Source organism: Helianthus annuus, chromosome 10, assembly GCF_002127325.2.
Source record: "Helianthus annuus cultivar XRQ/B chromosome 10, HanXRQr2.0-SUNRISE, whole genome shotgun sequence".
In the NCBI taxonomy this organism is placed as follows: Eukaryota; Viridiplantae; Streptophyta; class Magnoliopsida; order Asterales; family Asteraceae; genus Helianthus; species Helianthus annuus.
Window position 1 is genome coordinate 150,782,155 of NC_035442.2, and position 72,089 is coordinate 150,854,243.

General features: G+C 42.2%; 2 protein-coding genes across 2 annotated transcripts; both read right to left on the reverse strand.

The window, feature by feature from the left end:
- Positions 1-31,034: 31,034 nt before the first annotated feature.
- Positions 31,035-33,949, reverse strand: LOC118482723. The gene is made up of 3 exons (XM_035978357.1): positions 33,755-33,949; positions 31,468-31,548; positions 31,035-31,091 (listed from the first exon to the last, which is right to left on the reverse strand). Exons 1-3 carry the CDS (start codon positions 33,947-33,949, stop codon positions 31,035-31,037), a joined length of 333 nt encoding a protein of 110 aa, XP_035834250.1.
- Positions 33,950-45,968: 12,019 nt separating this feature from the next.
- LOC110885603 (9-cis-epoxycarotenoid dioxygenase NCED1, chloroplastic) lies at positions 45,969-47,899 on the reverse strand. Its single transcript, XM_022133305.2, has one exon. The coding sequence runs from the start codon at positions 47,820-47,822 to the stop codon at positions 46,044-46,046; it is 1,779 nt and encodes a 592-aa protein (XP_021988997.1). The 5' UTR covers positions 47,823-47,899; the 3' UTR covers positions 45,969-46,043.
- Positions 47,900-72,089: the final 24,190 nt, after the last annotated feature.

The following is a 72,089-nucleotide window of genomic DNA, read 5'->3' on the forward strand; positions in this document are numbered from 1 at the left end:
TGGCAGGCCCTGGATACACGATATGAAAGCAGTCCCATCTACCTACCATCAATGTGTGAAGCTCCCTAGCCCTCGGGGAATAGTCAAGATCGATAGTGATCAGCAGGAGGCTAAGGATTGCTATACTTCATCAATGAAACCAGCCTCGAAATCAAGGGAGCAATAGAAATCAAAGTATCCTCCAAGGGATATCTTGGAGGCCAGAGAGCAGGATGTGGTAGAAATCCTCATGGATCCTGATGATCCTGAATCCAAAATCTGTATCGGGTCAGGGATCCTTGGCAAAATGAAAGAAGACCTTGTATCCTTCCTCAAAAGAAGGAAGACTACCTTTGCATGGAAACATGAGGATATGACAGGTATATCTAAGGATATTATCACTCATAAACTTGGCATTGACAGGTCATTCAAACCAATCCATCAAAAAAGGAGGAAGTTTGCACCAGAAAGAAATGCCATTATCCAGGAAGAGGTGGAGAAATTGCTCCGAGCAGGTATGACTAGATAGGTTAAGTATCCAAGATGGCTGGCCAATGTGGTTGTTGTTCAAAAGAAAAATGGAAAGTGGAGGGTATGTGTCGATTTCACTAATTTAAATAAGGCATGTCCCAAGGATCCTTTCCCATTACCCCACATTGACTCCATGGTGGATGCAACGGCGGGTCATGAACTGTTGACTTTTATGGATGCTTCATCTGGATTCCAACAAATTCAGATGGAACCATCTGACCAAGAGGATACAGCTTTTATGACCCCAACCGGTATATATTGTTATATTGCTATGCCGTTCGGATTAAGGAATGCAGGTGCAACATATCAAAGGCTGGTAAATATGATGTTCAAGGATCAGATTGGACAAACTATGGAGGTTTACATAGATGATATGGTGGTAAAGTCCATAAAAGCTGAGGATCACCTAAGAGACTTGGAGGAAGCATTTGATATCCTTGACAGATATAACATGAAACTTAATCCTACAAAATGTCACTTTGGTGTTAAAGCAGGTAAATTCTTAGGATATATGGTGACCAAGAGAGGCATTGAAGCCAGCCTGGAACAAATCAAAGCCTTGGTGAATATCAAATCTCCAGCCAATGCTAAGGATGTGCAAAGGCTAACAGGCAGGATAGCAGCCTTAAACAGATTTATATCCAAATCCTCGGAGAAGTGTAAAGAATTCTATGATATCCTAAGGAAGAGCAAGAAATTTGAGTGGACTGAGAAGCATGAGAGTGCTTTACGAGCTCTCAAAGAATACCTATCCTCAGCTCCAGCCTTGATGAAACCAGAAAAAGGAGATGTGTTATCGTTATATCTTGTGGTATCCTCAAAAGCAGTAAGTGCAGTCCTTGTTAAGGATCATGAAGGTACACAACATCCTGTCTATTATGTAAGTAAGAGTTTACTTGATGCTGAATCCAGGTATTCACACCTTGAAAAGCTTATTCTTGCATTAATCATGGCATCTACTAAGTTGAGACATTATTTTGAAACTCATGTTATTGTCGTTAAAACTAATTTTCCAATTAAGAATGTCCTCAGGAAACCAGAGATGTCAGGAAGGATGGACAAGTGGGCAGTGAAGCTTAGTGCCTATGATATAAGATATGAGCCTAGGACAGCAATCAAATCCCAAGCATTGGCCGACTTTGTGGCTGATTTTAGTAGTGATTTACAAAAGGAAGCCGAGTTAGAAGTCCAGCAGCTGGAGGAGACCAAGGATCCTTGGATACTCTATACTGATGGATCCTCAAATGTCAAAGGCACGGGGCTTGGTATACTACTAAAATCGCCACAGGGGGACATAATACACCACTCCATAGCCTGTGAGTTCCAAACCATTAACAATGAGGCTGAATATGAAGCCTTGATTGCTGGTTTGCAAATTGCTAAGCATATGGGGATCAGGTACCTTGAGGTACATGTAGATTCATTGTTAATTACAAATCATTTTAATGGATCCTATACTGTTAAAGGTGAAAAGCTAACCAAATATTTAGAGATAGTCAAAGAACTGGCACTCTCTTTTGTTTCCTTTAGTTTGACACAGGTACCAAGGGAAGAAAATACAGAAGCTGATGCATTGGCTAATTTAGGATCATCTTTGAAGATCCCGGAGGATATAAGCATTCCTATTATCCATATCTTGGCTCCTGCCATCGAGGATCATGTGGCCATGGAAATAGGAGAGGATTCTGCAATTATCCCTAGTGAGGATACTCAATCTTTTCCAGGATCAGGATCATGGATCTCACCAATCATGAGATACTTACAACACGGAGAGATGCCTATGGGAGAAAACCCTTGGGCTTTCAAAATTAAGGTATCTTAATTCACAATCTTAAATAATATGTTGTATAAGCGATCTCTTGCAGGACCATATTTAAGATGCATTGAGGATCCTGAAGTCCAAGAAGTTTTAAAAGACTTCCATGAAGGAGATTGTGGAAACCACACTGGGGGCAGGCCATTGTTCTCAAGGATCTTAAGGACAGGATACTATTGGCCAACTATGAAAAGAGATGTTGTGGAATATGCTAAGAAGTGTGATCCTTGTCAGAGACACAGCAATATCCTTCATCAGCCGGCTGAATTTCTACATCCTATATCCTCCTCTTGGCCATTTATGAGATGGGGGATGGATATAGTTGGTAAGCTCCCTAAGGCACCTGGTGGGAAAGTGTTCATGTTTGCTATGACTGATTACTTCTCCAAGTGGATAGAGGCTGAAGCTTTTGCCCAAGTCAGAGAAAAGGAAGTCATATCCTTCATTAAAAGAAATATTATAACTAGATTTGGCATTCCTTCTGAAATTATATGTGATAATGGTTCCCAATTTATTGGGGGCAGAACCACTAACTTTTGTGACAGCTGGGGGATTAAGATGATAACATCAACACCAGTCCACCCACAAGCTAATGGTCAAGCAGAGTCATCCAACAAGATCATCATCAACAATTTGAAGAAGAAACTTGGATCCAAGAAAGAGAAATGGGCAGAAGAATTACCTTATGTGCTTTGGGCTGATAGGACAACCCCCAAGAATGCTACTGGTCAAACACCATTCTCTTTGGTATTTAGGGCAGAATCAGTGATCCCAACAGAAATGGTGGTTCCAACTGCTAGAACAAGTACCCGTGATCCTGAGGAAAATGATGAGAACCTGGCTCAAGACTTGGATACTATTGAGGAAATCAGGGATTTGGCTAGGATAAGGATGGCTAGTTATCAACAAAGAATGGCTGGTGCTTACAACAAAAATGTCAGGATAAGGAAGTTTCAAGTTGGAGATATGGTATTGAGGAAAGCATTCCAGAATACCACCAATCCTGCTGATGGAAAGTTGGCACCAAAATGGGAAGGCCCTTATTTGATTGAAGCTGAAGCAGGAAAGGGGGCATATAGATTGCTGACCATGGAAGGTGATTTGTTACCAAGAGCTTGGAATGCTGTCCATTTGAAGAAATATTTCATGTGAGCAGGATCCTCCGAAAGCATATGATCCTTACATTAGGGGTATCCTTGAAGGATCCTTAAAGCTTCAATGATCCTTACTCTGGTAATGTCCTAATCTTGAACTATTTCCTTTATTTATTTTCTCGTACAAGGATAAGGATCATGTGTCCTTTATCCTTTTCTCACAAGACTTTGAGTTTTGAAAGTTCAAGTATCCTTAGCATAATGTTGATTATCTACAGAAGCAATCAAGATCCTTGGGTTTAACCCCAGTTATTCGGGCTTGACCCCAGTTTCGCCTGTAGCGCAAGATGATCCTGGTATAGTTCAAGGCATTGGGACCAGTACTCGCTTTAGGGGCTGATAATTCCATTGTACTGGCTATACCTAGGATCCTACGTATAATGGTAGATGTTTTGGTCAAAAATCACACAAGGATAATGCAACCAAACTCTAAGTAAATGGGGAATGATGCTTGGTTTATTGAAAAAGTAAAGGATCACTTCAATATGAAATATGCAAAGACACAATGATTTATACGAGGAAAAAGCCCTTGATCAATGTATGATCTCCGGCATAAAAAACCTCGGGTGATGGCAACTACCGATCACCAAACTTCAATATATCAAAATATGGTTACAACTTTGGATGATAATGAGCTGAGTACAAGGATCACTATAGTTTCGAGTGTCTAAGCGTGTGAGAATTGTGTTGTGTGTTCTTCCGAATGAGGAAGAGTGTTATATATACAAGTGTAGGTGACCTATTTTAGGTAAAAGACTAATAATCAGCTCATTACCCCTTTAGAAATAAAAGTAAATCTAGCCTAAATTATCGCCCTTAAATCATGCCAAGTTTCCATATCCTTCACAACGTCCATCTCCGATTAAGCACATGCTATAATTGTAAAGACGTGTCCTTTAATTGTGATGCTTAAGAGCGGATCCTGCTAGATGTCCTGCAAAACACCATTAAATTCAACGAAAGCAACTGTTAGCATGAGGATCCTATGATGGTCCGTGGTCCTGATCCTGGAACTCCACTGAGGATCACTATCTGCCAAAGAAACAAGGATCACTGGTTAGGATCACACGTGAGGATCATGTATTGTAAAAATCCAGCCCTAACAATTGCCCCCAAAATATAAGGAGTGATTTTATAAATAAATGAGTTATATTTTGTTCTGATCTTATCTTCAACGGACAACTCGGATAACTAGCCGTTATAACCGGACTAGCCGTTGCGATCACTACGTCACTGAAGTGACATCCCTGCAAATCATGATTATAAATAGGAGATAGGGTAAGGATCGATTTGCATTTAAATTCAGGATATACTCCCTTTATAATCTCCACCGAAGATTGATCAGGTATTCTCTTCCTTTCTTTCTACCTTTTGCTGCTCTGTTTTTCTGCTCTTGCTCTGTTTTTGTTCTGCCACGAATATGTTGCTCCGAAATTCTCCCCATAAGGATCACAAGAAGAGCAGTCCCCTGAAAAGCCAAGGGATCATTAAGGACTCTCCTACGGAGAGATGCTGCTTTACCGATGCTCATGTAGATAGGATTCGTCATTGTTTTCCGGCGGATGCTGTTTTCAAATCCTTCACATCCACTGCTTTGAGTGACTTTGTTTCAGACGCCTGGGTGGCCTTTCCTGCAACTCCGTTTACCATAGGATATTCGTATTCTTTTCCGGCCTTCACCCAATCTTTCTTTTCTTTGACCGGCATATCTTATATCCAAGCTATGCCGATGATCTGGAGGGTCTTGTATACCTTCGAGAGGGTCATCGAGCAGGAGGGGATTGATTTAGGGATGGCAGAGCTGGCCGAGCTTTATGATCTTACCACGTTTGGTTCTCATCGATACTTGCTGAAACGGAAGGCCGGGGAGGATCACCCTGTTTTAAAAGTTACCAAAAATGATACAAACTGGAAGCGTCGTTTCTTCTTTGTGAGGAGGGATACCCTCCCTAATGGGAAGGATCTGCCCAAGGAGTGGGCCACCCATGGTAGGGTAGAGGATCCTGGAAGGATCACCATCAGACTTGTCTCTTATGATGAGGATCACTAATGTCTTTCTTTGTTTTTTGTTTATTGTGCAGCTATCTCCATTGCTCATCTCAAGTTAACCCCTGCTGCCAGAGAGAGGGTTCTAGCTTTCAAGAAGCTTGATCCTGAAATCAGAAGTTTTCAAGTCACCGTCCAAGATTCACAAGAAGTATCCTCCGCATCTGCCACTATGTCAAGTAAGTATCCTTATTAAAAAGTAAGTTATATGTAAGACTGTTTAGCTAGTAAGGGAACTTATCTTGTTTTGATTGTGTAGGCGCTGGGAAACCTGCTAAGTCTGCCAAGTCTGCCTCCAAGTTCGGGATTGATGAACTTGCCAATGTCAAGTCTTCAAGAAAGAAGACTTCTGTTGTCAGTCCCTCTGCTTCGGCCCCTAAGGCACCTGTTAGGGGTAAGGGGAAGAAGAGAAAGACTTCTGAGGATCTCCAAGGATTTCCCCTGATCCGCCAACAGTTCCTCGACTATGTCAATGAGGTAAGGATTATTGCCCCTGTTGGTTATCCTTCTCGAATATCCTGCTCGTGTATTCTGCCTGTGTATCCTGCTTCTTTGAGGATCACCTGATCCTGAACTTACCTTTTTTCTCTTTTGCAGAAACTTGCTGAGATTGAGACCTACCTTGGCCATGTCGAGGATCAAGAAAGCCAAATCGCCGACCTCCAACAAATGGGCGTGTTAAAGGATCTCAAGATAGCCGATCTTGAGAAGGAACTCCGGGCTACAAAGGATGAGGCTGCTCAAAGGCTGCTTGACATGGATGGAGAGAAGCAGGAGATCATCCAGGATGCCAAGGTTTCTGCCGCAACTGCCATGTACAAGATACAACTACAAATGGCTGCGGAGGCTCAGGATCCTACCTTTGACAAAAGCTCATGGGACGTGGAGGGTTGGAAGGCAAGATTGGCAGAGCTGGAGGATGAGGACGAAGCTGAGGAGATCCCAATGCTGGAGGGCGGTGATGCTGACAAGGATCAGGGTGGAGAAGCTGGTGGTGATGGAGCAGCAAAGGTGTGAGCTGCTGGATTGGGTGATGATGGATATTTCGAGACTAGGCCGGAGCCCAATTTTTTGAGTTTGGTAGTGGTTTGTTTGTGGTTGTTGATGTTTGAAACAATTATGGTTTGTAATTTGAACAATAGTTTTTAGGGTTAAGGATCATGGATCCTTTGGACAATAGGTAGGATTACAAAAGGTGGAGGGATCCTCTGTTTGGGGGATGAAGCCTTTGTGATCCTGCCGCCTTTAATTCCCTGCACCTGCTAAGACCGCATAGACAATGGACACCCTTTGCCAACCCATGTGGACGGGCCACGTTTTGCTGGTAGAAATGTGGGTTGGCAATTTTGACAACTTTTTGAAAGGGTTTAAGATCCTTTTGTTAATAATATAACTTTAATCTTTCTGGCTTATCTCGTGTTGTTATCCTTTATTTATCTTCTTATTTTCCAGTTTTCAGAAACATATCTGTTAAAGTAACAAGAGTTGAGCAAACCATGTTTAATAAATTTAGGATATGATCCTAGATCAAATATCCTATCATTGCAAATTTTCAAGGATCATAGGCTTAGTTGTCAAAGTGTAAGGGTTTGTTCAGTATAATCAGAATAGTCAAGGATCATACCTGAGGATCCAAGTTAGGATCCTAACCTTTAATCAAGATAACCATAAGTGAAATTTTAACGGATAATAAGGATTAAGGATCCTTATTTGTTTAACTTCGAGAACCTGAAAAATGGAACATAACTTGGGACTAAGCCAATGTAAAAGATAAATTAGTAGCTGGGGACATGCCCAAAGGATAACTGGGGATGATCCCAAAGGATCACTGGGGACAAGCCCAAAGGATAACTGGGGACAAGCCCAAAGGATAATTGGGGACAAGCCCAAAGGATCGTATGTAAACTGGAGTATGGCCCTTACTGGCGACTATCCAAACTTAGTGACATGAAAATGTCAAAACCTTAGCTAACGTGAAAACGTTAGAAACCTTATGAACGGATGTATGGTACGTCTACCATTATACGTAGGATCCTGGGTATAGCCAGTACGATGAGGTTGTCAGCCCCGGAAGTGGGTACTGGTCCCAAAGACGTGAACTATATCAGGATCATCGTGCGCTGCTGGCGGAAACTGGGGATAATCCCAAGGATAACTGGGGTTGGACCCAAGGATCTGCGTTGCTTTTGAAGATCTTTGACGATATGCTGTAGATACCTGAACTATCATAACTCAAATGGTTCGTGAGAAGAGGATGAAGGATACATGATCCTTATCCTTTGGTAAAAAGTAAGGAAATGTAATCGTTTTAAGATAAGGACATTACCAGAGTAAGGATCATTGACATCACCGGGATCCTTTGAGGATACTTCAATATAAGGATCACATGCTTGAAGGATCACGTTCACATAAAGTATCTCTGTCACACCCCGACCACGTAGAACATACAAAACGTGGCGGAAACGTCGGGGAGTGTTGGGACAGAATCATTGTTTCATAACACATGGAAATTTAAATATTGTTTTATTGATTAAATGAACTCGTTGTTCTATTACAATCACATAAGTACAACTATGATCTTCCAAGTTTTAAAGTTGCTAAGGCACGAGTCCATCCTAAATGTAGCATGCATCAACAATCATCTCAAGACAGCACCTGAAACATGTGTAAAAATAGGTACGTCAGCATAAAAATGCCTGTGAGATACATAGGTTTTGTGAAAACGGAGTTCATGACTTATGTTTGAGAAAATGTTTAGTCATGAACTTTGTAAATTTGCTTTGTCTTGTAAATCATTTGAAAAACGATAGGATCAGATGATATGTATAAATAAGAGAATAATGTAGGGTTAACTGAATAACCATGTAAAATGAGTTTGTATAAGTTAAGTTGTTTGAAAAACAATGTTTTAATAAAACGTTTATGGTATATATAAAATATACCTTGGTTTTAAGAAAGTTGAATAAATAATATATTAAAATATATTTCAGTTCCAATATTGTTAACCCAAGTGTACTAAATAACGCCACGGTATGTAATGCAATGAAAACACTTATATATAAGAAGTACCAGCGGCGTATCTACCATGTTTTCATCACATTACACTCGTTCCGTTATCTAAACACTAACCAAAACTAAATCGTTTGATAGATAGTATATTAAATATACTTTAGTTGTTCAAAATAATAGTTTTCAGTAGTATATTACAAGTATACCTTGGATTTATAAATAACACATTAAACCATGTTTTAGTTTTGTAACTAACATATCAGTATATGCTTTGGATGTGATAAATAACATATTAAACTATGTTTTAGTTATGTAAGTAACATATCACAATATGCTTTGGATGATTACAAAATATATGTTGATTCTGTACAATACCACACATGAGAGTATATCAAACTATACTTTTTGGGAGTATATCAAAATATACTTTAAAGGTGCGATTTAAGAATTCATTCAGACCTGGTGCATCAAACTACACCTTTGAGACTATAAGGATACCACAAAGGAAATCCCTATTTGGATGGAGAAACAAATTGGTTTCAGACATTCCATGACAACAGGAATGGGGTGTCTACTCCTATAGCGCTATATCATACTACCAATCGGTCTGGTGAACAAAATAAGTACTATTCCAACAATTACTTTTGTAGTCTTTGAGAAATCAGTGTTTAAACCATAGATAGTCATTTCGTTTGTCAAAAGATAAATACAAACATGTATAATCAATTATACTTTGAAATCATGAAAATAACAGATAGGTACACATGCTTCACCCCAAAACAGTTGAAAACAGTAAAAGAGGGGAACTATGTACTCACCTGAGATTGCTTTGGATTCCTTGTATAATAACCGGATAATGCTAAAGATCACGGAATATCAACGGCACCTAATAGGTAGCTTATGTTAATATACCGGACCAAATCGGAAGGATCGGACAGTACGCGGGTTCGTAAACCAAACGAGTATGGAGACTCGTGTAATATGGCTTAGCAAAGCCTACATACTAAAATGAAACCTAATCTAAGTGCTTACGGTCCATCACGACCCGTTTAGGTAGCTTATGCTACCCTAACGCGCCGTTCGCGTAGAACGCGTTCGGAACGCCTAACATTGCGACCACACGGTATAACCTCGGAAGGTTATAGCTATGGTCACGAAATGTGTTTGGTCGGGTCCTAATGACCGACCAAATGGGTCGGGTTCGAAAGTATAAGCGATGGTTTAAATCGCTTACCTTACGACCCTATATAAGCACTAAACTAAAAGTGACGAGCTAAGCATGTTAGAACATGCTTAACTAAGTTTAGAAACAGGTTTGGCATCAAAACAAACGGCTTTGATGCCCACGAGTAGTTTGGTTACAATACGCAAGAATGCGCATTTTGGCCGAAACTACGACTCGTCACTGAGCCTAGATAACGTGGTAATCAGTAGGTATGGTCACTATGGACCATAACCATCGTGATCACGCTCACGTTATGAAGTTCCATGAACTTCACATTGACCAAAAGCTGGTCAATGCAGAAAGTCAACAAAACGTTGACTTTCGGACTCGAAAAGCGAATAAAAGAGCGAAAGAAGACTTACGGAGGGTCCCCGAGTGCTAATCAAGACCAAATAGCTCAGGTATGAAACAATGGTTTCAACTTAGAGCTCTAAGATCTGATTTTGTGAATTTTACACTAAAGGGGGGTATTTATAGGAAAAGTGGAACCGTTAGGATCGTTTTATCGAATATCGTGCCTTGATCTCGTGCGTACATGTGTCCAAGTGGATAAGTTCAGTGAACTTGACCCTTGGCTCTTCGTTGGGTGAAAAGGCATCGCCCCTTGATCGAACGAAAGGCCAGATTCTGCATTAAATGCAAAATCTTCTGTCAGACATCCTTACGCGGCCCGCCTACACATTTGGGCAAACCTTACGCGGGCCGCCTGGCCCCTCTGATCTGCACCACTTGCAGAATTTACATATTTGGCCCCTGTTGCGTTTTTAAGCCATTTCCAGCCCTTTCAAGACCTGTAAAGCCATCTTTAAGGCCCTAAAATGATGCCTAAACATTGTGGACATGAAACATGCCCAAAAATATGTCGGATGTCGGTTCGTTTGGCCGTACGATCGCGATGTTCGCTTAATTACGACGGAATGCGCATAAGCGCGAAAGATGATCCAAATGATGCGACGAATGGATTTTTCTCATGCCAAACACTAAGGCATAATATTATAATGCTTACATAAATTTTTGGATGTCCGGATGTATTCAGAACGTAGGTTATGCGCGAAAGTGCAAACTTGTGCACTTTTTGACACTTTTAGCCCCTGAATGATCCAAAAGTTTGTTTTAGCATACCAAACCCCTCAAAGCCTATTTCTAAGCTATGTAAAGGATATTTATGGTATGTTTAACTTATGGACATGTTCCGGAATGTTCGTTACAGTTCAAATTGGCATACTTTCGCAGTTTGTCAAGTTTAGTCCCTGTAAGCGAATTAACTTGTTTTTGCCATACCAAAGCCTTCAAAACTTATTTCTAGGTTATGTAAAGGTTATTTAAGGTATGTTAAGTGTATGATGGTCTCCCGGAGTATTTTGTCGCATTAAACTGAGTACGTTTATGCACCAGTTTGCGTATAATTCTCCAGAAAGCGTTGTAGAGTATGAAATTGAACAAGAATTGATATGTGCAAAGCATACACATATTTATACAAATCCCAAGTATGAAATACAATATTTCCTTGGTCTGGCATTTGTTTGATGGTTGAAGTGACACAGGTGTCACAGTCTCCCCTACTTTAGGAAATTTCGTCCCGAAATTTAATTCTAGAGGAAACTCGTGAGGACAGCTGTGAAGGTTTCGCCTTATAATAGATCCATTGAACCCTTAGGTAAAACCCTGGGCCATGTTAGGATTCTTTAGCGAATTTGTTAACCCTCAGAGTGAATTCCTTGAAATAGTAAAACATGAAATTTTGAACTACTGATTGACGAACGTTTCTTATGAAGACTTATCATAGGAAAACTTGGTGTGTGATTGAGATCAGAATTGGGGGAGTGTGAGAATAAATGACATTGGTCGAGGTCCGAGACTTCTCCCGTATCATTATTCTTGTTACTAGGTCTTAACACATGATGAAACTTCCTGTGGTTCCTGTGCACTGAATTTCATAATTATGTAGGCCTCCATAATTACGTAATTCCTTGCACAGTCCGCACAGTCCATTTCATAATCCGTAGGAAAATTACATGAATAAATATGAAGCGATTTGACTAGACCACCAAAGGATCCTTTTAATTCGATCATCGAACGATCTTTTAACTAGATCAACACATGATCTTCTTAACTAGACCGTCGTACGATCTCTTTAAATAGACCGCTTAAGGGATCATTTTTATATCATCACATGATATTTCTAATCAGATTTTCAAAATCAATCTGTTTAAGCAGACCTTTCAAGAGGTCCAATTATAGAATAATACTTTATAACCCGAGGGACTTAACTACACTGTTGAAATCCATTAAGGGTTTAAGATAGTATCTTTGGATATCCCATTATGAATCTCTCGTATGAAGATATGAAAGATTCTATGAGGATTTGGATGGATCACATACAACCACAAAACATGTAAGAAAATACATAAGCACAAATTAAGTTAACTTGATTCTTTATTTTGTTATCCTTAGGTATGGATATTAAGGCACACTAGGAATCCAACCTATGGATTTCATTTGGCACTTTAACGATTTATGAAGATCTATCTATAAAGATAGAGGGATTCTCAATAAGTGTTTGACTTTGTTTCTTAAAAGAAACGAGAGTTTAAGGTTCTTGGGGAGATCACAAGTGATCATAATATGACAGAACCATACGAGTAGTTTGTCTTTGGGTTGACATCATAAAGTTGCATCAAGCATTCACACAAACGCATAAATTTTGCAGAAATAAAAACAACAAATCTTTATTTATGTAACAACGGAATTGTCTTGAAGTGTCAAAAGATAGCAACTAAGGAAATACAAAACACTAATTGTTCACTGCTGCGTCATTGTTCATGTTTGCCTCATTGATGTTGAACACTCGTCCACGCGCTGGAGGTATGTTAACAAGCCTTGGGCAATTGTTCCTGTAGTGGGTAAGGTCACCACAGTTATAACATGACCCTGGAGGGAACCGTGCTTGAACAGCAGCAGGGTTTGCAGCAGCTTGATTTGCATAATGACAAACATTGATCAAATGTCCCAACCGCCCACAGTGGGTACATTTGTGACACTGCTCTTGCTCTAGATGATGACGGTTGCATTTGTTGCACAACGGTGCAGTACCAACATAGTTTTGTCTTTTACGAGGTTGTGTTGGCTGGTTTGGTGCAACTTGTTTGTCTTGAGCAGTTACAGCGTAGCTTTGAGAGGCTTTGCGCTTTTTCTTCTTGGGCACCTCAGCACTTTCTTCCTTTGTTTCCACATGAGCAGTCTTGTCAGATGGTCTTAAGTCGCCCTTCCGAAACAGCTTGTGCTTCCTGATTTGGGATTCAGTCAGAGTGGCAGCCAATTCAATGGCTTGTCTGACAGTAGTAGGGTTGCTGCCAGTAACGATGTCCTGAACTACGTCAGGAAGCCCATCAATGTATTTCTCAATCGCCTTATCCAGAGGCGTAACCATAGTAGGGCATAACAAGCTCAATTCCTCATAGCGATCAGTATAGGCTCGATGTTCCCCACTGTCTTGCTTTAAATCATCAAATTCCCTTTCTAGAGCCCTAAGCTCATGACGAGGACAGAACTCCTTCATCATAAGAGCCCTAAGCTCGACCCAAGTCTGTGCTAATGCAACCTCTGCACCACGGTCTCTCATAACCCCGTTCCACCACGTAAGAGCCCTCTTCTGAAACACACTCGAAGAAAACTCGACCTTGCGATTTTCAGGACACTGAACGTGACGGAAAGTATTCTCAATGCTCTCGAACCATTGAAGAAGACCAGTTGCTCCCTCAGAACCATTGAACTTGAGCGGTTTAGCTGAGTTAAAAATCTTGAAATTGCATGGAGCATTGTTGTTGTTGATGGCTTGAGTTATTTGAGCATAAAGAATTGGGAAGGCAGCAGCCATTTGTTGCGCGATGATTTCCGCCAGTTCGGCATTCGCCATCTGATTGTCGCGTCGAGGAGGCATTCTAAAAGAGGAAACATGAGAGGAAACGAGTGAGAGAATTAGACGAAAAGAATGAGATGAAACAAATCTGATGAAGGCAAGGATAGTGGCCGTCTGTCTGTTACTACAAAGCAACAAACGGCCTGGTGATTAATCAAAGCAAATAGGTCAAAAATAATGTATCGCGAAGACATGCTCGCCTATAAGTGGACACTCACCCCAAGAGTTCCCAGGTAAGAGTGACTGGTCCGATTATGTGGATTTGTACGAACACTCTAGCCTTAGACAGAAAACTCAGGGTACAGGCACCCACCCTTCCAGTTTGCATGTGTTCACAATATTTAGACCAACTTTGACGAGAGTTTTGAAAATTCAAAGGGGTTCAAAACCTTATAACAGAGGGTTCAAAACCTAGTAATCAATCATCCTAGAACAGATGATTAGTTTTCAAAGTGGTTTTGAAATTTATGTTCTTGTTGGGGTCGTCGCCTAAGGATAGGTGACGGTGTTGTTTTATGACTAAACGCAAGTAAACTCGCGTTAGGGTCCTAGGAAGGTTATAGACTAGGTCAAAGCATTACTAATAACCTAATTCCCTATAACCATGAGCTCTGATACCAACTTTTCTGTCACACCCCGACCACGTAGAACATACAAAACGTGGCGGAAACGTCGGGGAGTGTTGGGACAGAATCATTGTTTCATAACACATGGAAATTTAAATATTGTTTTATTGATTAAATGAACTCGTTGTTCTATTACAATCACATAAGTACAACTATGATCTTCCAAGTTTTAAAGTTGCTAAGGCACGAGTCCATCCTAAATGTAGCATGCATCAACAATCATCTCAAGACAGCACCTGAAACATGTGTAAAAATAGGTACGTCAGCATAAAAATGCCTGTGAGATACATAGGTTTTGTGAAAACGGAGTTCATGACTTATGTTTGAGAAAATGTTTAGTCATGAACTTTGTAAATTTGCTTTGTCTTGTAAATCATTTGAAAAACGATAGGATCAGATGATATGTATAAATAAGAGAATAATGTAGGGTTAACTGAATAACCATGTAAAATGAGTTTGTATAAGTTAAGTTGTTTGAAAAACAATGTTTTAATAAAACGTTTATGGTATATATAAAATATACCTTGGTTTTAAGAAAGTTGAATAAATAATATATTAAAATATATTTCAGTTCCAATATTGTTAACCCAAGTGTACTAAATAACGCCACGGTATGTAATGCAATGAAAACACTTATATATAAGAAGTACCAGCGGCGTATCTACCATGTTTTCATCACATTACACTCGTTCCGTTATCTAAACACTAACCAAAACTAAATCGTTTGATAGATAGTATATTAAATATACTTTAGTTGTTCAAAATAATAGTTTTCAGTAGTATATTACAAGTATACCTTGGATTTATAAATAACACATTAAACCATGTTTTAGTTTTGTAACTAACATATCAGTATATGCTTTGGATGTGATAAATAACATATTAAACTATGTTTTAGTTATGTAAGTAACATATCACAATATGCTTTGGATGATTACAAAATATATGTTGATTCTGTACAATACCACACATGAGAGTATATCAAACTATACTTTTTGGGAGTATATCAAAATATACTTTAAAGGTGCGATTTAAGAATTCATTCAGACCTGGTGCATCAAACTACACCTTTGAGACTATAAGGATACCACAAAGGAAATCCCTATTTGGATGGAGAAACAAATTGGTTTCAGACATTCCATGACAACAGGAATGGGGTGTCTACTCCTATAGCGCTATATCATACTACCAATCGGTCTGGTGAACAAAATAAGTACTATTCCAACAATTACTTTTGTAGTCTTTGAGAAATCAGTGTTTAAACCATAGATAGTCATTTCGTTTATCAAAAGATAAATACAAACATGTATAATCAATTATACTTTGAAATCATGAAAATAACAGATAGGTACACATGCTTCACCCCAAAACAGTTGAAAACAGTAAAAGAGGGGAACTACGTACTCACCTGAGATTGCTTTGGATTCCTTGTATAATAACCGGATAATGCTAAAGATCACGGAATATCAACGGCACCTAATAGGTAGCTTATGTTAATATACCGGACCAAATCGGAAGGATCGGACAGTACGCGGGTTCGTAAACCAAACGAGTATGGAGACTCGTGTAATATGGCTTAGCAAAGCCTACATACTAAAATGAAACCTAATCTAAGTGCTTACGGTCCATCACGACCCGTTTAGGTAGCTTATGCTACCCTAACGCGTCGTTCGCGTAGAACGCGTTCGGAACGCCTAACATTGCGACCACACGGTATAACATCGGAAGGTTATAGCTATGGTCACGAAATGTGTTTGGTCGGGTCCTAATGACCGACCAAATGGGTCGGGTTCGAAAGTATAAGCGATGGTTTAAATCGCTTACCTTACGACCCTATATAAGCACTAAACTAAAAGTGACGAGCTAAGCATGTTAGAACATGCTTAACTAAGTTTAGAAACAGGTTTGGCATCAAAACAAACGGCTTTGATGCCCACGAGTAGTTTGGTTACAAAATACGCAAGAATGCGCATTTTGGCCGAAACTACGACTCGTCACTGAGCCTAGATAACGTGGTAATCAGTAGGTATGGTCACTATGGACCATAACCATCGTGATCACGCTCACGTTATGAAGTTCCATGAACTTCACATTGACCAAAAGCTGGTCAATGCAGAAAGTCAACAAAACGTTGACTTTCGGACTCGAAAAGCGAATAAAAGAGCGAAAGAAGACTTACGGAGGGTCCCCGAGTGCTAATCAAGACCAAATAGCTTAGGTATGAAACAATGGTTTCAACTTAGAGCTCTAAGATCTGATTTTGTGAATTTTACACTAAAGGGGGGGGGTATTTATAGGAAAAGTGGAACCGTTAGGATCGTTTTATCGAATATCGTGCCTTGATCTCGTGCGTACATGTGTCCAAGTGGATAAGTTCAGTGAACTTGACCCTTGGCTCTTCGTTGGGTGAAAAGGCATCGCCCCTTGATCGAACGAAAGGCCAGATTCTGCATTAAATGCAAAATCTTCTGTCAGACATCCTTACGCGGCCCGCCTACACATTTGGGCAAACCTTACGCGGGCCGCCTGGCCCCTCTGATCTGCACCACTTGCAGAATTTACATATTTGGCCCCTGTTGCGTTTTTAAGCCATTTCCAGCCCTTTCAAGACTTGTAAAGCCATCTTTAAGGCCCTAAAATGATGCCTAAACATTGTGGACATGAAACATGCCCAAAAATATGTCGGATGTCGGTTCGTTTGGCCGTACGATCGCGATGTTCGCTTAATTACGACGGAATGCGCATAAGCGCGAAAGATGATCCAAATGACGCGACGAATGGATTTTTCTCATGCCAAACACTAAGGCATAATATTATAATGCTTACATAAATTTTTGGATGTCCGGATGTATTCAGAACGTAGGTTATGCGCGAAAGTGCAAACTTGTGCACTTTTTGACACTTTTAGCCCCTGAATGATCCAAAAGTTTGTTTTAGCATACCAAACCCCTCAAAGCCTATTTCTAAGCTATGTAAAGGATATTTATGGTATGTTTAACTTATGGACATGTTCCGGAATGTTCGTTACAGTTCAAATTGGCATACTTTCGCAGTTTGTCAAGTTTAGTCCCTGTAAGCGAATTAACTTGTTTTTGCCATACCAAAGCCTTCAAAACTTATTTCTAGGTTATGTAAAGGTTATTTAAGGTATGTTAAGTGTATGATGGTCTCCCGGAGTATTTTGTCGCATTAAACTGAGTACGTTTATGCACCAGTTTGCGTATAATTCTCCAGAAAGCGTTGTAGAGTATGAAATTGAACAAGAATTGATATGTGCAAAGCATACACATATTTATACAAATCCCAAGTATGAAATACAATATTTCCTTGGTTTGGCATTTGTTTGATGGTTGAAGTGACACAGGTGTCACAATCTCTTTAAGTGAACAGCATTCCAGGCTCTTGGTAACAAGTTTCCTTCCATGGTTAGCAATCTGTATGCCCCCTTTCCTGCTTCAGCCTCAATCAAGTAAGGGCCTTCCCACTTTGGTGCTAACTTCCCGTCAGCAGGATTAATAGTGTTTTGGAATGTTTTTCTCAACACCATATCTCCGACTTGGAACTTTCTTATCCTAACATTTTTGTTGTAAGCACCAGCCATTCTCTGTTGGTAGCTTGCCATCCTTATCCTAGCCAGATCCCTGATTTCCTCAATAGTATCCAAATCCTGAGCCAGGATTGTAGGGTTCTCTTTAGGATCACGAGCACTTGTTCTAGCAGTTGGGATCACCATCTCTGTTGGGATCACTGCTTCTGCCCCAAATACTAAAGAAAAAGGTGTTTGACCAGTGGCATTCTTGGGAGTTGTTCTATCAGCCCACAGCACATAAGGTAACTCCTCTGCCCATTTTCCCTTCTTGGATCCTAGCTTCTTCTTCAGATTGTTGATAATGATCTTGTTGGATGATTCTGCTTGGCCATTGGCTTGTGGATGAACTGGTGTTGATGTTATCATCTTAATTCCCCAACTGTCACAAAAGTTAGTGGTTCTGCTTCCAATGAATTGGGAACCATTATCACATACAATTTCAGAGGGAATGCCAAATCAAGTTATAATGTTTCTTTTGATAAAGGATATAACTTCTTTTTCTCTGACTTGAGCAAAAGCTTCAGCTTCAATCCATTTAGAGAAGTAGTCAGTCATGGCAAGCATAAATACTTTTCCACCAGGTGCTTTAGGGAGCTTGCCAACTATATCCATCCCCCATCTCATGAATGGCCAAGAGGATGGTATGGGGTGCAGCAATTCAGCTGGTTGATGAAGGATATTGCTGTGTCTTTGACAAGGATCACATTTCCTAGCATATTCTACAGCATCCCTTTTCATGGTTGGCCAGTAGTATCCTGTTCTAAGGATCCTTGAGAACAATGCCCTGCCCCCAGTGTGGTTTCCACAATCTCCTTCATGGAAGTCTCTCAACACTTCTTCAATTTCAGGATCCTCGATACATCTTAAATATGGTCCTGCAGGAGATCGTTTATATAGCACATTATTTAAGATTGTAAATTGAGATACCTTAATCCTGAAAGCTCTAGGATTTTCTCCCATCGGAATCTCCCCGTATTGCAAGTATCTCATGATTGGTGAGATCCATGATCCTGTATAAGATTGAGCTTCTTCACTAGGGATTACTGCAGTATCCTCTTCTATTTCCATGGCCACCTGATTTTCAATAGCAGGAGCCAGGATATGAATGATAGGGATACTTATATCTTCTGGAATTTTTAAGGATGATCCTAAGTTGGCCAATGCATCAGCTTCCGTGTTATCCTCCCTTGGTACTTGTGTTAAGCTGAAAGAAACAAAAGAGAGTGCCAATTTTTTGACTATCTCTAAATATTTGGTTAGTTTTTCACCTTTAACAGCATAGGATCCATTAAAGTGATTGGTGATCAATAATGAGTCTACATATACTTTAAGATATTTCACCCCCATATCCTTAGCAATTTGCAAGCCAGCAATTAAGGCTTCATATTCAGCCTCATTGTTAGTTGCTTGGAACTCACAGGCTATGGAGTGGGGTATTATGTCCCCCTGTGGCGATTTTAGTAGTATCCCGAGCCCTGTGCCCTTGACATTTGAGGATCCATCAGTGTGTAGTATCCAAGGATCCCTTGCCTCCAAGACATTCCTCGGAGGATACTGTAATTGCTATTGCTCCCTTGGCTTCGAGGTTGGCTTCATGGATGATGTATAACAATCCTTAGCCTCCTGCTGATCACTGTCGATCTTGATTATCCCCCATGGGCTAGGGAGTTTCACACATTGATGATAGGTGGATGGGACTGCTTTCATATCATGTATCCAGGGCCTGCCAAGGATAACATTGCAACAAGATAAACTGTCAATAACACAAAATTTTTGATAATTATGTAATCCTTCCACGTAGATTGGGAGTTTGATGTCCCCCAGAGTTTTCTTCGTTTCTCCACTGAATCCTACAAGCATGGAGGATCTTGGTGTGATGTCTGATTCTGGAATACCCATTTTCTTCAGAACATCAAGCTGGATAATGTTCACTGACCTTCCTCCATCGATAAGGATCCTGCGGATAAAATGATTAGAGATAAAGAGAGTAATAACTAAACTATCATGATGAGGATCCTGAATGTTAATGCGATCATCCTCATCAAACGTTATCATCTTCCCTTCTGAGACACTTGATGTTCTAATAGGTCTTTCTCCATTATCCATTTTTGACTCCTTTGCATGCCTTTTGGCCGCCGAGAAGGATGTACCACAGATGTCTGATCCTCCAGAAATAAAGTTGATCACTTGTGCATTTGCCGGAGGTGCTGGAGCCTTTTCAGGGATCCTTTCAGGATCCTGAGTCTTTTGCTTTTTTCTTCCCAACAATTCTTTTAGGTGCCCCTTGCTTAACAGATATCCAATCTCTTTTCTTAAAGCTATGCATTCTTCAGTTAGGTGCCCGAAATCCTCATGGTATGCACACCATTTTGACTTGTCTTTAGTCCAGGATGGTTTATCATTCTTCCTGTGCCACCTAGCTTTTTCTCCTAGATTCTGCATTGCAAGGATTAGCTCATGATTATCAACGGAAAAACAATATTCTGAGATTGGAGGATAATCTTCATCATCCTCTTCTTGGTCAACAGCATGCACATTCTGGTTGTCGTTTCTATGGTAGGATTTGAACTTATTGCTCTTGAAGGAGGATCCATGCTTCTCCTGTTTTGAGGATCCTACTTGTCTCTCCTGGATCCTTTTGTCATCCTCTAGCCGGATGAACCTGAGTGCCCGAGTTCTTACTTCATCTAGATTCCTGCATGGTGTCATAACAAGATCATCATAGAACAATGAATCCTTAAGCAGTCCCATTTTGAAGGCTTCGACAGCCGTAGCCATATCCAAGTTGGGAATGTCCAAGGATTCTTTACTAAATTTAGTTATATAATCCCTTAATGATTCATTATGATTTTGAGTTATCCTGTACAAATCACTAGTTAATCTTTCAAACTTTCTACTATAAGAGAATTGATTATTGAATAAATTAACTAAATTAGCAAATGAAGTAATAGAGTAAGGGGGAAGACTTAGCAGCCATTTAAGAGCTGATCCAGTAAGGGTGGATCCAAATCCTTTACATAGGCATGCTTCCTTTAGCTTTTCCGGGATTGGATTGATCTCCATCCTTTCCCTGTATTGTGCTATGTGCTCCTCAGGATCCGTTGTACCATCATACAGCTTCATAGTAGGGATATGGAACCTTTTGGGTACCTCTGCATCACAAATTGGTGGTGCAAAGCGAGATACCTTATGGCTTCCATCTGCAATCTCTGGGATAGGCTTGACTACCCTTGGAACACTTGAGATCATATCTTTTAGCTTCTGCAACTCCCTGGCCATAGCATGATTGATACTTGTATCCTGCATGAATCCATGGTTAGTGGTAGGATAATTATTTAAAGTGTTACCTCCCATTGGGTTCAAGTTAGTGAATCTATATTGCTGGGATTCTGGAATAACGGAGGGACCAGTGGAAGCAATGGTCTGCATTGGAATGAAGTCCCCTTGATGGACATCTAGACTTCCTGTTTGCAAACTTTTTAGGGATCCTGGCATTTGGAAGGATCTTGGTATCTGGGAGGATCCCGGTATCTGGAAGGATCCTGGTATCTGGGATAACCCTGGAACGAAGGAGGATCCTTGAATCTGGGATGATCCTGGAACAAAGTAGGATCCTTGAAACTGCTGCGCTCCCGGATAGGCTCCTGATTTCATGAAGGATCCCATATGCTAGGGATAGGATCCTGCCGGCTGAAAGTGTGAGCCTGATGTCTGAGTCATTGCTGTTGATCCGAGGTGCAATCCTCTTGATTCTCCCATAATTTGCACGTCTGGAATTTCCTATGGCTGAGAAGTGATCATTGGAGTATCAAAGCTCAAGGATTTAGGCATCAGTGGGGAATGATCTTCTGCAGTTCTCCTTTGTCTTTTGAGATCTCCAATTTCCCTGAGGATCCTTTCATTAGTTTCATCCTGCCGCTGCATACGATCCTTCATCTGCAAAATCAAAGTAAATACATCACTAGTACTGGGAATATAAGAATTCATAGCAGAAGAAGATGGAGGTTTAGAGTTAGTGGAGTTTGTCTCTTCTCAGCATTCTTCTGGGATCCTGCCGGTGGAGGAGGCAGAGTGTTCTGAGACGAGGTGACTGCAGACATCACCGTGGACATGTTCTTCAATGATGAAGCCATGTAATTCTTTGAAATGATTTCGAACAGAAAGTTTTCTTATGAATGAAGCACCAATTGCCCCATGGTGGGCGCCAAACTGTTTTGGTCAAAAATCACACAAGGATAATGCAACCAAACTCTAAGTAAATGGGGAATGATGCTTGGTTTATTGAAAAAGTAAAGGATCACTTCAGTATGAAATATGCAAAGACACAATGATTTATACGAGGAAAAAGCCCTTGATCAATGTATGATCTCCGGCATAAAAAACCTCGGGTGATGGCAACTACCGATCACCAAACTTCAATATATCAAAATATGGTTACAACTTTGGATGATAATGAGCTGAGTACAAGGATCACTATAGTTTCGAGTGTCTAAGAGTGTGAGAATTGTGTTGTGTGTTCTTCCGAATGAGGAAGAGTGTTATATATACAAGTGTAGGTGACCTATTTTAGGTAAAAAGACTAATAATCAGCTCATTACCCCTTTAGAAATAAAAGTAAATCTAGCCTAAATTATCGCCCTTAAATCATGCCAAGTTTCCATATCCTTCACAACGTCCATCTCCGATTAAGCACATGCTATAATTGTAAAGACGTGTCCTTTAATTGTGATGCTTAAGAGCGGATCCTGCTAGATGTCCTGCAAAACACCATTAAATTCAACGAAAGCAACTGTTAGCATGAGGATCCTATGATGGTCCGTGGTCCTGATCCTGGAACTCTGCTGAGGATCACTATCTGCCAAAGAAACAAGGATCACTGGTTAGGATCACACGTGAGGATCATGTATTGTAAAAATCCAGCCCTAACAGTAGACGTACCATACATCCGTTCCTAAGGTTTCTAACGTTTTCACGTTAGCTAAGGTTTTGGCATTATCATGTCACTAAGTTTGGATAGTCGCCAGTTAGGGCCATACTCCAGTTTACACATGATCCTTGGGCTTGTCCCCAGTTATCCTTGGGCTTGTCCCCAGTTATCCTTGGGCTTGTCCCCAGTTGCTAACTCTTATCTTATATTGGCTTAGTCCCAAGTTATGATCTATTTCAGGTCCTTGAAGTTTAACAACTAAGGATCCTTGATCCTAAGGTTTATCTTATAGTTATCCTGATTATGATTAGGATCCTAACTTGGATCCTCAGGTATGATCCTTAACTATTTTTATCTTATTCATTGTTTATTCGAATAACCCTTATACTATGACAACTGAACTAACGATCCTTAAAACATATACTACTTTTTGGGATTTTACAACCATAGGATATTTGATCATGGATCATATCCTAAATGTTTTCAATCGGACTTATTCAAAATTGCTTATTTAATAAGTGTACATCAAGACAATTGAAAATTAAAGGAACTTAAAGGATAACAACACAGGATAAGCGACAAAAGGTTAAGATTTTATTTATTAACAAAAAGACTAACCCTTAAAAGGTTGTCAAAATTACCTACCCCAAGCATCTACCAGCAATACGTGGCCCGTCCGCTGGGGTAGGTAAAGGGTGTCCATGATAATAGGTTTGAAGTTGTGCAGGAATGTAAAGGCGGCAGGATCACAATGGTTTCATCCCCCAAACAGAGGATCCCTCCACCAGTTGCAATCCTGCCTATTGTCCGAAGGATCCTTGATCCTTAAACCTAAAACTATTGTTCACAAGTACAGACCATCATTGTTCAACAAAACAACCACTAAACAAAAAAAAATGGGCTCCGGCTATATCTAGAAGTTTCCTTCATCGCCCAATCCTGCAGCTTAAACCTTCGCTGCATCTTCACCACCAGCTCCACTTGCCTCACCACCCTGATCCTTGCCACTGCCTCCAGCCTCAAGTGTCAAGATCTCCTTAGCATCTTCGTCATCCTCCAGTTCAGCTAGCCTTGCTTTCCAGCCCTCCACATCCCAGGTGCTCTTGTCAAAAGCAGGATCCTGAGCTTCCATGGCCATTTGCAGCTGGATCTTGTACATTGCTATGGCGGTGGAGACCTTGGCATCCTGGGTGATCTCGTGCTTCTCATAATCAAAGTTGATCAGCATCTTGGCAGCTTCATTCTTGGTGTTCTGGAGATCCTTCTGAAGATCAGCTATCTTGAGGTCTTTCAGCATGACAACATGTTGAAGATCAGCAATCTTGCTATCCTGATCCTCAACATGGCCAACATAGGTCTCGATCTCAGCAAATTTCTGCAAGGAAGACAAGGGATAATGTCAGAACCAAATGATCCTCAAACAAGCAGGATACACAAGCAGGGACAGTGATCCTTACCTCATTGAAGTAGTCCAGGAACTGTTGGCGGATCAAGGGGAGGCCTTGCAGATCCTCAGCTTCGGAGGCCTTTCTCTTCTTGCCCCCCTTCCCTCTGAGGGGTGCCTTGGGGATTGAAGCAGTTGGGCTGGCAGGAGTCTTCTTCCTCGAGGATTTGACATTGGTGAGATCGGTGATGCTGAACTTTGAAGCAGACTTGGTGGATTTTCCAGCACCTACACAACCAAAACAAGATAAGTATCTTAAATTTATTTGAATTCATTATGTAATTGAATCTTTAAACAAGGATACTTACTTGACATCGTGACAGAACCAGAGGATACTTCCTGAGAATCTTGGGTGGTAGTCTTGAAAGTTCTTGTTTCAGGATCAAGTCTCTTGAAGGCCAAGAGTCTCTCTTTAGCAGCAGGAGTCAATCTAAGGTGTGAAACGGAGATAACTGCACAACAAGAAAGCAAAACAATATCAGTGATCCTCATATAGAAAGGTTCTCTGGTGATCCTCCTCAGGATCCTCCATCCTACCATGGGTAGACCAATTTTTGGGTAAGTCCTTCCCATCAGGGATGGTATCTCTTCTCACAAAAAATAAGCGCCGCTTCCAGTTGGTGTCGTTTTTGGTAGCCTTGAAGATTGGGTGCTCCTCCCCAGGTTTTCGTTTGAACAGATAACGATGGGAACCAAAGGTGGTAAGATCATACAGTTCCCCCAACTCAGCCATGCCTAAATCTATCCCCTCCTGCTCGATGATCCTCTCAAGGGTATGTAAAACCCTCCAGGTCATCGGCATGGCTTGGATGTAAGATATGCCAGTTAGGGAAAAGAAGGATTGGGTGAAAGCTGGAAAGGGATATGTGTAGCCTATGGCAAACGGGGTCACAGGGAAGGCGACCCATGAATCAGAAGTGTGATCGCTCAGGGCAGTAGGATCATAGGGTTTGAACACGGTGTTTGCGGTAAAACAGTACCGGACCCTGTCAACTTGAGGATCGGTGAAAATGCAGCGTTCTTTAGCGGAATCTGTGATGATCCCTTGACTCTTGAAGGGGCTTTCCTTCCGGTGATCCTTAGCAGGGGAGTTCCGGAGCAACATTTTGAACGGAATAAATGAAAAGAGAAGAAAAACAGAGCAAGCAAAGAGAGAAGATGAAGGGGAGAATACCTGTTTGATCTTCTGAATGCGGTTATAAAGGGAGAAGTTCTTGAATTTAAATGCAAACGATCATATCTATATCCCTATTTATAGTCATGATTTTTGCAGGGGTGTCACTTCTGTGACGTCATAATGCAACGGATAGTTCGGGATTAACGGCTATAAATCCGTTGAGTTTGTTACGGATAAGATCAAGAAAACATAACTCGTTAATTTTACATTTTACTCCTTATATTTTGGGGGCAATTGTTAGGGGAGGATTTTCTAACAATTAGTGATCCTTATTTGCTATCCTAATTAGTGATCCTTACTTCTGTGACAGATAGTGATCCTCAGAAGAGCTTCAGGATCAGGATCATGGATCACCCTAAGGATCCTCATACTAACGATTGGCTGTTTGTGTTTCGTATTGTTTTGCAGGAGTATTGAGCTTGACTTGGTCTTGGCAACGTTACTATGGAATATTCCACGGGTATTTCGCACACATTTGAATGGAAATGGACGTTGTGGAGAACGTGGGAGCATGGCACAAAAGTCGGACAATTAGTTAGCTTAGTTAGCTTTCATTTTTAAAGGGGTGACGAGCTAAAATTAGAACACTTAGCCATTTTTGGTTACACACACACTCTCGTACAAGTGCAGTCTCAAAGCTCTCTACAAACACTTAACAAATCTCACACTGTTACACGATTAGCCATAGTGATCCTTGTACTTAGCTCGTCACTATCCAAAGTTGTAAACTTTAATTGATTTATTTGAGCTTGGTAATCGGTAGTTTCCATCACCCGAGGTTTTTTATGCCGGAGATCATTCATTGATCAAGGGATTTTTCCTCGTATAAATCCTTGTGTCATTTGTGCAATTTACATCAAAGTGATCCTTATTGTTGTTCTTCATTTCAAGCATCATTCCCCGTAACTAAGAATTTGGTTGCATTATCCTCATAAGATTTTTGACCAAAACAAAGGGGTAGCGAGCTAATTAGAAAACACTTGGCTATTTTTGGCTACACACACACTCGTACAACTGCTCTCACCAGCTCTCGGCAAAACACTTAGCAATTTCACATTTTTTACACAATACACTATAGTGATCCTTGTACTTAGCTCGTTATCATCCGAAGTTGTAACACGTTTATTGTTTAATTTGAGTTGGTGATTGGTAGTTTCCATCACCCGAGGTTTTTTATGCCGGAGATCATTCATTGATCAAGGGCTTTTTCCTCGTATAAATCTTTGTGTCACTTGTGCATATCATTTCTGAGTGATCCTAATTGTTGTTCATCAATTCAAGCATCATTCCTCACAACAGAAAGTTTGGTTACATTGTCATTGATTGATTTTTGACCAAAACATTAGTTACTTAGATAATTTCTATTTTTAAAAGGGGATAACAAGCTTGAGTTAGAACAAGTTAGCAAACACACACACTCTCGCAAGCTCTCGGCAATACTTTGGCGATTTCATACACTTTTGCACTCTAGTGATCCTTGTATCAAGCTTGTTATCATCCCGAGTTGTAACAATCATTTGTTTAAATATAGTTAGTGATTGGTAGTTTCCATCACCCGAGGTTTTATATGCCGGAGATCAACTCTTGATCAAGGGATTTTTCCTCTTATAAATCCTTGTGTCACTTGTTCATTTCATTTACAAGTTATTCGTACATTTGTTCATTGATTCAAGCATCACACCTCACAACAAAAGATTTGGTTGCATTATCCTAGCTTGATTTTTGACCAAAACAGTTTCCATCTCATCTAGCCATTTCATGGCATCTATAGCTCATTTCTCCCCCGTGAAGTCGCGAGGTTTTCAGGAGACAAAGTACTTGTAAGAACACCCCTCTTTAGCATGTTGGGTTTCTTTCTTGGCAACACGTTTCGGTTCACTCCTCACACCCAAGGAAAAATGTGAACCCTCTATTTTATGTGTGGAAGATGGAGGGATAGATGAGGGTTTGGAATGTGTTGAACCTGGCCCTTTAAAATTAGCCATAAAATCAGCCATTGTTTTGCCGACTTCGACAGCAATCAGGAATCGAAGGTTATCTCCCTCACACGATATAAACTATCACTCTCTACAACATGCTAGGGTGATTGCACCCATCGTTGGCGTAGTATAGTGATGGTAAAATACTGAGCTCGTCCAAGGACATAAGAGCTTTTAATACCGAAATATCGTCGACGTCTAATCTAACCAAATTTTTTGAGTAAAGAATTTTTTATAAGTAAGTAGGAGTAGTAAAGTAGGAGTAAGCTTTGTCGTTCAAAAAAAAAGATTGGTGACTTGCCATACAAGTAGAATATATATATATATATATATATATATATAGGGTAGGGTTCATGCTAGAACCACCCTTATTGCGAGAACCGCGAGAACCGATGTGAACAGGGGGCAATTTTGTAAATACCAAACAACTTTTAAAATATTGGACTTCAAGCACAAATTAAATTACATTTAATACAAACTTTCACATCCACTCTCTCTAACCTCTGATTAGATCCAGATCTCTCAACATTTTCTCAACATTCAACCTGAATCTCTCAACAATTATCAACAGTTCGTCCCTGAATCTCTCAACAATACTCAACAGTTCATCGATTACATCATCGTCTCGAATACATCATCACTTCACCGTCATCAGTTCGGGATATTGAAGCATCTGGATTGAGAATTTATCTCAGATCTGAGATTTTACCAGCAGATAGTCATATAATCGAGGTTAGTCCCCAAAGTTCGTCCAAAATTAGTCCTATAATATATATTATGAACTTGATCATCGATCGTACATTCTTCATCTATTCGTAATTAGGGCAACGTGATTATAAGCATTCTTCATTTTTAATCCTTTCGTAATTAGGGCAACGTGAGTATAAGAATAGATGATTCAATGAGTGTGTCATATTGAATTTGAGCAAATAAAGTTAATAATATCATTCATGTGCATAGTGAATTTGAGTAGATTTGTTTAGGATACGTGTAGATGATTTTGTGTAATTAGAATATGCTGGTGTTGTTGTTTTAAGTAATGCACACGTGCATAGTGAACTTGGGCAGTTTTGTGTAAGATACGTGATTTTGTGTAATTAAGATATGATGGTGTTATTGTGATTTTGTGTAATTAGAATATGATGATGTTACTGTTTCATGTGATGCACATGTGCATAGCAAACATGAGCAGTTTTGTTTAATATACGTGTTTATGATTTTGTGTAATTAGATTCTGTTGATGTTGTTGTTTAAAGTGATGCATATATGCATATTGAATTTGATCACATAACATTGAACTTTACATATGGATTAATTTTAAATATCATTATAAGAATATGTGATGCACATGTGCATTTTGATTCACAAGTGCATAATGACAATGACATGTGATGCACATGTGCATACAGATGCACAAAGTGCATATAGATGCACAAATGCATATCGTTTACGGTGATGAAAAAGGGTGTTTAATGTACATACTAATTGAAATTACATTTTGCTTATATTATGTTTCAATTATTACTGTAGATAAAAAATGGAAAAAAAGCGAAGAAAGTAACATTTGTGTTGAGATAGAATGACGAAGGGGCAACAAAACTGCCTGATGATAAGGAAGGTGAATACAAAAGTGTTTAACGAAAAATCAAAAAAGGTTGGTTATTAGTCGATGATGCAGTTGGTAGTATATGCACATGTGCATCCAATTGTTACTTTCATGTTGAGCAATGTTGTTTGATGTCATGTGCAGTTATTGCAGGAGGAAGAAATATAAGGAATAGGACAAGTAAAAAGCACGATGTGATGGATGACAAGGGCGACGAGACGGTGGAATACTTCCACCATTAATGAAAGAAAGTTACATTGAACGTGTTATATTGAAAATTATGGTTGTTTTTGTATGGTGGTTGATATGTTAGTTATTTTTATTGATAATTTATATTTGTTTATTGGACGATGACAACTATACGATCGTTAATTCAGTAATTCAGTAATTTGATGTAATATGGTATAGTATATGTTGGAAATGCACATGTGCATAAGGTGAATTAGTATGCATAGTGGTGATATATGATGTGTTTCCGGATGATTATAATCAGTTTACAATGTTTTCAAATGTTATATAGTGGTTAGTATAGTATATGTTAGAAATACACAAGTGTTTATTGTTGTGACATAAATGATTATGTTGCCAATGCACATGTGCATATTTATATATTATTATGCATAATGGTAATGTATGATGGTGTTTGGTATAGGATATGTGTTTACAATGTTGTATGGTGTATGGTATAGTATATGTTGGAAATGGACAGTTACCTATTGATGTGATATGATGAGTGGCATAGTTTATGTTGGCATTGCACATGTGCATAACGTGTAGAGGTAGTAATGTATAATGTTGTTTGACATATTATATGGTGGGAATGCACATGTGCATAATGTATACGTTGCAATGTATAATATGTGAGTTGAAAATGGAGTACATGTAGTTAAAACATAATGGCATTAAAAAACGTGCATCGATAAGTTTAGATGGTATGGTTTCAATGTTGAAAATGCACGCGTTGGGTAATGCACATGTGCATGATGTTGAAACAGTGGACATGTTGGTAATTTATGTTAATTGGTCATGAATACAACAATGAATACTACACCGCTAAGTAGATAAAAAATAAGTCTAAACAAGGAATGTAAAAAAAACAAGTGATAATCAATTTATAAGTAGTTCAAGTATTTCTTTTGGTTGTCCTTCTTTTGAACATAATATGTACCATTCTTTTGAACATAATATGTACCGATGTGTACAATGCTCTGATGTGTACAATGCTCAACGTAGGATTGTTCCTATATATAAACAAAAAATAAAATGAATAAAAAGAGGATATAAATATCATAATTAATAAAACATATGGAATGTGTACGCATAATATTTAAACGGTCAACGATGTATACATGGTCAACAGTTTATCGGTCAACCATGTATACACGGTCAACAGTTTATCGGTTATGATCATAGTGGGTCAACAGTTTATCAGTGACAATTATAGGGTGTTAGAGTGATAATTATAGGGTGTTAGCATTACGATGCACATGTGGATTGGAAATGTGCTGATGGTTAACATATGATTATAGGGAGATGATTAAAGGATGTTGGCAATGTGATGCGCATGTGCACGGTTATGTATTAATGGTTAACAATATGATTAGTTATGATTATGGGGTGTTGTTAACGTGATGCACATGTGCATGTTCATGTTAATGATGGTTAACAGATTACGGATGACGAGTATGGGTGTTATCAATATAATGCACATGTGCACGATCGGTGACGAGTATGGGTGTTATTAACATAATGCACATGTGCATGATCGTTGTATTGATTCCCAAGAACCATTACAATATACTCTATTGGTTTCATTAACGGATTATAGCAACACAAACCTTTATCAACAAAAACTCGCATTTGTGTTCAGGTTCTATTTTTCTTCAATCTACACAGAGAATGATTTACATGCACTTAGTTCCAGAAGACACATTTGAATATCTCACTGTACAAAATACTTGTGACATCTAAATAGAATCTCTACGAGGTCAAAAGCAACATATTCATTCATCGATCATAATATGAGTCTGAATCCTCATCAAACTCGTCATGTTCCCCATTTTCCTGCAATTAAGGTTTTTATTGGTGAGTATAAACACAGTTGCTGCAATACCTATATTATATAATATGGTATAATAAAACTAATGGGTGGAAACAGTATTCTACATTAGCAAGAATCACTATGGGTATGAATGAGTTTGATAGTAAGTTGGTACTGCAACAAGTATAATTAGTTAATTACTTGATACCTGTTGCTTGGGTGGGTCAGACACAACGTGTAATGGGTCAACACAGGCTGGGTTAAATGCTGATTCTCATATATTTTCCCTAAAATCTGACACACCCTTTTACTATCAATCTGTTTTTACTCCGTCAAACCAAACACCACTATGTTTCAAAGTAAAGAACAGTAGTTACGGTGAGAAAAAAACATGCGCACCTTTCTCTTAGCATAGTCTGCCGAAGCTTTCTCAAACTTTGCTCGTTGTTCTGTCGCAACGTCATAGTACTGCACCTTCTCCTATAATAAAATACCACATACCAAAAGATATTAATACTAAGGTGTCATTACTCAGCTACACCCAAATTTGATGGAAAATACCAAGTACGTAGACACAGTTTATAACTAAATAATAAAAGTAATCAATATATGAATACACACGCAAAAGATGACTCTTCAGCTAAGTTACAAGATATTACTTCAAACCACTCTACTTTACTTTTTGAAACAACCACCAAACTACCAAAATGCAAAAACAAAAACTATAGTTTAGAAGAATAACAATCTGGAACTAAAGTCTAAAAGCACCAAATCCGATGGTCTTTTTAGAATGTAAGACCGTTTAACCGACGATTTTTTACTGTTGACCGACGGACATGAACCTCCAGACTCTGACTTTGACTCAGATTCCTCATCAGTATCTAACACCTGATCGACCACCTTTTTGATTAACTCAGACTCATGATCAGTGTCAGACGATGTGTAAGTGACGTCAATGTTTTCTGGTAATTCATCAGTTGTGTCCGTTTTTAGCTTTATATTGACCGCTTTTTCAAGTTGCTCCTCGTTTGGTTTTCTAGGAGAATACCCTTCCCAGATTGGAGGCAGACACTTGTTATAGGTAACAGTCGATTTCTTACCATTATCCTTTTTCTTCGACTTCTCATCTTGAAAAGCTTCGAAACCTGCAACAGTTGGATAAATTCGATCAATGAGATAATCAGAACTACAATAGCTTTGTAATAAACGTCTAATTCTCTCATTCTCAATTTTCTCTGTTTCCAACTCTTGCTTCCACTTAGCACTTTCTTCGATATAGAAGTTGATAGCTTTCTGCTTTGACATCATCACAGCATTCATCATTGTCAAAGCATTCTCTCTTTCTGAGTTTGTTTTTTGAAGACCAGTCACTGTTCTGTTCAAGACATCATAAGATTCTTTCACATAATTGAGATTGAACAGTAATTGCTCTTTGTTCTTCTCATACTCAGCTAGCTTTTCGTCTTTGACTGCACATTCTTTGCAAAGTTCAAGACACTTTGAACAAGGCTTGACGACTTCAACAATCTTTTCAACTTCTATTATCTTCTCAACTTCAACAACTTTTTCTGCTTCAGTCACCTTTTCCTCTTTACACACTTGCTCAGTTTCAACCATCTCCTCAGCAACACTTTAAACTTCTTCAATTTGAACAACATTTTCATTCTTCATTTCTTTCTGTTCTTTTGCAGCTCGTTTCTCTTTCAGCTTCTCCATGCGATCTGCAAAATAGAAATGAAAACTTTCAGGAGACAGATGAGATTTTGCAATTTTAATATGTTTTTCTTCTTCATCGTCACTACTATCATCAGTTGGTGACTGATCAAACTCGATTGATTTTTCAGACACATCATCCGAGGAACCAAAAACAGATGGTGTTTGATCAAAGACAACTTCTATTTCTGAACTAGCATCACTTTGTGAACTTTCATCTGCACTCAATGAGCTTTCATCAGAAACAACAACCTCTTCCTCCACATTCTTCACAGTCTCACCAATAGACTTCATCTATGTGGCAAACATATCTGGTTCTCTAACAATCTTAGCAATGAATGCTTTGAACTCTCCTTTTTCATCAACAAACATATCCCAGCTAAAGCCTTCAGGTAAACTTTTATCATCCTAATTGACTAAACAGACTTGCTTTCTGGTGATATGTAGTCGTTCCAGTGAAAATCCACCAAACAAGCTCTCTTAGAATCCTCGATTTTTCTACCATGAGCCACATGCGGTTCTTGTAGTTGTTGCTGACCCACTTGCTGATAAATGGCTTTCCGGTAATAATCGTCTTTTCCGAACGGATTCTAAGCTCCACTAGCTTCCCTGTTCTTGCATTCTCTCTTGAGATGACCTTTCTCCCTGCATCGAAAACAAGTAACTTTAGATTTGTCAAAATCTAAAGTAGAAACATGTGCATCAAGAAAGTCATTTCTCCCGGTAATCAGCTTGAACTTTTCAGCTCGCCTAAGAACACTAGCTAGATACCATTTAATGTCCATTAGTTCCATCTCTTTGGCGTCTATCTGATCGTAATCCTCCTTTGTGAGCATAGGATTCCCGATCCGCCCTCAACTAAACCTTCATAGGAGAGTAACACAGAACCAAGTAAAGCCATGTGGTCTTCAGCAGTTTCTTCAGAAAAACTTTGACCCTCTGGAAGATTTAATGCTATGTTGCACTGAATCACATAACCATTTCCAGTTTTTGTGCTTTGAGAATGTAAACTTGATGTAGTATCTTTAGGATTGATGCTTGGAAATGAAAAGAAACCACTGCTGCTCTTTGGATTTTGATCAACTTTTTCTGTTGAATCTCCAGCACTAAATGCGGTTTGAATCTTCGGGCTTCTTTCAGCTTCCGGAACACTGCCTTTGTAATACATCTTTACATCATGTTGACCACTTGGACTGTTCATCCTCGCAATCTTTTGTTATTCCAAATCCTGACCCTCAATCTTCTCGATAAACTGAGAAATTGTTAATCCATCATACACCCCAGTATTCTTTAAAATCATCAAGTAAGTTCCCCACTCTTTCTGCGGTAACGCATCAGCTAACTTGTCTACCCACTCTTCTCGATCCTTTTTTATACTCAGCATAGACATGGATCGCACTAAGTGACAGTATCGTTCAATGAGCTTCTTCGTATCTTCCCCGGGTAAACTTGTGAACAAATCAAACTCTTTCTTGAGCAATGCTTTCTTACTTTTAATCATGTGTTCACTTCCCTCAAATTTGACTTTAAGTGCATCCCAGATTGACTTTGAAGTTTTATCGTGCTGAAGTAATATGAAGATGTCTTCTTTTATAGCTTGTTGTAATAGACTGATCATCATTTTCTCGGCTTTGTACATATCCCGTTCTTGAACTGTAAACTCCGATATTTCTTTCTCAACGTGCAGATCAGTACATGGTAATGCATATTTCTTCAGAATACACTCCCACGATCTAAGATGGTTCGCTTGAACCCAATTTTCGAATCTGTCTTTCCAACCGTAATACTCCTCAATGCTCATTAGTTTCGGGGGTTTTTGAGTAGTTCCCGTTTCGTTTTCCAAATTCATAGCTTGAGCAATGACAGCCGGAGTAGTCGGTGTGGCAAACGCGTTGTAGAAATCATTATCCATGATTCGGTACCACGTATTTCAAAAACAGTTACTTTGGAGCGGAATTAACCCATATACAATTTTCGAGCGAAATCCCAAAATAGCCTTTGGAGCGAAATCACTAAATGATGTTTGGAGCGAAATCACCAAATGATGTTTGGAGCGAAATCACCACAAACAGTCTGGAGCGAAATCAGCAGTTTGTTGATTGGAGCGAAATCAAGACAAACTTTGGAGCGAAACCTCAAACTTTATATCACAGGAGCGGAATTACAAAGAATTTTGGAGCGGAATCAGCAGGTTTTTGCAGCTTGGAGCGAAACCAGGCCTATATCTCGAGCGAAATCAGAGATGTCCAGTTCGAGCAGAATCAACTCGGAGGTCATTTTTGTCCATTTTAAGCCGAATTTAGCCGAGAAACTTTCAAGGGTTTGTTAATAGTCAATTATCTACAGTCTGTGAAAAATTGATCAGGTTTTGACCGTTAAATCTTTCTGAACTGATGAAAGAAGGTGTAGAAATAAGAAATTTCAGTGAAATTCGGCGGTAAACTGCAGAACTCCTACAACTGGCTCTGATACCAATTGTAGGATCGTTCGACTGATCCGAATGAGTCGTTCAGAGAGGTTCTGATCTATTTCAGGTGCGGAAAACAAGAAATAGACTTAGAAACAGCTGATTCTTCACTTTAAACACCGTTTTGATTAATCTGACAGCGATTACAACGAGTCTTCACACCGGCAGCACTTCGGTATGGAATACAAGGAACTGTTATCTGATTTCGCTCATGGACACCTATATATATGGTCCTGATTCCGCCCGAAACATACAAGAGTCATTTGGAGCAGAATCTGAATGTTGTGATTCCGCCCGAAATCATCCAAATGACATTTGGAGCGGAATTAGGCTTATGAGCGAAATCAGACTTTACAACACCATAAACATGCTTCTATCTCGTAAAACGTGCCCTGATCTATACAATCTAGTCTAAAACTTGATACAAGACGAAGTCGACAGATATATGCACTAACAGGTTCTAAGCGGGCAACGCCCCTGGAAGCAGGGTCCAAGGGGTGGCAGCCCCTAGCGGAGTCCAAGGGGCGGAGCCCCTGGCTGGGGTCGAAAAATAAAGGCAGTTAAGGCAATATATTCAAAATTTGAATTAAAACTGCCCATGGAAAGTTATCTGCAATTAATCCCTAAATTCGTAGATACGGTTTTTGGTCTTCTTCCTGGTTCATTACGAATTTACCACAAACATATTGTTGTTCTAATTCTCGAAATCAGAGTTGTATCTGATTGAATTATTCGGTAGAACTATCGAAATAATTTGATCCGATAGTGATTACACGCCTCTCTGATCGTCCGGTTTCATAAAATTCCCCAACACAGGTAAATACCAGGGTAATAGGCTGGGAATGAGACATGATTTTACAACCGAGTATTAATATAAGATTAGTTTTATACTTGTATCCAACCCATAATGAAAGAGTATTAGGAAAAGAATATTTAAAATTAATATAAAAAGGATTTCTGGAATGGTAGCGCGTGAGATCGAATTTGGACGTGATGTCGATATGCTGCTACTACTTCCCAAGAAACCAGGCTCTCCAAATAATTATATAACCCTACAAAAAGTAACTTGGGGTGCCTTAGGGTAACTCAAAAGTTGTGTCTTTTTACACATAACCCTTAACTAATACCCTTGCTTCATAAACACATAACCCAAACCAACATGTCCCAATATATATACCCCTTTAATAAATATATTTGGGTTATGTCCCGTTTATTTAAAAGTCACACCCTTCACTTCATTTTACTCTCGCATATGTACTTGATTAAACTCTTCAAATGAACCGAGACATACTTGAACCAACACACAGCATAAGAATCAACAATTCATGTGTTTAGATCACACTCATTCAAAAAGTCACAACTCTTCAAACAATTTTTAAATATAACACACCCTTACGAAAATGTCACAACTTTTAAACACAACACACCCTTTCAAAAGTCACAACCCATCAAACTACTTTTAAATATATCATACCCATTACAATTTTTGCATGAAACCAATCATCACACCTATTCAATCTTCCATTGTCGATCTGTTCGCATGGAATATGGAATCATCGCTTCCACTTATATTATGTATATATGATATACATACAAATACTCAAACCTACCCATTAGTGACGTAACCACAATATGCAGAACATGCATGGAACATCCCACCATTTGAAAGGAATTAAACAAACACATGAACTATCGCACCGGCACACTAATAAACGGCATAAAATCAAAGGGTCACACCCTTTCAAGTTACTACACAACCGGAAAATACGGATGCACCGTTCTGACGCACCATTTGAACTGGAAAGAAACCGATGCACCGTTTAAAGTTGCAAGTTAAGTTACTACACACCCGGAAAGTACCGACGCACCATTTGAACCCAAAAGTAACTAACGCATTGTTCCGACACACCGTTTGGAAAAAAAATAAACAAATCAACACTGAATCGTTGTATCGTTTCATTATTAATATATATAATAATCCAGATTATTAACCACTATAGTCACTTATGGCATCTCTCCGAACATGCAACCGTCGTATCGTATCCGTACATATCATCGCATCCCCTCCGAACAACAACCGCCATTTCCCTTCATATTTATATATGATATAAGCCGGATAACAACCGCCCTCAAAATAACTCGGCCACAATAACAAATGAAGGCAACGACGTATCTCTCCATTCGCTGGATAATAAAGATCCAACACATCACTTGGTTCATGATTCATGAGGCTGCAATTCAATTCGATTAGATTGATTGACTGACGGAGATTTCGATTGTTTGCAGTGAGTGTACCAAAGTGCCGAGAATGTGAAGGGGGTTCGCTGACCACCAGGAGGGAGAAGGCCATGCTAGCGGTTGTGCACCGGAGGGGGGTTGTCGGCCACAACCACGAAACTGTAGTGACGGTGAAATGGTGAAAAGTTTGGGATGAGATGATCATTTTATGTTGCAAAGCCTATTATAAAAAAATCTAAAACGAGTCTCACTTTATTACTATGTTCAAGCGTGCACATCAACGCATATGGTTTCACGTGATGGTTTTCTTTTGCTTTATTTTTCAGTTTTTAGATTTGTTTTAAAGAGTGTTAACCATGATATAAACGAGATTACTGTTAGTATTATTATAATAAATTTTACTATCATTGTTTTCGTTAATTTTTTTAAAAAAGTTGAATACACAACTATTTCCCATGTTGAAATTTTGATGTTGTATTGTTAGATTTTAATTGAAAATAAATTTACTTTTGTTATATAATTGGGGATATTGCGAAATAATTTACTTTTTGGTAGATAATTTAGGGATATTGAATTTTGTTACGAAGATATGTTGAAATGTGCAACAGATGTAATCCATAAACTATGTTATTTTTGCCTACATTTGTATTTTAGATGGATGATGATGTAGGTTATGTGAAATTGTGCTTTTTTTTCTGAACGGCGTATGGTTAGGATGTTGCTAACCTTAGTTTGTTAGTATCACCAAGTTAGTATTAAAACTCCCCCACTGCCTGAATTTAAACCCAGGACCTCCAAGAGAAGCAACACTTCCCACCTTCCACTTGACCACTAGGCCAAGAGATCATTTGAAATTGTCCCTTTTATGAAACTTATTCAAGAAATACATTTGTTTGCAATTGAGTTTTTTTTCAAGAAACACCTCTATGTCTATTATTGTCAAATGGGTTTTCTTATCAACAACTAACCACATGTTATGCCCCATCTTTTGATATGATGCCTTTTAAGTTTTAAAAATAATAAATTTGTTTTAGGCGAAAATCGCATAAAAATTTGCTACCAAGTTCAATTTTGTGGTATTTTGTTGTTGGATTTTGTTATTATTTTCAAAAGAATTGAAAATTAACCCACTTTGGATGCAGTTGGTGAATAGAATATAGTCATATTAAAATAACTCATTTTCAACACCCCGCTGCAACGCGCGGGTTAGCGTCAACTCGTTAAATAAATATATCAAGTATCTCCCCGATCTTTTCTAGGTAACGAATTTAGCGCCGTCATGCGGAAAATGCGATAACAATAAATAATGTCAAAAAATCATAATATTTTATATTTAAAGTAGGCTTTTTAAATATTTAATTAATTAAGGTATTCAAAGAGGAGTGATGTCACTAAACAGCTACTAATCGTCAGTACTCTTCGCATTACAATTTATTAAAAAAAATATTTATTTTGATAGGAAAAATATATAGATAGATAGACCAAGATATGTATTGGATTTCACAGTATTTTATTTTTTAATTAAGATCTAATTCTATTGAGATTATTAGATTTAACACTCAATTTGTGATTATAAATCTTAAATCCATTTTTTGTATTTTTGGAATTCGATCCAATTCCATTGATGATTTCTAATAGACTGTGATTTAGCCTATAATTTAGGATCACCATTATTTGTAATTAATGTAATTATCATCATTCCTAGTATAGGTGAAAGGATGTATTCTATATATTGTAGTCAATCGAATGTATTAGTCAAGGGATTCAATTATAATCTCTATCATGGTATCAAGCTAGGGAACCCTAATCCCCTTCTTTCTTTTTCTTTCTCTGCCGTTTTCTTCCTGCATCACCTTCACAGCCAATTTTTTTTTTCCTTCTCAGCCTCTCATCCACCATGGATAATAATAAAATCCATCCCGCACTCACCGTCACAAACATCAAAACAGTAATTCCCATTACCCTTGACTCCGAATCCACACAATACAATACGTGGTCTGAATTATTTCGACTTCATTGCACTGCCACCCTTGTCTCCGATCACTTATCTCCCCGTAAACCACCACCCGCTGCCTCCTCTAACACCGACAAAGATAAACAAGACACATCTTCTCCCGCACTCGATTCATGGGAACGTTTGGATGCCATAGTCCTCCAATGGATCTATGGCACCATCACACCCGATCTTCTCAATACCATCATTAAGAAATCTGCCACAGCCTATGATGCTTGGAAGGCTATCGAATCCCTTTTCCAAGACAACAAACCCACTAGAGCCCTCTATCTCAAACAAAAATTCGTCACCACCCGATTGGAAACTTTCACTTCCATGGCATCCTACTGCCAAGAACTTAAGATTCTTGCTGACCAACTAAGCAATGTTGATGCACCCATCAGTGACCAAGACCTTGTCTTACAAACCCTTGCTGGCTTAACTGACTCCTATGAAGGCATTGCCCTTGTCCTTCAAAATACCAAACCACTACCCTCCTTTACAGAAGTTCGCTCACAGCTTTGTCTTAATGAAACTCGTAAGGCAAACCAAGCCCTCCATGCATCCTCCACCGCCGCTACAGCCCTTCACACCCAAACCACCCAGAGCCGCTCCAACCAAAACTCTACCACTAATGCTCCCACCACCAATCCACTACCCAACCCGTCACCCAACACCCACTCGTACTCTTCAGACCACAACCGTGGTCGAGGCAGGTCAAGAGAACGAGGGCGCGGACGCTCGTCATGGGGCAGGGGTTGTGGCTTTAACCAAAATCAACAACCATATTATCCAAACCAACTGTGGACTTTCGGCAACTCTCCATGGGCTGCCCAATCATCGAACTCATCCTGGACACCTTGGCCCATGCCTCCATGCCCTTATCCCACCACAAATCAGCACACAGGCACCACTCCGGGAACAGGTTTACTCGGCCCGAGACCAAATCAGTCCGCTCACGTGGCATACACTCCAACAAACATAGAGCAAGCCATGTATACTATGAGCCTTAATCAACCGGACTGGAACTCTATCATGGATACCGGGGCGACTGGACACATGCAACTTCCCTCAGGTAACTCCCATTCTTCTTTTAATAATGGCATTTTACAACATATTATTGTCGGTGATGGTAAAACCATCCCGGTGACCGGACAGGGAAATCAAATTTTACCGCCACCCTACCCACCCTTCAAACTAAATAATGTTTTATACTCTCCCAAACTCATTAAAAACCTGATTTCCGTCCGTCGCCTCACAACCGACAACTCTCTTTCCATCGAATTTGACCCATTTGGCTTTCTTGTGAAGGACCTCAAGACCCGGATCCCTATCCTTCGATGCAACAGCACCGGTGACCTCTATCCATTGCTGCCACCACCCGCTTCACAACAAACTTCCCCTGCCGCCTTTGCTGCTCTTTCACACCAACTCTGGCATCAACGTCTTGGCCACCCAGGACCTGATTTATTGCTTTCTCTTAAGAATTCTAGCTCAATTGTTTATGACAAAATAAATAAAAACTTATGTCAATCATGTGTTTTGGGAAAGAGTATTCGTTTGCCCTTTAATTCTTCCACTTCTCGCACATATTTTCCTTTTGACATTATCCATAGTGACTTATGGACCTCCCCCGTCCTGAGCACGGGCGGTCACCGGTATTATATACTATTTTTAGATGACCGCACCAATTTTCTTTGGACATACCCACTCGCTCAAAAATCACAAGTTTATAATATTTTTACCAATTTCTATAACCAGATCAAAACCCAATTTGAACACCCAATCAAAACATTCCAATGTGACAACGGCACCGAATATGTAAATAATAACTTTAAACAATTTTGTGCTCAAAATGGAATGATTTTCCGTCTCTCATGCCCACACACATCTTCCCAAAATGGAAAGGCGGAACGCAAAATCCGTTCCATCAATAACATGATTCGTACCCTTTTGGCCCATGCTTCCCTACCACCTTCCTTTTGGCCTCACGCCTTAGAAATTGCCACATATCTCCACAATATCTTACCAAGCAAAACACATAAAAACTTCACACCCACCGAATTACTATACCGCCGCACACCATCCTATGATCACCTCCGTGTTTTTGGCTCCCTCTGTTATCCCCTTATACCATCAACCACCACCCACAAACTCGAACCACGATCTCACCCTTGTGTTTTTCTTGGCTACCCCACCCAACACCGAGGTTACAAATGTTTCAACCTCGACACTAACCAAATCACCATTTCCCGTCATGTCCTGTTTGATGAAACCATTTTTCCCTTCCAACATATCACTTCACCCACCACCTCTTATTCTTTTCTTGACGCTCCCCTTCACCCGCAACTTTGGACTCAGCTTCAATCCGTCACACTAAACAATTCAGCCCATCCTACTATATCGACCCAACCAAACTCACCTACCAATCCGTCAAATCTCCCGAACCCTCAAAGTACCTCACAAACCTCTCCTCACAACCCTTTAACCGACCCACCTTCACCTCAGCCCATAAACCCTGAACCAGCCCATAACACCCCGCCCACTACACCGGTTACGACACACTCCACCCCACATCCTCACACCACCACTACACCTGCCCCGACCCATTCCACCCCACCCCCTCAACACACCACAGCTGCTCCACCCCCTCCTACCACAAACACAACTCGCACAATGCGAACTCGTGCGATGGATGGGATTTCCAAACCAAGGAAACTATTCAACCTACACACCACACCACTCATCCCTATACCGAAAAACCCCACCCATGCCTTGTCCTCACCGGAATGGTACAAAGCCATGACTGACGAGTTTAATGCCCTTATTAAAAATGAGACTTGGGAGTTAGTTCCCAGACACCCTCAAATGAACATAATTCGCAGCATGTGGCTCTTTAAACATAAATTTAATGCTGATGGCTCATTAGAACGGTATAAGGCTCGCTTGGTTTGTGATGGCAGGTTACAGCAGGTTGGCATTGACTGTGGAGAAACTTTCAGTCCGGTAGTTAAACCGGCCACCATTCGGACAGTCCTCACTCTTGCACTCACTAAGTCTTGGCAAATCCATCAACTTGATGTCACTAACGCCTTCCTTCATGGCAAGCTCAATGAGACAGTCTACATGTATCAGCCCATGGGATTTCGCCATTGTGACTTTCCAAACCACGTGTGTAAACTGAAGAAATCTCTCTACGGGCTAAAGCAAGCCCCACGGGCTTGGTATCAACGATTTACCGATTATGTTCTTCAGATGGGTTTTCGTCAAAGTGGTTGTGACAACTCCCTATTTATATTTCAGCAGGGTACTCAGACCGCCTACTTGCTCCTATATGTAGACGATATTCTTCTCATCACATCTTCCACTTCGCTACGTCAGCAGCTTATGACAAACCTTGCGAGCGAGTTTGCTATGAAAGATCTTGGTCCTCTCAGCTACTTCTTGGGCATCTCTGTTACCAGAAACAACAATACCATGTTCCTCTCTCAGCAAACATATGCCCATGACATCATCAAACGGGCTGGCATGCAGTCCTGTAAACCGGTTGACACACCGGTTGACACTCAGGCCAAGTTAAGTTCCACTTCCGGTACTCCTTATGAGGATCCCTTGCTATACCGTAGTCTTGCAGGTGCCCTTCAATACATCACATTCACTCGCCCGGACATCAGTTATGCCGTTCAACAAATTTGTATGCATATGCACGCCCCTATGACTACCCATTGGCATGCTTTGAAACGCATCATTCGATACCTAAAGGGAACTGCTTCTCTCGGTCTAACGCTATGCCCGTCCTCTTCTGCTTCTTTGACAGCCTACACTGATGCCGATTGGGCCGGCTGTCCTGACACTCGCAGATCTACCTCCGGCTATTGTGTTTATTATGGTGATAACCTTCTCTCATGGTCTTCAAAACGCCAACCCACGGTTTCTAGGTCGAGTGCAGAAGCAGAATACAGAGGTGTTGCTAATGTAGTGGCTGAAATTTGTTGGCTACGAAATCTACTTCTTGAATTACATCACCCGCCATCTAAAGCCACAATTGTGTACTGTGATAATGTTAGTGCAGTCTACTTATCAGGGAATCCCGTTCAGCACCAACGGACCAAACACATTGAACTTGATATACATTTTGTCCGAGAACAAGTCCAACGCGGGCTCGTACGTGTTCACCATGTGGCATCACGCTTTCAAATTGCTGATATATTTACCAAAGGTCTCCCACGTCAACTGTTTGAAGATTTCAGGTCCAGTCTAAGCATTCGTTCACCTCCAGCTTCGACTGCGGGGGTATAATAGACTGTGATTTAGCCTATAATTTAGGATCACCATTATTTGTAATTAATGTAATTATCATCATTCCTAGTATAGGTGAAAGGATGTATTCTATATATTGTAGTCAATCGAATGTATTAGTCAAGGGATTCAATTATAATCTCTATCAATTTCTTTTTGACTTTAGAAATGATAAATATTCCATTATTTATATTTTATGTCATCAATGATGATTTTTTTGCCTTTAGAAATGATTAATATTCCATTATTGTTATTTTATGTCAAAGAATATCCAACTCACAACCTGATATTAACTACCTTATAACCATTGGATGAATATAAGTTTAGTTACACTAACAGAAAACGTGTGTCAAAACTCAGAGTGCCTTTCAGTTAAACCATACATTAAGACAAATATTGTAAAGTTGGTGAAAAAAGAGGGGTTAAATTGTAATAATAACATAGTTTATTGATTTTTATAAACAACTAGTATTAAGTCCCCGCGTTGCGGCGGGGTCGTAAAACCGTGACAAATAGCATTAACGCGACACCACCATCAGTGACTATCAACATTGAAGTTGTAGCGTGTTAACCCAGTGAAATTAGACCGAAACATAAAAAATAGAAAATAATAATTAAGTCGATTTAGGACCCCACGTTGCGACAATCTATCAAACAGGATAGACGATGTAAGAACGTTGAACCACACATACATCGTTCCACCATGTTAACTCGCAAAATTTAGAGCGTAGTGTAAAACAAAACATAAAAGCGTTGAACCACATACGTACGTTGCGCCGTTTTAACTCGTAAAATTTAGAATGAAACGTAAAACGGAAGTTTTAAGGAGTATATAAAGTATATGGGACCAAAGTTAAAAGTAAAAAAAGTTGTTAGGTTAAATTGGAAAAGATGAAAACTTTTGGTTGAAAGTAAAAAAATCAAAGAGTTACGGGTTAAAATTGTAATATTTTTTTTTTTTTTTGAGAAGCACTCAAAGCATGGGGTACAACACTACTATACTATAAGTTGTTAATTTATAATATATAAATAAAATATACTAGTTTTTGCCCCGCCGGCGTTGCGGGGCAATAAGTCGAATATTTGTTTCTCATAACATGTATGTCTGTAAAGAGGGCAAAATCATAAATTATATTTTAAACTGGAGGCGAAATTATAATTTTAAACTGAGAACAAAATCATAATTTTGAGCTAGGGGAAAACATAATTTTATTTTGAACTGTGGGCAAAAACGTAATTTTGAGCTGAGAGCAGAATCGTAGTTTCAAGCTAGAGGAAAAAACAACATTTTATTTTGAACTGGGTTGAAAAACGAAATTTTAAACGGAGGGTGAAACCGTAATTTGAAACTGAGAACAAAATTAAAAGTGAGTTTTTGAACCGAGGGCAAAAGCGTAATTTTGAGCTAAGGGCTAAATTATAATTTTATTTTGAGCTAAGAGAAAAAACGTAATTTTAAACAAAGGACGAAAGCGTAATTTTAAACTAGAAATATAATAAAATTAAAAAAAATTGATCCAATAGGCAAGCTGCATGGCACTATTCTTCTAACTTAAAAACGTATATCTAGGAAATTCTTTACAAACCCGATGTACACCATGCTTTCGCGATTGTACCCAGATGGTAAAGGGAACCAAGCTGAGCTTCAATTTATACATACACAAAAAGCTACAAACTGGTCCCTCAAGACTTAAATATATCCAAAGAGAACCCTAAACTACTAAAAATTAGCTAAACCCTCCAAAGACGTTGGAGGTGTAACTGAGATTTTCAGGGGAATTATCTGCAAGCCATCTTTCCAGCAAAATTGCTTCTACTATGAGGCTAAAGGGTATAGGGAGCATGAGTTGAATCATTAATGCCACATATGATCATTAATGGATTGTTATACCATCCACTTCCTTCATCCACCATGGTTGGCATGGTTTAAACCATGGCAACCATGAGCCTACTTTCCTTTTTCAATGATTCATTTTCCTTTTCTACAAAAATAAATTAAAATAGGAAGATAGTGGTTTGGGTCATGACCACACCCTTAGGGTAGTGGTTTTGAATGATGGATTAGAAGTGAGTGACATGGCGCCGATGTAGAGGATCATGGTGACCATAAAGGTCATGACCACACCCTATAGCCTGAGAGTAGCTGTACACATATCCTTAATAATGTTGTTCCCTAACCGGAAATCGCTATCATATAAACTGAATATATTAGTTAGGGTTTATTGTTATACAGCCCTAACTAATATGTTCTATCTAATAGGTCTTTTAGGCCTGGGTAGCCAAACTTTTGACGCTCACAAATGTGCCATGGAAACCATAGGGAACCCTCGATGGCAGCTTCACGGTCGCTTCCAACTGCAATGTGATTGCATTGACGATATGAAGCTCCGATTTCGACGTTTTTTCATCGTGGACGAACGACAAAATGTGGCCGTCGTCTTCAGATTTCGAGTTTGTCTCTCTGGGAAGAAACAAAGGCTCTCCACCGTATTTTTCGTCGCCGTATATGAATTTTGTTATTTCTCCTGTAGAGAGGTCCACTTTAGCGAAACCGGAAACCTTCGGCCACGGATCAGCTATCGCAAGGTATGCGTATTTCGACTTCCGGCCAAGAAGGTTCTTATTCACCATCCCTGCTTCCAAATTGACGTCGTTTTCCGGCGAAATGATCGCCTGGCGAGTGGATTCTCCAGTTTTTAAATTAAGTCTAATTTCAGACAAAACACTCTTCAATTGTTCATGACTCTCGTTAAAAATGGAGTCCGCCGGAGTCATGCACGACCCGATCACGACCACTTCTTCGGTTTCGGGTTCTTCCCAAGCGTTCCAAAGATGAAAACAAAAACAATCGGGAACTTCAAACCACTTGATCCCGGAATCATCACCGGCGTACTTATCCAAAACACCAAACCGTGAAACTTTCTCCTTATCATACACTACCGGAGACCCACCGGTGATCATCTCCGACATCTTGAAAACCACCTGGTGGTCCGGCACCACAACAAAATTCTCCGTGATCGCGAAATCATGAACCATAGTTGGTCCCCCCAAATTAATAGCCACGTCATCAGATTTGTGTCCATCAGGGCTGAATCGAAAGTATTTTAAATACGGTTTCTTTATTACATCATAACTTAGCGCAAAAAGCTCACCCGAAACTGGGTCCACTTTCGGGTGAGCAATCATGGTAGACTTCAACTGCCCGTTGAAGTCAAACCGACCAACGGTTTTCAAATCACCGGTTTCGGTGACCCGTACTTCGTACGGTAAATCATCTTCGGACATAGCTAAAAGCCGGTTGTTAAAATAAACCAAACCCGCGTTCGCCACGCCAATGCCTTGGCTATGATCTACCAAACCACACAATCCGCGTGCGTAAAACAGCAACAATTTAGCAATACCAGAATGCCCATGAAGTTCACCAATAGTTTTCGGAAAAACCGGTTTACCATACGCACGTTCTTGAACGAGCCTCTGAGTCTCTGTAAACCGGCAAGCGTAACTCGCTGAGCCGTTATCGAACTTTACCGCGTAAATCATTCCGTCACCATCAAACAAATGGTGATCGGATGGCGGCTCGAACATCGGGTTAGCCCCATTTCGCAAGTACACTCCGTCGATATCGTCCGGGATTGTTCCCTCCACCGGGAGACAGTGGTGCACCGGCGTCTCAGGTACCGGAAAAAAGTTTCCGGCGATTTGGACATTCGGGTCGACCGTTTTCGGTAACGGGTGTTTCTTTTCGCGTTCAAGTAACGTGTTTTCGATCGCGTCCAATGCCATGGCTGATGCTTTTTGCAACAGGTTCCATGAGTTGGCCGATGGTTTGGTGAAATTCATACTTGGAGGTGACTGCAGAGCACATTTTGTTGGTTTTGTAGTTTTATATTTACGCGAAAAAAATGAGAATGAATTCGAAGTTGAAGATGAAGATGAAGAAAAGGGGTTTGAATTGAACCCTTTTTTTGTTGAAGATGATAATGAGTGAGTGGGTATAAGGTTTGTACAAATTGTATTTGAACTTGAAGTGGAAGCAAACGCCATTGTTGTAAAATTATATGGAAGCTGTGTGTTGAGCTTCCTGTAAGTTCAAATGGGAGTGAGTGATGTTTGGAGATGAAGAAATGGAGGGGATATAAATAGTGGGGGAGGGTGGTGGGGGAGGTCCACCGGAAAACGTGTATAAGAGACCACGTGTTGGATGGTCAAGGAAAGGCAATGCAAAATGTCGACAGCCTTAAACTATATTGCTCGTCATCGATACAATCTATACATCGTAATAAAAAAACATAGCTATGATCAATGACACATGACATTTTTTAGCCTTCATTTCATATATGAAATTTTTTTAGGTTACATTTTGCCATATGCCACTTTTTCCACTCATCCTATATTCTTAACATAACTTCGGGTCAGACGGACCCGTTTCTGATATTTGGTTCAAAAATCGGGTGGGATATATAAATCTTATAACCCGAACAAACACAACTTCAATCTCATAATCTAGGGTCTCACCCAAGTCATCTCTCTCTTTCTCTTCTGATAGCCGCAGCCTACAACTTCAAAATCAATATAATCATATTAATCTTCCATTAATCATCTTGACTCAAAAAGGGCTTTAAGATCCATCTATTAAACAAGTTTATTTATTTATTCATTTTGTTAGTTTTGGTATTTGTATACCGATGAAAAAATTTGGATAGGGGACTACATCATTTTGCAAACCAGACTCAAAAACTTGGCAACAACCTTGAATGTGTGAAGATATTTCCTAGTGAAAGATGCTAAAGAGATAAAGTGCATAGGTAATATCTTTCATTTTATCTTTTTTAATATTTTTTAAGAAATATAAGAATATGAAAAGCTATTATAAATTTTGCTTGCATCTATATGTAAAGATGGTTCGGTACTTAGTTTACAACACACATCCTTTTGAAGCCAAGTAGTCTTGGTGTAGGAGGGTTGACTTTGTATGTCAAAAGATGAAAAATTTGAGTCATTAATTTCTATTCATAATTAAAAGTTTTTATTTAAAAAGTTTTATGATGAAAAAAATGGAGAACTAATTTGTGTTTCTATGTCAAAAGATTGAAGATTGTGACATTTGACTTCATTGTTTACATATTCCATAACTTATTTGTGCCTTCTCAATTTCGACCTTCTTTTTAATTTGTAAGTTTTAGAGTAAAGATTTCAAAATTGAAATTTTTTTAGTTATAAGTTGATTATCATGTAATTTCTATTCATAATTAAAAGTTTTTATTTAAATTCATCGAAGACAATTCGAGCTTCTAAGATTCATACTCGCCTATGTCGGGTACTTGCTTTTGGGATGATTAGAATATATTATACTATAGTGTCTATACACTAAAGTAGATACTAAATTATAATATATTCTCATCATCTCTATCAAGTTAAAACATTACCTATGTATATTTGCTTTTTGCTATTTTTTTAATAACGAATGCTTCGATACGGCGCATCAGCTTTTGGGATCAAATCGCAGCGCATCGCCACGCGCTTTTGAAAACCAAGTGTATATATATATATATATATATATATATATATATTCCGATTTATACATTGTTATTTTGCTTATTAAAGTTTCGAGAGTTTTGAAGTGTAAATTTGGTCAATTTGTTTAGAAGTGTTGAGAAAGAGTGGATAGATTCAAAATTCAATTTCAATGGTTCTACTCTTATTTTTTCATGATACCAAATGAGTTATACATATTAGTCAATGAAGGGGTATGGTCTCAGATCTCACGTCAGCATCGACCGCGAGTGACCATTACCCTTATCAAAACCCTCACCAGCTAACAACCTACTTGTGCCCATGCGAGAACGCGTCGACACAAGGGTTGAATCCAATCTATCTAGTAACGAAGGAGGACTTACCTGGAACATGAGAACGGTAGAGTGATGCGACATAGCATCACATCTGGTGTATGAAAACGGAAGTATTCACAGCGATGCGGACTCGCACCGCGTCCAGTGAACACTTCTATCAATACAAGGAAGCTGGATAACAGCAACAGTCACCACAGGCGACGATGCGGCCAGCACCGCATCTCGCGTATTTCTTGATCACTAGCAAGAGACGCGATAACATCAGATGTTACCGCAGGCAGCGATGCGGCTAGCACCGCATCCTATACGCTCAACAAGTGGGACTGACACCACGTGCAAGTGGAACCAATGGCAGTCACCTGTCAGGTCTACGTAAGCGACAGACTGACGTGGCGTCGTCTCCCCGGCCGACATGTCTGACACACCTGCAAAGGTGCAGCATGCCGTCAGTCTATCCATCCACCTCCTCCTTCACTCCTCGGCTATAAATACCAACCCCAAACCAGGTTTGAGGTATCTCTTCACAACTCTCTCACTACTACTACTATCTTACTTTGCTTCCCAAGCAAACTACTGATTCTCACGCCGGAGAGTGGTAACAAGGAGCACCCCCCACCCCATCCTCCTTGTTACGAGTCACGGTTTGTTTCCTTGTGCAGGAGATCAACCCACCGGTGATCTAGCCAGCGATCCTCGAGAGGAAGGGATTAACCCTTCTTGACGAGACCAATGAGTTAACCCTGCCCGGTTAACCATTGTTTCATCATTGACGCCCACCGCTACTCTTAGCACTTTTTCGATCATCCTTTTTCCTCTCTCAAAATCATGACTGATCACCAAAACAATACTACCGGGGATAATTTACTCCCCATCAACACAGGAAATGCGGGGAGTACCCCACCGGACCCAAATCCGGGCCATATCGGTACATCAACACAAAGGGGTCCATCCCTAACGTTCGGACACGACTTATCACAATACGCATCTGTGATCCCCCCGAACATGGACCCCCACATCTGGTATGACCAACAGGCCACCCTGCTGGCCGCGACATACAACCGCGCTTGTGCGGAAGCGCACATACAAGCTGGGCCAACCCCAGCACCGCACACCCCTGCCGATCGTGTTTTACAATACGAAGGCAGGGCGCATTCACGTCCAGCTTCGAGAAGCAGACGTGAAGACCGTGGATCATCTTACTGTTCGGTCCACACAATCAACGAGGATGATTCCGCATACGGGTCCCACACCAGGGGACCAGTGCATACCCGCCTAGGTCCTTACGTTGAGGACAGACGACGATCCGCATCCCGACATGGCTCTGGAATTCAGAGCCGGTTGGGCCCACAGCCATACACCGAAGGGTATGGTCGTACCGACCCGGACGACCGTACATATTGTGGGGATTCGCATGACACCTGCAGCAGACCGGGAGGACGCAACTATGTTCCTCCCACTCACCCCTGCAGTACATACCTCAGGGCTGCAAAACGCCCTGAGAACCAGCCCTATATGCCGAAAGCTGCAGCCGAAAACTCCAAATTCGCCCCGCGAATAGCCCACGCCCATGTCACCACAACAAAATTCCCATTCAACGTTGGGAAATACAGTGGTTCATCCGACCCGGACGACCACATGAACATTTTCATAGGCGCAGGGTGCAATGGCCAGTGGGACGAACCCACTTGGTGCAATTTTTTCCCCCAGACCCTTACGGGTCTGGCCAGGGCTTGGTTCGATTCTTTGCCAGTGGGATCACTGGACTCATTCGAGGACTTTCATGCAAAGTTCCTCGCTCATTTCAGCCAGCAACGACGTCACACGCGTGACTCGTTGGACGTCATGAATATCTGGCGCAGAGACAACGAATCCCTAGAAGCATTCGTTGTACGATACAATAAGGAGTGCCTAGAAATAGGCGACGTGGCAGATCAAATGGTACGGAACCATTTCATCAGTCCCTCGAACCGCATGTGGCAAAGGCAGAGCCCCAAGCCGAAACTTCCAACCACGGGTCCAAGCGTAACAATAAACGCAACCGGGACGTAGGGAATAGCGATATTTCCAAACCATACGTCCCGCGGACCAACCCGTTTGACCCGAGGAAACGCAACCCTCAACGGGACAACCGGGCACCAAAGAAAGATTCTCGGGACCGCAACTGGACCGAGATCAACATGTCGCCAAGCGAGGTCCTTCTTGCGGACCCGCAATTCTTACGACCGGCCCAACCAATGAAGTCCAAGAAAAATCAGGACCTCACACTCTACTTTGAGTATCACAAGGACTCGGGCCACACCACCAACAACTGCATCAGTCTCCGGCTGGAGATTGAGCGGGCCTTAAAAGAGGGGAAACTGCAACACCTTTTGCCAGGTGGGCAAAAACCCACCAAGCGCATCACCCCTCATGGCGAAGGTACCTCCTCCGGAAAGAGAACCATGTACGTGGCTTCCACCCACATGATCAACGGAGGCAAAGGTAGGCCGCGCAAAGCAGCGAGAAGGCCGGATAATGACTGGAAAGACGAGCAAGTCGTCTTTCCAAAAGTCCGAGGCGGACCGCCCGATAGGCGCGCCGTCGTTATTTCAGGCCAACTGGCACACTACTGCACCGAGCGTCTATTCATCGACCCGGGCAGTACTTCTGATATAATCTACGAACAATGTTTCAACCAGTTCGACTAGGAGGACAAAGATCGGTTGCAAGCAGTAGATTATCCATTGGCCGGGTTCGCAGGGGAAACCGTCTTTCCCCTAGGCCAGATCACTTTTCCTGTGCGCCTTACCAGCGGAAGGCACACAAGAACAGAAGAGGTAAACTTCATGGTTTTACCTCACACCTCCAGATATGACGTACTCCTTGGGAGAGAATCCCAAGGAGATTTCAATATGATTACATCCGTCCCCCACTCTGCGGTCGGTTTCCCAACCGAATCAGGGGTCGCGATAATCTATGCCCGCAGGGACGTCATGATGTCGGATGAAGTACGTCCGACCAAGGTCGCAAGGCCCACCCCCAACAACCAACCAGAGAAATGGGTTCTCAACGCGAGATACCCAGAACAAAAGGTTACATTGGGTCACGCCTTGTCCCCGACCACAAAAGCGCACCTGAAGCAGCTTCTCTTCGGGAACCAAGATATTTTCGCGTGGACACCCGCAGATATGACAGGGGTCCCGCGTGATATTGCGCAACATCACTTGAATACCTCACCAGATATCAAGCCGGTGATCCAAGGCCAACGCCACCTTGGGTCCGCTAAAAATCAGGCGATGCAAGAGCAAGTCGAAGAACTGCTCTCCGCAGGCATCCTGCGGGAAGTCAAATACCAGACTTGGTTATCCAACCCGGTCATGGTAGAAAAACCATCCGGGGGCTGGCGCATGTGCGTCGATTACAAAGACCTTAACAAAGCCTGCCCCAAGGATTGTTACGCACTTCCGGAAATCGACGAAAAGGTCGATAATCTCGCACCATTCAGATGGAAGTGTTTCCTCGATTGCTACAAAGGGTACCATCAGGTACAAATGGCGATCGAGGATGAAGACAAAATGGCATTCCGCACTCCCACCGGGAATTACTGTTATACAAAAATGCCGTTTGGGTTGCGCAACGCGGGCGCAACCTATCAAAAGCTGATGAACGACACTTTCCGCGGCCAAATAAGCAAAAGTGTCGAAATCTACATGGACGACCTAGTCGTCATGAGCATGGAGGAAGATACCATGCTCACAGACATTGAAAGAACATTCCAGACTCTGCGAAGCGTTGATATAAAGCTCAATCCAGGGAAATGCTCGTTTGGAATGGAAGAAGGCAAATTCCTTGGGTTCATCGTGACAAAAGATGGATTCAAGGTAAACCCGGAGAAAGTTCAGGCAATCGAGCGCATGCCATCGCCTTCATCGATGAAAGATATGCAACGACTAGCCGGCAGGCTAGCGGCACTCAACAGATTCTTAGCCAACCATGCAGCTAAGTCTTATCCTTTCATCAAGACCCTGCGGAACTGTTTAAAGAAAGAACAATTCCAGTGGACCGCAGAGGCTGAAAACGCCTTCCGGGAAATGAAGGAGTGTTTGATACAACTCCCAACCTTAACCGCACCACGCAAGGAGGAGCCACTCATATTATACCTATCTGCCGCGGACAAGGCGGTAGGTGCGGTATTGATAGTGGAGCGGGAGGGGGTTCAAACACCCATCTATTACATCAGCAAGATGCTCAACGACCCAGAAACAAGGTACTCAATAATGGAAAAATTGGTATTAGCACTAGTGCACGCATCAAGAAGGTTGCGACGCTACTTCGCGAACCATGTCATCACGGTGCTAACCAATTACAGGATCGGCCCGATCCTATCCAAACCTGACATTTCTGGGAGATTAGCAAAATGGGCAATAGAGCTGGGCGCGCACACGCTGAACTACAAACCGCGCCCCGCGATAAAAGGCCAAATCTTAGCTGATTTCGCTGCCGAAGTACCGGTGAATCGCATCCAAGAATGCGAACAAGCACAAAACCCTGTACCAACGCCATCTTCCTCAGAAACTTGGGCACTATTTACCGACGGTGCCTCCAACGAGGAAGGTGCGGGCGCAGGTCTGCGACTCGTCAGCCCTGATGGCTAAGAACTTACATATGCCATCCGCCTCGATTTCAAAAGCACAAATAACGAGGCCGAATATGAAGCCCTACTGGCAGGACTACGTTTAGCAGTCAAGCTCGGCGTGCAGCATCTGGAAGCACACGTCGACTCTTTGTTAGTTGCAGGACAGATACGCGGCGACTATGCTGCAAAGGGGGATATCATGATCCTCTACCTCGAGCAAGCCCTGCAACGAACATCCAAATTCGCTTCGTTCAATATCCGACATATTAACCGAAGTGAAAACAAGTCCGCGGATGCACTATCAAAACTCGCATCCACCAGCTTCCAGCACTTGGCAAAAGAGATACGCATCGAAGTTCTGCAAAATCCTTCGATACCCCTACGCCAAGTCAACGTCATTCAATACGGTACAACATCATGGATGACACCTATTATCGCATATCTGCAATCAGGTGTGACTCCCGAAAGCAAGTCAGAGGCACGCAAGTTACAACACAAAGCGTGCCACTATCAAATGGGAGACGGTATCTTATACCGAAAATCATACCTAGGGCCACTCCTGCGATGTGTCAACCCGCAGGATGCCACATACCTCATCCGAGAGATACACGAGGGCATATGTGGCATACATGCCGGACCACGCATGGTTGTGGCCAAAATCATGAATGCCGGGTATTACTGGCCCGGCATGCATCTGGACGCCGTCAAAGAGTTGCGCAAATGCATCGACTGTCAACGTCATGCTCCAAAAACTTTGCGGCCAAAGAACAACTTAGTCCCCGTCACAACCGCATGGCCCTTTCAGAAATGGGCAATTGACGTTGTGGGACCTTTCCCTGACGCTCCAGGTGCGGTCAAATTTATCATAGTAGCGGTTGATTACTTCACAAAATGGGTAGAAGCAAAACCGCTCGCCTCAACCACTGCTATGATAACAAGAAAATTCATTTGGGAACACATCATCTGCCGTTTCGGTTTACCAATGTGCATTGTCACCGATAACGGCACCAACTTCGCTGCCAACGAATTCCAAAAATGGCTAGAAGAACTACATATTGAGCACATATTCTCATCAGTGGCACACCCGCAAGGGAATGGCCAAGTTAAGAGTATCAATAAAAGTCTAGTCGAAGGCATCAAGGCACGGTTGGGAACGGCCAGGCGTGGCTGGGTCGATGAACTCCCAAGTATCTTATGGGCTCACCGTACAAGCCCAAAAACAAGCAAAGGGGAAACACCCTTCAGCCTAGTCTACGGTTCAGAAGCGGTGATCCCCGCGGAAGTAGGTCTCCCCTCTCCTAGAATGTTGGCTATTGAAAAACTAGACAACATCACAGAACGCAGGATCGATTTGGACCTCTTGGAAGAAAGGCGCGAAAACGCTGCCATCAACGAGGCCAAATATAAATCCAAACTTGAAAAGTACTACAACACGCGCGTCCGCATTTATACTTTCAACCCAGGAGACTACGTCCTACGCGACAATGAAGCATCTAATGCTGAGCGCCCAGGCAAACTTGCCCCCAAGTGGGAAGGACCCTACCTCATCAAAGAGGTCTTAGGGAAAGGCGTATACAAATTACAAACGTTAGAAGGCGAACCTATCGCACGAACATGGAACGCACAACAGCTTCGACGCTGTTATATGTAAGCCATATTCTTACATTTTCTATGTAACCTATCGGGCCGCAGGCCATTGGCAAATAAATAAATAAGCAATTTTATACATTATTGTTTGTTACTACTATTACAAATGCGTGTTCCACTTTGCGGTATCCCAAAAACAGATTGGCAAAATCTTCATTCGCGATACCCATACAAAGTCGTAACCACACACAAATATTGTAATAGGCCAGCAAAAGGCAAAAAGACTTGAGAGTATTTATCCGGCCGGATAGACAAGTTTTTGTTAACCTCACACAATTCCTGAGCCCAAAAAGGCAAACAATGGAGTTGACGCATACTCATACGACAAAGGTATGGAGTATACTTGACCCCATTCACAAATGGGTAGAGTTACGGATATATAAGTTTTTACAAAGCTTACACAATTCTAAAACCCTAACGGGGTAAATAACAGAATTAACGCGTACTCATACGACAAAGGTATGGAGTATACTTGACCCCATTCACAAATGGGTAGAGTTACGGATATATAAGTTTTTACAAAGCTTACACAATTCTAAAACCCTAACGGGGTAAATAACAGAATTGACGCGTACTCATACGACAAAGGTATGGAATATACTCGACCCCATTCACAAATGGGTAAAGTTCCGTATACATACGTTCAAACATGCAAGAATTAAAAACACTTGTACAAATTGAACAATAAACTTTATATTCAAAAAATTCAAGCACCAACGCGATGCTTAAGGGATTTACATAAAGTTCCTATCATATACAAGAGGAAAGCAAAAAGGGGGCACACTAGCCAACCTAAACCCTATTTTGTACCGCTGGCTCCCGCACCATCTCCAGCACCACCAGCGGGATCTTCCTTTTCTGCATCAGCATACAGCATCCGCAGCCGGTCAACGTAGTCCGCAGCCTCTAAACAGTCGTCCAACTTCTCCACACAAGAGAGGGACGTATCATAAAAGGAGGCTACGGCCGCGTTCAGGCGACCTTCGGTATCCACGTCACGAAAACCAGATCGCTCTTCGATAACACCGCCTATAGACATGACGTTCATATGGGAAATGCAGCGGTTATAACCAGCTTTAAAACCGGCATCGCGGGCACGCTCCTTAACCAGGTCCAAACCAGTTGCGGTCTCAGGTGCATCCATGATAGCCTGAACAATCTGCAATACAAGGATGATAAGACTCGGATACTAATCCAAGCAAATATAAAGGCAAGGGATACTTACACGCGCGATACCGTGACTCCGCATCCACTCGCGGTCAGCCTCAAGTTGGTTAAACGAAGAGGTCAGAGCATCTCTGGCCTCAACAGCAGTGTTAGCTCGCTCTTCCGCTGCAGTCATGCGGGCTGTGAGGTCAGTGACCGCGACCTCCCGGGTCTGAACCTCAGCCTGTCAAAGAGCAGAAAACAGTTTACTCAGTAAACATTCTCAAAAAGCAGGGAAATATAAAACAAAGGTAACAAGTCATACCTGAAGGCTGGCAACAACCTTATCCAAACGAATGCGCTCAGCATTCACCTCTTCAAGAGCCTTGGAAGAACGGCTCTCCCTCTCTTCGGCCTCCTCCAGGGCCTTCGCAGCACGCGCCCCGGCTTCCTTGGCCTCTTCAAATGCCTTTATGGCCCCGGCCTCCGCCTGCTGCGCTTTGATCGCAATCGCCTCAGCTGCAGCTTTCTCTTTGCCCAAGGCAACGTTCGCTGCCTTGGCGTTCGTCAACTCCTGCCGAGCACAAAACAGATTGTCATTCTGCTTAGCCCAAGATTCATTCCACTTCTTGCGCTCATTGGACAACTTTTCGTTCCAACTCTTGCGTTCATCAGAAAGGAGTTTGGCAAGAGTACGAACCTGTTTCAGCTGAGCAGTGGCAGCCCACTCCGAGGTCTGCGTTTGCTTCTCAAAAGCAGCTCTATCCTTCTCAAGCTGCTCCGCACCCGCACGAGCAGCCTTGACCAACTCTTCCGCTTCGGCCCGCAAGCGAGCAACTTCCTCCTCCCTGCGGCCTAACACCTTGTAGTCTTCCAAAATGGCGTTCGCCACTATGGAACTTCCTACTAGCATGGTAGAAAGTTGGTTGATCCGCAACTCACGGGGTGCAGAACGGGCACGTTCAACTTCAAATGGGGTGCCCAGACCACCCAGAATCTCCTTGCACGCAGAAGGGTCGTTGGAAATATCATCCCCCTGCATAACAGTCCAGGGGGTCGGTGATAAACAGTACTTCGACCCTGGGTATAGGTGCGGTAATAATAATTGGAGGCCCATCATACCCCGCACCACCGGCAGACGAACCGGTACCCTTCTCACCAGCAGAAGACTTCTGCGGCTCAGCATCATGCTGCCGCACCTCAGCATCAGACTTCTGCTTACCGGCATCTGAAAACCTCAAGTCCAATCCATCACCCTCATTAGGAGAGATCAGATTGTCAGAGGAATCCACAGTGTCGAATATCTGGTCAGCAGTCTTTTCCACCGTCTTCTCCACGGTGGGATCGCGAACCGGCCCAACAAAAGGGGCCGCAGGCTCCTCGGGCACAACAGGCTCCTTCGGCACCCCCGCACCCGCAGCAGCGGTATGCAGGGGAGACGAAGGGAAGTCAAAGAAAGAATAACCTGCATCTTGGGATTCTGCAACACAAAGAGCAACAATTGTTAATCCAACATATTGTACATACAAAACAATGAAAAAAGATATACTTACCAGCAGCAACAGCAGGTTTCTTTTGCGCCGGAGCAGCCCTTTTGGTCTGCAGTCTCCGTCGCTTTGGTTCACCACCACCAGCAGCCTTCTGCTCTGGTCCTCTTTTCTCACCAACAACGGGGGGACCCGCAGCAGTTCCACCCGCAGCCGCACCACTACCTATAACACCCAAACCCTCAAGGGTGTCAGATACTACCACGTAATCGGTATATCCGCGATAACAAGATCGATAGGTACCTGCGGCTTCAGACACTGAAGAAGGGGCAACTGAGCCTTCAGCCCTCCCCTTGCCACGACCCCGCACGGTTTTCTTTACCGGTTTCTTCTCCGCATGCTTTTTGGGGATGCGCTTCTCAAACTTCCCCAAATCCGCAAGGATAGCTGCATTGAAACAGTCAAGAAAACCAGTTAAAAAGATAAACTGGAAAAACAGATGCAACTTACGACATACCTCTTGCGTCTCCCAGCACAGGGGCTTCCAGCATTGCGCGCGTCGGTACGCGGAAGTTGCTAAGAATTTCTAGGTTGAAGCCTTTCTTCAGCTCAACCGCAATAAGCTCAACCCGGCCCTCGAAATCGGGCTCGAACATTCTCCACAAGCCAACCGCATCCACTGATACAACACATGCATGCATGTTACTACAAGGACTAGGAAGTAAGGAAAACAACAAAGAGTAACAAACTTACCACCACTCTTTTCCCGCAAAACGGGCCTTGCCTTCCTATCTGGCCTAGTGAGCATCATCCGCAACACCCACAGCTGATTGTTATCCAACTTCTTGAGTTCAATAGGCCGCAGCCTAGAAAACCAATCCACAGTCTTTGCGGTGGCAACAGGAATATCTTCATCAGAAACTCCAACGTTGACATTCCTGACAGACATGCTGGCATAGACCGCACAGGCTTTAACATAGAAGAATTTCTTCTTCCAGCCTCTCACACCCTTAGGAGGCGTCATCAACTTCAAGCTCCCATGCCGTTGAGTAAAGGAGAAAAAACCAGTATTCACCGTCAACTGGTAGAATCGCCGAAAATTTTCAACAGTAATGGGCAAGCCATGGGCACGGAAAGTATATTCAAAGTTCCTGATTTGGAACATTCCAAAGGGACTAAGTTGGGAGATATGGAGATGATAGTACTCCAACACCTCCGCAACAAACACAGTCACCGGCAACCTAAGGTTGCCGTCGTTGAAAAAATCAGCCCACAACGTAATATAACCGGCCGGAGCATTGGCACCGGTATCCCCCTCTTGTGGGTAAGTAGCATCCCACTCGTCGGCCATCTGAATGGTGGTCATCAGGGTTTTAAAACCACCCTTCGACCACTTCAACACCGGTAAGCCACCACCGGCAACATCCACGTCGTCCTCGTCATCTTCATCAGTATCCACTACCGGTTGTTCAGGGTTTTCACCCTCCACATTGTGTGGATTTGACGGTTCAGCCATCAAGAATATAAAAGATGTACACTAACAACCTCGCCGAAAGTTCAAGAAGTATCGTCGGAGAAGACAAAGAAATGTTCTCTCACCGGCAAATTTTTGAAATTTCGAACAAGTGAGGGGAAACCACGAACGGTTTCCCCTTATATACCCATCGCAATTAATGAGGAGGGAGAAAACGAATCATCACGTTCAAAAAGAACGAATTACGCGACACCACGTGTCAAGCACCGTTTCCGCTGACGGTTATCACGCGCGCGTGGCCGCCCACGCGCCTGACATAGGAGACGTTTACACTCCTTGCTACAGTGCATTTAATGCCTCGGGCAGTGCAAATGTCCTTTCATTTCAGCACATGCCAGAAAATCTCACCAACTTCCACCAACACACACGTGCGCTCAGCCACGTATGTAACAAAAAGTGACTACCTTATCCAATTACAAGCGGTATGCGGTTTCTCTGATTCCCGCACCATAACTCATACCGCATGTCGTTTTTTTACATACCCCTAAAAATAGGCAAAAATATATATCTCCACACTATAAGGGGGTATAATACCTGACCGCACTACCCACGAGCACACGTGGAATATGCGGAAATGACACACACGAGCCCGTTCAGGTGTGTCAGAAACTCAGAACCAGCGTTGTTCTTTGGACTGAACCGCATCTCAGAAACAGGTAAACCGCATTGCCTTCATTCTCTTCAAGCTTCAAATCCCTCCTGTCCGGTTCATAACCACAGAGGGTACATGAACACCTTCTTTAACGTGAAGAAGGAAGGGAATGTACGCGCGCGCACATCAGCAACCCTGACTCCTGAACCTTCAAGAGCCACACCCGAGCAACACACCCGTTTCGAGCGAATATGGGAATACAAAACCGCAGACACTCATGAGTCACTGCGGACATAACCATAGCTTCCGGAAATGGTTGCTACGGTAGAGCCACAACTAACTCCACATCGAGGAACGAAACTACTCCAAGGAAAACTCCTCGGTATTGGAACGGGAAGGAAGGTGCCTAAGGAAGAGATGTGGACGAGATCCCCAATGATCATACGAGCCCTTGTCGAACAACAAGCGGTCGAACAAGCGGTAACAAGTCTGCTTATGACTTTGTTACCCTACTTGTACGTTGGATAGAATAAACAATGATAGGCATTACCATGCCTATGATCATGTTTATTTGACCGTTATCCAGAATCACATTGTTCGACCAAACATGGCCAACAATGACGCAAGTACCCAACGTTGTTCCCACAACCGTGGCCAACAATGTCAAGCAACGAGGGAACCGCAAAGGACGTACGGTTACTTGAGAGCTCATGGGAACAACATGCTCTCTTCTTCATTCACCACTTCAAAGGTTGGTTCGAAGTTTGTGCACACCTTCAACCACCATCTCAAAGATTGGTTCGAAGTTTGTACACTTCCTCCAACTAATTCCTACAGTTGGTTCGGCACACCAACAGGTGGCAACCAGCCAAAGGCTGAGAATTTCGCATCAGACAAAACATTTTCACCGGTACGGAAGAGACGTCAAATAACCCTTCCAGACCTCCAGCTTGATTTACAACCAGAAAAGACCATCCACATGGTCTAGGATCTTCTCCAGACTCCAAACTACCTTCTAAACACCATAGTCCAGTACTCCTCCCACATACAACTTGTATGTGGCAGCAACACTAGACTGGGGGGACTTGAAGGGGTATGGTCCCAGATCTTACGTCAGCATCGACCGCGAGTGACCATTACCCTTATCAAAACCCCCACCAGCTAACAACCTACTTGTGCCCATGCGAGAACGCGTCGACACAAGGGTTGAATCCAATCTATCTAGTAACGAAGGAGGACTTACCTGGAACATGAGAACGGTAGAGTGATGCGACATAGCATCACATCTGGTGTATGAAAACGGAAGTATTCACAGCGATGCAGCCTCGCACCGCGTCCAGTGAACACTTCTATCAATACAAGGAAGCTGGATAACAGCAACAGTCACCATAGGTGACGATGCGGCCAGCACCGCATCTCGTGTATTTCTTGATCATTAGCAAAAGACGCGATAACATCAGATGTTACCGCAGGCAGCGATGCGGCTAGCACCGCATCCTATACGCTCAACAAGTAGGACTGACACCATGTGCAAGTGGAACCAATGGCAGTCACCTGTCAGGTCTACGTAAGCGACAGACTGACGTGGCGTCGTCTCCCCGGCCGACATGTCTGACACACCTGCAAAGGTGCAGCATGCCGTCAGTCTATCCATCCACCTCCTCCTTCACTCCTCGGCTATAAATACCATCCCCAAACCAGGTTTGAGGTATCTCTTCACAACTCTCTCACTACTACTACTATCTTACTTTGCTTCCCAAGCAAACTACTGATTCTCACGCCGGAGAGTGGTAACAAGGAGCACCCCCCACCCCATCCTCCTTGTTACGAGTCACGGTTTGTTTCCTTGTGCAGGAGATCAACCCACCGGTGATCTAGCCAGCGATCCTCGAGAGGAAGGGATTAACCCTTCTTGACGAGACCAGTGAGTTAACCCTGCCCGGTTAACCATTGTTTCATCAGTCAACTGGCATTACAATCTTTTGATAAACTTTATAACAGTTTATATAATCATTTGCCTATCCCTTCCCTGAAGATCAAACATCTTCATCACCAAGGTACGACTCCCTCTTTTATCTAATAATCATTCTTGATTTGATTTCTTTATCTTCTGATTCTTGATTTGATTTTTTTTTTTTTTGCATTCCTTCGATTTTATGATATTGACGTTGGTTTTCTCTATGGTGCCGTTTGTTTGTGTAGCCACCACGTCACTTCATCACCGCCTGTTCCAACCATCATCGCTCTCCTCTAGTACCGTCATCTGTTCTATTTGTTTTATTAATCTAGGTTTTTTTTTCTTTTGGATTCTGGAGTTAAGGTTAGATCTTTAAAGCTAAAAAGTTGCAAAATAATGTAAGCTTGTATCAAACATTTGAAAATGAATCTGAATGCTCTGATAGGTTGCGACTTAACTTCTATTTTGATATAAAGTTTTTGTTTTTTAGCTTAATGAGCATACAATACCCGTATTATGTTGTGGTGGCAATTGAGGTGAGTCTGACCCTCCATCCTGGCTGCATGTCCTTTCTATAGCTAATGAACATTTTGTTGACTTAAAGTTTGTTTAGCAATGTTTATGGAAAATCTATGAAGTTAATTAGAGATTTCTGGTGGTGAATTGTTTTCCAACATCCTCTATCGGCGGTGGCTATAATAACTGTTTCGGGTAATGATTTTGTCCATTATAAAATACTTATGTAATGATAAAAACAAATCATTCAAAATTATTTTGTCCTCAAATCCACATTGTGATATGATGTTGGTAGTTACCATAACCTAGAATTTAACTACTTAAGTTTAGTTTTATATATAGTATAAGTAACTAAAGTAGTTTCTTTATGTATCTAGAATGGCTCGAGAAAAGTTTGATTTGAGGGTGTAAGTTTAATATTGGTGAAACGAGGATGAGGCTATCTTTTTCCATTCATTATATGGGTATAAAGTCCGAGTGTTTAGTTTTCGTTTTCATCAGTTTTGATAAAAAAAAAAAATTCTTGATCAAATCGTAATCTATGGTTTTGGAGCATGGCAAACCAAGCCGGTTAGTTTGGGTGGGTTAGCCAAATTGGCCAGTTTTATCGATTCTATGGTTTAATCGTTTTGGTTTTGACGCAAAATTAACGTCGAATCCATGGACAAAATTTTCTGATTTTTGGATATATTGTGCGAAAACATGTTTTAATCAATCCTTGAAAAAATCAGATCAAAATTTGAATTAATTCATAGAGAATTCGTGAAAAAACCATGAAAAACACAACCTAGGGTTCGCAGATCGTTCGAAGTGTACAAGTCACTCTCGTACGAATTGGAATATCCATTCGAACGAAAGTGTTAAGAATCCATTTCTTGAAAAGTTTGTCCCATTCATACGAAACGACAGTCCCGATTCGTACGAAAGCGCTAAGGTTTTGTTGACCAGTCAAAATTGTTCAGTTCGCACGAAAGTGGAATTCTCTTTCGTACGAAAGGAGCTTATATCTTTCGTTTCAAAGCTTGGTTTGACCATGTGTTGACTTTTGCAGGAATTTTTCAAGAAGTTCAAAGTTTGTAATCATGGAGACAGAGTTTTACAACGAGTTCTATGATGCCTTCACGGCCGCAACAACATCCGCACCAAGAACAGTATCAACTGCAATATCTGGAAGCTTAAGTATTGACAACGCTTATGGAACTTACCAAAAACCACCAAAGTTAATGAATGGAGGATTACAATAGGTGGTGATGAAACAATGGTTAACCGGGCAGGGTTAACTCACTAGTCTCGTCAAGAAAGGTTAATCCCTTCCTCTCGAGGATCGCTGGCTGGATCACCGGTGGTTGATCTCCTGCACAAGGAAACAAGCCGTGACTCGTAATAAGGAGGATGGGGTGGGGGGTGCTCCTTGTTACCACTCTCCAGCGTGAGAATCAGTAGTTTGCTTGGGAAGCAAAGTAAGATCGTAGTAGTAGTGAGAGAGTTGTGAGAAGATACCTCAAACCTGGTTTGGGGTTGGTATTTATAGCCGAGGAGTGGAGGAGGATGATGATGGATGGACTGACGACGTGCTGCCCCTTTTCAGGTGTGTCAGGCTCGTCGGTTATGGAGGTTACGCCACGTCAGTCCATTGCTTACGTAGCTCTGACAGGTAACTGTCATTGGTGCCACTTGCACTGTGGTGTCAGTACCACTTGCTTGAGTACATAGGATGCGGTGCAAGCCGCATCGCTACGTGCGGTAACCTCTGAAGTTACCGCGTCTCCTACTTGTGATCAAGGAATACGCGAGATGCGGTGCTAGCCGCATCGTCGTCTTGCCTGCATCCCTTGTCGTGACGAAAATGTCCGTATGGTGCGGTGTCAGCCGTACCCCTACGTTCATCTTCTTCTATGCCTAAGGTAAGGCTTTCCTGTATTGATAGAAGCGTTCACTGGACGCGGTGCGATGCCGCGTCGCTGTGAATACTTCCGTTTTCGTACACCAGATGTGATGCTATGTCGCATCACTCTACCGTTCTCCTATTCCATGTAAGTCCTCCTTTGTTACTAGATAGATTGGATTCAACCCTTGTGTCGATGCGTTCCCGCATTGGCACAAGTGGGTTGTTAGCTAGTGGGGGTTTTGATAAGGGTAATGGTCACTCGCGGTCGATGCTGACGCGAGATCTGGGACCATACCCCTTCAAGTCCCCCCAGTCTAGTGTTGCTGCCACATACAAGGTGTATGTGGGAGGAGTACTGGACTATGGTGTTTGGAAGGTAGTTTGGAGTCTAGAGAAGATCCTAGACCATGTGTGGTCTTTTCTGTATGTAAATGAAGCTGGAGGTCCGGAAGGGTCATCTGACGCCTCTTCCGTATCGGTGAAGGAATCTCGTCTGATGCGAGATTCTCAGCCGATTTATGTCACCAGGTGGTCTGCCACCTGTTGTTGTGTCGAAGGTCTCTTGGAGATCTTGTTAGTAATGCTGCACAAACTTCGAACCAACCTCTGAGATGGTGGTTCGAAGGTATGTGGAGGTTTCCCATCCTTTAAAGGTGGGTTTTTCTTCAGACCAATTGTTGAATTGGTGCATGAAGAAGAAAAGAAACTTTTGGACCAATCTTTGAGACTGGGACCAAAAGTTGCTGAGGCTTGCAAGTGCTTTGCTCGAGCTCTATGTTCAGCATCGAGTTATGAGACGACGATCCCTTTTTTGTGGGGTTTTCGTGTTTATCGTCATAGCTCTCTAGTAACCGCACGTTCTTTGCGGTTACCTCGTTGCGTCATTGTTGGCCATGTTTGGTCGAACAATGTATATTCATACTATGGGTAAATAAACATGGTCATAGGCAAGGGTATGCCCACCATTGTTTATTCTATGCGGCCCATAGTCGGGTTAACAAAGTCATAAGCAGACTTGTTACCGCTGTTCGGACGCTTGTTGTTCGACGAGAGTTTATTTAGAGCGCTGTTCTGCGTTCGTTTTGGAGCCACTTACCTTCCCGCTCCAATACCGAGTTTGCCATGCAGTAGCATTGTTCGGTGATGTGGAGTGAGCTTGGCTCTTCCGTAGCAACCACTCTGCGGAAGCTATGGTTATGTCCGTAGCTCCTCGTGAGTGTGTGGTTTTGTATTACCACATTTGCTCGAAGTGGGTGTGGGTCGGATGTAGCTCTTGAAGGTTCAGGAGACAGGGTTGCTGATGTGCGTTCGCATGCATACCCTTCCTTCCTTTCGTTAAAGAAGGTGTTCATGTACCCTCTGCGGTTGTGAACCGGGCAGGAGGGATTTGAAGCTTGAAGAGAATGAAGGCAATGCAGTTCCCCTGTGTCTGAGATGCGGTTCAGTCCAACGGCCAGCGCTGGTTCTGAGCATCTGACACACCTGAACGGGCGCGTGTGTGGCAAGGCCGCATATTCCACGTGTGCTCGTGGGTAGTGCGGATAGGTATTATACCCCCTTATAGTGTAGAGATATATGTTTTTACCTATTTTTAGGGGTATGTTAAAAAACGACATGCGGTATGGGTTATGGTGCGGTATACCAGAGAAACCGCATGCCGCTTATAATTGGATAATGTAGTCGCTTTTTGTTGCATACGTGGCTGGACGCACGTGTGAGTTGGTGGAAGTTGGTGAGATCTTCCTGGCATGTGCTGAAATGAAAGGACGTTTGCACTGCCCGAGGCATTAAATGCACTGTAGCGAAGAGTGGAAACGTCTCTTGTGTCAGGCGCGTGGGCGGCCACGCGCGCGTGACAACCGTCAGCGGAAACGGCGCTCGACACGTGGTGTCCTATGATTCGCTCTTTTTGAACGTGATCATTTGTTTTCTCCCTCCGCATTAATTGCGATGGGTATATAAGGGGAAACCGTTCGTGGTTTCCCCTCACTTGTTCGAAAATTCAAAAAATTTGCCGTTTGAGAGAGAAACTGTTATCTGTCTTCTCCGACTATTTTTTCTGAAATTCCGGTGAGGTTGCTGGTGTTTCCGTTCACCATCTTTTGTTTCTTGAATATTTTTGATGGCTGAACCATCGAATCCACACAATGTGGAGGGTGAAAACCCTGAACAGCCGGTAATGGCTGAAGAAGAAGACGAGGGGGCTGCCGGTGTTGGTTTACCGGCGTTAAGGTGGACCAAGAAGTCTTTTGACAATCTTATGCTTACTGTCCAAATGCCCCCTGAATATGGGGCTCAATATCCATCGGAGGGTGATACTGGTGCCGACGCTCCGGCCGGTTATGTGACCATGTGGGCCGACTTTTTTGGTGACTGTAATCTCCGGTTACCGTTGACGGTGTTTGTCGTGGATGTCTTGGAGTGGTACAAGGTCCACATTTCTCAAGTGAGTCCGTTTGGTATGATTCGGATTCGAAACTTTGAGTTCACCTTCCGTGCTCTTGGTATAGAGCCTACCGTCGGAGATTTCCGACGGTTCTATCAGATGACAGTGTCCATGGGGTTCTTTTCTTTCCGTCAACGAGACGGTACCCCCAAGCTGATGACTCCCCCCAAGGGGATGACGATGTGGAAGAAGAAATTCTTCTACATCAAAGCTGCTGCCATTGTTGCAGATATGACGTTTCGGAATGTGACCGAGACGATCATCGCGGAGACCATTGCGGTCCCTAGCTCGAAGTCAGTGGAATGGTTTCCTCAGTTGCAGACCATAGAGACCGTGAAGCTGACCAATACGCAACTATGGCTGTTGCGTATGATGCTGAGGAGGAGCAAGAACTCGAAACCCGTGGTGCGGGAGAAGAGCGGTGGTACGTACTTTTTATCTGTTTACGTTCCTTATTTTTGTGTGCGTTACTGATATTTGTGTTTGCTATCAGAAAATGCTCCTGCATGGAGGATGTTTGCCCCGGATTTCTTGGGTACGGTTGAGACCGTGGTTTGTGCGGGTGGTGAAAAGGATCACAATACTATCATCCGTAGTAACTTCCGGGTGCCTACTGAGGCTGCACTGGCAGTTGAGTTGCCGTCAGGCAAAGGTATAATATCCAAGCTTTGTCACTTGTGTTGATAATGTTGGTTTATTGACGTATTGATTCCATGCAGGTGATCTTGGGGCCTTAGGGGACCCCGAAGCGAAAGGTGTGCCCAAAAGGCAGACTGTGAAGGGCGTGCGCTTTCGCCAAAAGAAGATAAAGGAGGTCACTACTGTGCCTCATTTGGTGCCGCAGGCGGCAGGTATCTCTCACTCCTCTTTTCGTCGACACAAGGATTATGTGATAGTATCTGATACCCTTGAGGGTTTGGGTACAGCCTCGGGGTCGCATTCTGGTGCTGCGAGGAAGCAGGCAGAAGAGACGGCCACGGGAGGGACAGCTGCGGGTCCCCCTGTGATTGGTGAGAAGAGAAGGCCAGAGCAGAAAGCTGCTGGTGGTGTTGAAACCAAACGTCGGAGGCTGGTAACCAGAAGGTCCGCTCCGACGCAGAAAAAACCTGCGGTTGTCATTGGTAAGTGTAGGCTAGCTTGTCTTAACTGTTATGTGTAACTTATTTTGATAGCTATTTGACGTTGTTTTTTGCAGAGCCTCAAGATGAAGATTTTTCCATCTTTGATGCTCCGGAGTCGCCCCCGCGTGCCACGGATGCGGGTGCAACTGAATTGCCATCGACACCCCCTGCCAAGGTGGTGTCGGAGCCGACTGTGCGGACAGAGGGTACCGCAGAGGATGTGGCAACCCAGATTTTTGATACCGTGGATTCATCCAACAATCTTATTAGTCCCCCTGATGGGGATAATTTGGGTCTGCGGTTTTCTGATGCTGGGAAAGGAAAGTCTGATGCGGAGGCGCAGAAGACTGATACTGAGCCACAGAGCTCTGCTGCTGGGGCGAAGGTTACCGGTGTTGGTGCCGGTGGTGCGGGTTTTGATGGGCCTCCAATTCAGCCTGGGGAGTCTGAGTTGGAGTATTATTACCGCACATACTCCCAGGGTCGCAGTACTATGTATCACCGACCCCCCTGGACTGTTATGCAGGGGGATGATATTTCGAATGATCCTGCGGCCTGTAAGGAGATTTTGGGTGGTCTGGGGACCCCTTTGAAGTTGAGCGCGCCCGTGCCGCACCTCGAGAGTTGCGTATAAACCAGCTCTCAACAATGTTGGTAGGGACTTCCATTGTGGCGAATGCCATTTTGGAAGACTATAAAGTGCTGGGTCGGCGCGAGGAAGATGCTGCTCGTATGCGGGCAGAAGCGGAAAAGCTGGTCCAGGCTGCCCGTGCGGGTGCGGAGCAGCTGGAGAAGGACAAAGCTGCTTTTGAGAAGCAGAAGCAGACTTCTGAGTGGGCTGCCACTGCCCAGCTGAAACAGGTGCGTACCCTTGCTAAACTCCTTGCTGATGAGCGCAAGAGTTGGAATGAAAAGTTGTCCAATGAGCGCAAGAAATGGAATGAATCTTGGGCTAAGCAGAATAACGTTCTGTTTCATACTCGGCAGGAGTTGGCGAATGTTAAGGCGGCAAATGTTGCCTTGGGCAGCGAGAAAGCTGCGGCGGAGGCAATTTCTGTTAAAGCGCTGCAGGCGAAGGCCGACGCCTTGAAGGCGCTTGAAGAGGCCAAAGAAGCCGGGGCTCGTGCCTCAAAGGCCCTTGAAGAGGCCGCGGAGAAGGAGAGCCGTTCTTCCAAGGTTCTGGAAGAGGCGAATGCGGAGCGCATTCATTTAGGCAAAGTTGTTGAAAGCCTGCAGGTACGTTTCTTTAACTTTGTTGCTTTCGTTCTTTATTGTTTTGAACATATTTATCGAGTGAACTGTTTGCTGTTTTTGTAACAGGCTGAGGTTCAGGCCCGGGAGGTCGCGGTTACGGACCTTACTGCCCGCGTGTCTGCTGCGGAGAACCGGGCGGACGCTGCTGCTGAGGCCAAGGATGCCTTGGTGTCCTCTTTTAACCAGCTGGAAGCTGACCGTGAGTGGCTGCGGACTCACGGCGTCGCGCGTGTAAGTATCCTTTGCCTTTACATTGGCTTGGATTAGTAGCTTAAGACTTATGATCCTTTTATTGCAGATTGTCGAGGCTATAATGAATGCCCCTGAGACCTCATCAGGTCTGGACCTGGTTAAGGAACGTGCGCGCGATGCTGGCTTCAAGGCTGGTTATAACCGCTGCATTGGGCATATCAATGTATTATCCGCAGGTGGTTATACTGATCAGGCATCCGGGTTCCGTGATGTGGATACCGAAGGTCGTCTGAAAGCGGCCGTAGCCTCCTTTTATGACACGCCCCTTGCCTGTGTAGGGGAGCTGGACGAGTGTTTGGAGGTTGCGGACTATGTTGACCGCTTGCGGATGCTTTATCCTGATGTGGAAGAGGAAGAACCCGCTGGTGGTGCCGGAGAAGATGCGGGGACCAGCGGTACAAAATAGGGTTTAGGTTGGCGAGTGTGCCTCCTTTTTGTATTCCTCTTGTATAGAATAGGAACTTTATGTAAATTCAGTAAGCATCATGTGGATACTTGAATTTTTTGAATATAAAGTTTCTTTGTTCAGTTTGTACAAGTGTTTTTAATTCTTGCATGTCTGAACGTGTGTATGCGTAACTTTACCCATTTATGAACGGGGTCAAGTATGCTCCATACTTTTGTTGTATGGGTATGCATCAAGTCTGTTATTTACCGTGTGAGGGTTTTAGAATTGCTTAAGCTTTGTAAAAGCTTATATTACCGGAACTCTACCCATTTGTGAATGGGGTCGAGTGTACTCCATACCTTTGTCGTATGAGTCCGCGTCAATTCCATTGTTTGCCTTTTTGGGCTCAGGAATTGTGTCAAGTGTTTAACAAAAACTTGTGTATCCGGCCGGATAAAACATGCAAGTCTTTTTGCCTTTTGCTGGCCTATTACAATATTTGTGTGTGGTTACCACTTTGTATGGGTATCACGAATGAAGATTTTGCCAATCTGTTTTTGGGATACCGCAAAGTGGAACACGCATTTGTAATAGTAATAACAAACAATAATGTAGAAAATTGCTTATTTATTTATTTGCAAATGGCCTGCGGCCCAATAGGTTACATAGAGAAATGTAAGAACATGGCTTACATATAACAGCGTCGAAGCTGTTGTGCATTCCATGTGCGTGCGATAGGTTCGCCTTCTAGTGTTTGCAATCTGTACGCGCCTTTCCCTAAGACCTCGTTGATGAGGTAGGGTCCTTCCCACTTGGGGGCGAGTTTGCCTGGGCGCTCGGCATTAGATGCCTCATTGTCGCGTAGGACGTAGTCTCCTGGGTTGAAAGTACAAACGCGGACGCGCGCGTTGTAGTACTTTTCAAGTTTGGATTTATATTTGGCCTCGTTGATGGCAGCGTTTTCGCGCCTTTCTTCCAAGAGGTCCAAATCGATCCTTCGTTCCATGTTGTTGTCTAGTTTTTCAATAGCCAACATTCTAGGAGAGGGGAGACCTACTTCTGCGGGAATCACCGCTTCTGAACCGTAGACTAGGCTGAAGGGTGTTTCCCCATTGCTTGTTTTTGGGCTTGTGCGGTGAGCCCATAAGATACTTGGGAGTTCATCGACCCAGCCACGCCTGGCCGTTCCCAACCGTGCCTTGATCCCTTCGACTAGGCTTTTATTGATACTCTCGACTTGGCCGTTCCCTTGCGGGTGTGCGACTGAGGAGAATATGTGCTCAATGTGTAGTTCCTCTAGCCATTTTTGAAATTCGTCGGCAGCGAAGTTGGTGCCGTTATCGGTGACAATGCACATTGGTAATCCGAAACGGCAGATGATGTGTTCCCAAATGAATTTTCTGGTTATCATAGCAGTGGTTGAGGCGAGTGGTTTTGCTTCTACCCATTTGGTGAAGTAATCAACCGCCACTATGATAAATTTAACCGCACCTGGAGCGTCAGGGAAAGGTCCCACAACGTCAATTGCCCATTTCTGAAAGGGCCATGCGGTTGTGACGGGGACTAAGTTGTTTTTTTGGCCGCAAGGTTTTTGGAGCATGACGTTGACAGTCGATGCA

Excerpts from the sequence above, each read along its gene's own strand:
- LOC118482723 (XM_035978357.1), bottom strand. The coding sequence starts at position 33,949 with ATGTATTACAAAGGCAGTGTTCCGGAAGCTGAAAGAAGCCCGAAGATT. Across the intron at positions 31,549-33,754 it reads CAAAAACTGGAAATGGTTAT|GAGAAGGTGCAGTACTATGA; the intron begins GTGATTCAGTGC and ends ATTTTATTATAG. Across the intron at positions 31,092-31,467 it reads CAGACTATGCTAAGAGAAAG|GAAAATGGGGAACATGACGA; the intron begins GTGCGCATGTTT and ends CCTTAATTGCAG.
- LOC110885603 (XM_022133305.2), bottom strand. The coding sequence starts at position 47,822 with ATGGCGTTTGCTTCCACTTCAAGTTCAAATACAATTTGTACAAACCTT.